This window comes from Kogia breviceps, chromosome 12 (genome assembly GCF_026419965.1).
Source record: "Kogia breviceps isolate mKogBre1 chromosome 12, mKogBre1 haplotype 1, whole genome shotgun sequence".
NCBI lineage: Eukaryota > Metazoa > Chordata > Mammalia > Artiodactyla > Physeteridae > Kogia > Kogia breviceps.
In genome coordinates this window covers 92,398,994-92,456,169 of record NC_081321.1, presented here as the reverse complement: position 1 = coordinate 92,456,169, position 57,176 = coordinate 92,398,994, and the positions used below count along the sequence as shown (strand labels likewise).

The following is a 57,176-nucleotide window of genomic DNA, read 5'->3' as shown; positions in this document are numbered from 1 at the left end:
ATGACTCCCTGAGCACAGCAGGGCTGGGGTTAAGGCCAAGTGAGTGGGGCATCCCCTTGGGTGCAAAATTTCAGGAGACACCCAAATAAATACTCAGTAATCAAGATAATACTTTAATACAATATTGTAAAAAAATGTTTTAAATCCATGACGAACAAAATATAAAATTTTAAATGAAGACAGGCTTGGTGACAGTTCACGCTGAGCCGTACTGGAATCTGGCAGGAGGAAGAAGCAGTATCTTTTCTCCTGAGCAGAGACAGAGTGACAAGAGAGAAGAGAAATGAAGGAAGAGGGTACAGGGCAGGGGGGGTGGACCAGGGCCGGGGAGTGGCCAGAACCTGTGGCCGCTGGATTCCTGGCCTGATTGTTCTTTGCTTTTCTTCTTCCAGGAAAGGCCTGGCCGGGAAGTGCCTGGAATGCCCCACGGGGCAGAGAAAGCGTGGGCTGTGCTCCTCCGTTGTGGTCTGGGGGGTGGGAACCCCACCCAGAAGGGGCCGTCCCAGGCCTGGTCACTAGTGAGAGGAGATAGGCCCTTGCAGAAATCAAGGTGGTGTGGGCTCACTGGACCGAGCTCTGTGACCTGGGGTCAACGCGCACTGGGCTCTCCAGGTCTCCAGAGAGCATGAGGGGCTCCATCTTGTCACCTCGGGGAGGGCCTAACACCTGCTCACCCTGTTTCCCCCACCTAGAGAGGGCAGCAGACCCACACTGCTGAGAAGTCTGGCTCCCAGTTAAGAAGCTGTGTGTGCTTTTCAGCCCTGACCACAGGCAAGCACCAAGCTTTCCCTGGCTGCCCTCCACCTCAGACTGGGCCGGCTCTGGGGGAGCTGAGGTCAAGGGCGCAGGTGCCCTGGCTGGTCATGATCCTTTGCATCTTTGCATTCCTAGACGTCTTAGGTGAAGCCTTGGGTGGAGGCCTCCTTATGGGGGGAGGGGAGGACACGTCCCCTCTCTGACTCAGAACCCTGTGCTTTTGCACTCCAAGCCCTAGCCCTGGTCCTCCCCCAAACCCAAGGTCCATAAAAGGGCTGGAGCCTTGTATTCTGGCTCCCTCAACAATGAGAGCATCCATCTGACCCCGTGGGGGAAGGCGAATCGGCTCTTTCTCCAGTTTTACAATCTTTTTTTTTTTTTTTGCGGTACATGGGCCTCTCACTGTTGTGGCCTCTCCCGTTGTGGAGCACAGGCTCCGGACGCGCAGGCTCAGCGGCCATGGCTCACGGGCCCAGCTGCTCCGCGGCACGTGGGATCTTCCCGGACCGGGGCACGAACCCGTGGCCCCTGCATCGGCAGGCGGACTCTCAACCACTGCGCCACCGGGGAAGCCCTACAATCTTGCTGATACCATCTTATAGCATCTTATATCATGGCAGTAAGTGATGAAGGTTAACTCTCTCAGTCGTCGGCTTGTTGTTGTAATCAGCTCTCCGATACCTGGCAGCCCAGTTCCCTCTCCCCGCTCAGCTGAGCTCCCGACAAAGGTCACACTCCTTCCTCAGTGGGCAAAGGTGCCCCCCAGCCTCGGGGTTCCCTGTGTGATGAGGACTCACTGATGCGAATGTGTGACCGGGACCCAGCGGGGAGGTGGCCCGAGCATGGAACTTCAGAGGTCAACGATGGTCCGCTTCTACAGATGAAGTTGCCAGTAATATAAAAGCCAACAAGCAACAACAACAAGAAGTTACGCAAAAATAAACCAAGAGAAGCTTAATTAGGTTGCTGAAGCGTGGCTATGATGTGAGTGTGAGCGCCCAGAGGGCAGGATGGGGTGTGTGGTTACTCAGCACTGCTCTGATGGGAGGGTGCAGGATGCCCGCATCCCACCCAGTTCAAGGCAGGCTGGCTCTTCTCAACTCTGTGATTCTTTTCTCACCTGCCATGAATGTCGTGGAGCCCAGCTCCTCTCTGGCTGGGACTTAAGAAGTTTTGCTTGTAGAATTAAAAAAAAAATTCTCTACTGTATTTGCATTTTTGTTTGCTTTCATCTTTTTTAAAATTATACTTATTTATTTATTTATGGCTGTGTTGGGTCTTTGTTGCTGAGCTGGGCTTTCTCTAGTTGCGGCGAGCGGGGGTTACTCTTTGTTGCGGTGCGTGGGCTTCTCGTTGCGGTGGCTTCTCTTGTTGTGGAGCACGGACTCTAGGTGCAACGGCTTCAGTAGTTGTGGCACGTGGACTCAGTGGTGGCTCACGGGCTCTAGAGCGCAGGCTCAGTAGTTGTGGTGCACGGGCTTAGTTGCTCCACGACATGTGGTATCTTCCCGGACCAGGGCTTGAACCCGTGTCCCCTGCGTTGGCAGGCGGATTCTTAACCACTGCGCCACCAGGGAAGTCCCTGAATTTAAAATATTTTTAAGTTCCATACTCTAAAATGCAGAAATCCTGAATGTAGGGATTATTAATAAATCTATACACTCTTATAACCATCTCTAGATCAAATACAGGACATTCCCAGACCCCAGAAGGCTCCTTTGTGCCTCCACCCCGTCACTCTCTCTCAAAGATAACCATTACTCTGATTTCTCTCACTGTAAATTAGTTGTTTTTTTTTTTTTCTTAATGGAGTGATATATACATAGCATAAGATTTGCCATTTTTACCACTTTGCACAGTTTAGTGGTATTAAGTGCGTTCAAATGGCTGGGCAACCATCACCGCCATCCATCTCCGGAACTTTCTCATCATCCCGAATTGAAAGTCAGTCCCCATAAATCAATAACTTCCCATTCCCACCTCCCCTAGTCCCTGGCAACCGTCATTCTACTTTCTGTCTCTATGAAATTGACCATTCTTGGTACCTCATATAAGTGGAATCATACAATATTTATCCCTTTGTGACTGGCTTATTTCACTTACCATAATGTTGTCATGGTTCATCCGTGTTGCAGCATGTGTCAGAATTCCTTTTTTTTGAAGGCTGAATAACATTCCATAGTATGGATAGACCATGTTTTGTTTATCCAATCATCTGTCGGTAGACATCTGGGTTGTTTCTGCCTTTCAGATTATTGTGGATAATGTGGCTATGAACACTGTTGCACCCATATCTGTTCAAGCCCCTGCTTTCACCTCTTTAGAGAATATTCCCGGAAGGGGAATTGATGAGCATATAGTACTTTTGTTTAAATGATTGAGGAGCTACCATTCTGAACTGTGCCTGTTTTGGAACTTCACTTGTATGGGATCACTTTATACTTAGTTGCATCTTACTTGCTTCAATTAAACAAAGTGATAGGCAAAAGCTTTCTGACTCCAGACTCGTCCACAGCCTGCTCTGTCCTGCTTATTCATTCTAACTCGCTCATGCCATGGGTAACCCCTGACTCTAAAATTCTGGTCTAAAGACGACCTGCAACTTCTGAGGTGCTGTGAAAAATGTAGATATCAGACCTCCAGATAAAATGAGAGAGAAGCAAAATTACAGATTATATCTCCCAGATACTAATCAAAATGAACATGAAAATCAGACAGAAAGGTACCAGTAGCAACCAATCGAGGATGTGGAAGTGACCTTCTGCTCTCGATTTTATGACACAGAAGCAAGGAAATCTCGAAGAGGCCAGCAACCCAGCACAGGAAGCTCCTCTGGCCCTTTAGTCAGAAGCAATACTGAGAAAGAGGGTGACTCAGCAAATCTGAACAGAAATGCCCTTCAGGGTGGAGAGGAGCTGGTCAAGGGGCAAAGTAAACACCCTGCAAAAACCTGGGGAACGGCCCCCAAGGCTCCTACATACCACCTGCACAGGATCAAAAAAAAAATCAGGCCAGCCTCTGCTGCTCTACTGTGACATTCCACAGTGAGTCAAGTAGCCAAAGACAGCACAAGATCTATGACTTCAGTTGGTGTGATGCTCTAGATACGACGAGGGTCTCTTTCACAGCGAAACCCCTAGATCCTCGGTCCACTTAGCCTTTAAGTGCACTGCTGGACTCCTGAGGGGAGAAGGAATTCTCTAAGGCACCCCTTCTTTTCAAACCAAAACCAAAACAACAACAAAAATCAACAAAAATAGTGAGCTGAAACCTGAGTATTAAGCAAACTGGAAATGTGTCAAACTTGCGATCCGTGCAAATGCTGATTAACTGCTCTGACCATTTGGAATGGATGCCTTGGGCTCCCAACAACAGGGGAGGCTGAAACTCAAGATTCTCACCTTGAACTCAGAGCCCTGGAGGAGACCACAATTGATTCTAGGGCAGGATAGCCTCTGCCTCCTGGCGGGAACAAATGCAGATCTCTCTGGAGGAAAGCATTCTCAGTTTCCCATCTATAAGCTCACAATCAACAATCACCAAACTCACCAAAAGAAGCTGCAGAAAGTAAGCAGAAACAACAACAATAGATATAGACCCCCTAAGAAACAGAGACCTTGGAATAATCAGATATTGGACATAAATTATATGTGTAAGAAAGACAGAGATAAAATCTGTAGTCACACACTCTCTCTCCTAACTTCCTTCCCTCTCTCTTTTCTTTCTTTTTTCATTATCCTTATTTGCTCACCAGGCCACGTGTAGCCCACCTCTGTGCCGGGCTGTTACCCTGCTCTGACATCCACTGTTACAGGGTAGAATTGGGCCCTTCAAAAAAGATATGTTGCTGTCTTAACCCCTCGTACTTCAGAATGTGACCTTCCTTGGAAATAGGGTCTTTACAGAAGTAATCAAGTGAAAACGAGGTCATTAGGGTGGACTCTCATCCAATATGACTGGCTGGCTTATAAAAGGGAAATGTGGACACAGAGATACGCACAGAGGGGAGATGTATAGACACACGGGGAACAGACGGCCGCGTGATGCATCTCCAAGCAAAGGGACATCAAGGATTGTCAGCCAACACTGGAAATTTGGACGAGGCAAGGAAGCATTCTCTCCTAGAGCTGTCTGAGTAAACTCTGCCCCACTGACACCTTGAATTTGGACTTCAAGTCTCCAGACCTGTGAGACAATAAATGTCTGTTGTTTTGAGCTACCCAGTTTTGGTACTCCGTTACTGCAGCCCTAAGAAAAGAATTCACCCTCCTTGCATGAGTCCTGGCTGCCTTCCCACCCACATCAGGCCACCTAGTAACTCTGACTGAAAAGGAAGGAAGGTTCCATATATATGTGTTAGCATACAGTATTTGTTTTTCTCCTTCTGACTTACTTCACTCTGTATGACAGACTCCAGGTCCATCCACCTCACTACAAATAACTCAGTTTCGTTTCTTTTTATGGCTGAGTAATATTCCACTGTATATATGTGCCACATCTTCTTTATCCATTCATCTGTCGATGGACACTTAGGTTGCTTCCATGTCCTGGCTATTGTAAATAGAGCTGCAATGAACACTGGGGTACATGAGTCTTTTTGAATTATGGTTTTCTCAGGGTATATGCCCAGTAGTGGGATTGCTGCTTCATATGATAGTTCTGTCATGAAGAGACTAGGGGTAGGATGGGAATAAAACACAGACCTACTAGAGCATGGACTTGAGGATATGGGGAGGGGGAAGGGTAAGCTGGGACGAAGTGAGAGAGTGGCATGGACATATACACACTACCAAACGTAAAATAGATAGCTAGTGGGAAGCAGCCACATAGCACAGGGAGATCAGCTTGGTGCTTTGTGACCACCTAGAGGGGTGGGATAGAGAGGGTGGGAGGGAGGGAGACGCAAGAGGGAAGAGATATGGGGACATATGTATATGTATAACTGATTCACTTTGTTGTAAAGCAGAAATGAACACACCATTGTAAAGCAATTATACTCCAATAAAGATGTTTAAAGAAAAAAAAAAAAAGGAAGGAAGGGAGGGAGGGAGTCTGGAATCAGAATTTGAATACAGGACCATCTGTCTCCAGAGGCCATGTTCTTAATTATTCCACTCTTTTTGTGCTCCAGTAGGAAAGCTAAGTAGTTGAAACAGAGACTGTGTGGCCTGCAAAGCCATATTTACTATCCGGTCCTCTATAAAAAACCTTTGCCAGCCCCTGTTCTATTGTAATAGTCAAAGAGCATCTGATGAGAGTATGAGGTATGCAGTGGTGACTACTGCCCAGCGAGGCAAGGGAGGGCTCCAGGGGCAGTGACAGCAGAGTGAAGGAGGATGTAACTTTTTGACATTCATTCACACATCCATCCATTCAGCTAGCGCTGAGCACCTGCCATGTACTAGGTATCGAAGATGAGTAGAAGCTGTTGCCCAGCCCCGTGGAGCTCATAATCCAGGGAGGGTCATGGGCAAACCGCTCCCTCCTATGCACTGTAAGGACCTCCCACTCACAGTGGAAGCGCGTGGAAACCGGAGATGCATCTCCTAAGAGATCAGAACAAGCTCCACAGGGGAGGTGCCCACAGAGCTAGATCTTGGAGTTTATGGAGGCTCTTGCCAGGCAGCCTTCTTGGAGGTGAAGGCTTTTACTGATCGTCTCTGGGGTCTACTCGTCGACCTGGCTCACTCAGGAGGGCACCAAGCCGTCAAAAGAGCTTCCCCATAGGACTGGGTCCGCACCCACACTTCCAGGCTCCCCGGCAATGAGTGGCACCCCAAGGTCAGAGCTAGTTAGAGGTGGAGTGGAGGCCAACACTACCTCTGATGACTTTGAGGAGAGTCAGGGATCCCAGGAGCAAATGTGAAATCCTGAACCTTCTATACCCTTTCCTCCCGCTGCACACTCCAGCTCCTGGGGCCTCGGGAAGAAAGAGGACCAAGGAAAACTCAACATCGCCCCATCTCTTCACGAGGAAACTCAGTGAGAGGAGGAACCATAATGGCCCTGACCTTCTCCTGCCTCTGCCCTCCCCAATCCCTGCAGAATTCTCATTTGCGCATTGTCCAAGGTCTACGGCGGTTGCATGCATTTCTGTCTTCTTTGGAAGCCTGACAGCTAATCAGGAGCAGGGACCATACCTTTTATTTCTTACCATTTATTTCTTATTCTGATGCCAAGGATTGGTAGATACCCAATTAACGTCTAGTGAATGGACTGGAATGTAGTTAAATCGAACAGAGGGGACAGGATGGGATTGAATCAAATAAGAATGGTAAAGGCACCAAAAGACGATCTCAGTAGGACATAGGTGGCCTCCCTACATCAATCTCAAAGGTCACAGGCTCTTCCAATCGTCCTTTTTTGGGTAAGTTCTAAATTCCCTTTGTGGGTTTTGTCTGGGAATTTATCTACCATCATACTTTTAACAAAACACTTTATGGTATCTAAGTGACTTCCTTCTTCTTTCTTGAGCAACTGCAACTACCAAAACCTCAGTTCATTATCTCCTCAGTCCAGCCAGCCCCTGTCCTGAAGGTCTCTCCATAAACAATTTACTTTCAGTACTTCTGACCCTCTTGCCTTCCCACCTGCTAGTAGGTCTGAATTTGTGTTGATCCTGCTCTGGCAAAAACTCAGCCTTCTGGAACTTTCTACCTGCCTCTCTGCCACACCCTAGTCAGGCCTTATTATGTCTCCAAGAGTTTGCCATCAGACAGTCCTGCCTTGCACCACTCTCAGTGCCAGCCCTTCCTCACAGGGCTGCCATGTTGTACAGCTCCAGAAGGCACCACTCACTTGTGCTGTATGGGATTTGGAATGGCAAGTCCTGAGACGTTGCAACACTGTGACCTCGAGTGATCTCCAGAGTGATCTGTCACCTCCTTGCTCAAAAAAAGCATCAACCCCGGGATTTCCATTACCCAGGGCATTAACTCTGAGTCCATCGGAGTAATTTAAAACACTCCATGGATCTACCCTTCCAGACTTACATGTCACCGCTTGCAACTTCCCCCCAACCAGACCTTCCTCTCTAAGTGCACTCTGAAAGCCATCATTTCGAAGACCTTGAGTCATTATTTTCCACTTCTCTCTTCTGTGTTTTCAAACATGTCCTCTAAGCCATAAACATAAACAGGCTGCTGCCAGCTTTAAAAACAACCCCCTCCTTTGCCCCAGCATTCCTCTCAATCACCCTCCTTCTCCTCTTCATTCATTTAACCAATATTTTTGAACACCTACTGGGAGCCAACCCTTTGTTCTAGGCGCTTAGGATATATCAGTGAACACGGCTGACAAGGGTCTCTGTCTTCAGGACCGTTTTGGTCTCACAAGGGAGAGACACACTCACCAAAGATCATAAGTTAGTGAAGGACAAAGGCACGTAATATTTTTGAAGGGGATAAATGCTACCATGGGAAAAATAGGTGGAGTAGGGTAAGGGGATCGGGTGGGTGAGGGAAGAGCAGTTTGCAGCATTAAATAGGACGGTCGGGTCCATCTCCTTGGGCAGAAGAGACACTTGCCACTTCTAAAAATCTTGTCTACAATCACCACCGTCACTTCTCACCTCCCACTTACTCCTCAGCCCAGGGAAATCTGCTCCATAAACACTGCTTCTGACAAGTCCAGCAAGGCCCTCCACAATGCCAAATCCATGGTCACCTCACTGTGAAAATAGAGCTTAGACACTGTTGAACAGTCAGTACCTGATGCATGTTTGTGCCTTGACCTTGGAACACTACGCTTTTCTATTTTCTACTATTTCTCCTTCATCATCTCTTCTTTCTCTGCTCACCCCTTAAGTGATAGTGTTTCCAAGGCCCATCCATGCCCTCGGCTCAGCTCAAGCTGCTTTCCCAAGAAAGTTTCATCCATATAACATGCTGAGAAACCCAAATCTGTTTTATCCCTGAACCCTGGAGAAATCTACAGGATCCTTTCTGTTTAGGAAAGGTGAAGCCCTTGCCCTCTTGCCAGAAACTAGCTCAGCATAACTAAGTTGAAGGAATCTGAAGCGCCCCTGGCAGAGAGGGAAGAAGGCAGTGGAGAATTTAGGTTAGAGCCCATGGTCTAGGGTAAGAGGAGGAATAGGAGAAGGATTGTGGTGGGCTGCAGAGACCCTGTAAATATGGACACAAGTGAAGCCCAAGTAGAGAGACCACCAGTGAGAGCTCCTTGGGGTCTGAATGGCCATTTTCGGTGGTGTGTTCCGTTCCAACCCTGGAGTCATGGTAAAGGCAGGTTGCCTCGATTGCTGTGAACCCCAGCACAGGGTGTTAGAAGAGAGAACATCCTTCTCTGTCTGCCCTGGGTTTTTGCTTTCTGTGGTTTCCCTCCAGGCAGCCATAATGAAAGAGGGAGCAGGTGTTCCCAACTTGACCAGGAGGAGCAAGGGGACAGCTGAACCCCAAATGCCTCAGGCACTAAGCTCTAGTTGACTGCTTGTAGAAGACACCATTTTTTTTTTTTTTTTGCCAAACCATGTTGACTTTCCACCTAGCCACATAAGCCTGTAATTAACAATCACCATATAGCACAGGGACATCAGCTCCGTGCTTTGTGACCACCTAGAGGGGTGGGATAGGGAGGGTGGGAGGGAGGGAGACGTAAGAGGGAAGAGATATTGGAACATATGTATATGTATAACTGATTCACTTTGTTGTAAAGCAGAAACTAACACACCACTGTAAAACAGTTATACTCCAAAAAAAACAAAACAAAAACCCCAACAATCACCGTATTCACAAGGAAATGAGCCAGAAACAACAAACAATAGATACTGACCCTCAATAACCAAAGATATTGGAATAATCAGATCTTGGATATGATATATTCTTATCCCCAGTCCCAAGTCCCAAGGAGGCAGAACTTGATTAGTCTGAGCTATGTATGGTAATTGTCCTCTTGCCAGAGATTGGCTTAAGGAAGAGGCATGTGCACTCAGTCTGGCCAAAGAGTCATGAAGGGTAACCTTGCCTTCCAAGAAAAGACATGGTTCCTACCTCCTGACGTTGTCCTGTGCCTGTGACGTCTGGAGCCACGCCAGCCATCATCACCCACATTCTGAGCTGTTAGAGCAGAAGTAGGGAAAGCACATGGGTTCCTGCCGAGGTCGAGACCCTGCACTGACTCACACGGTACTGTCCCCCCTCCAGGCACCATGTCTTACTGCTCAGCTACTTTCAGTGGTTTTTTGGTTGCTCGCAGCTGAGGGGGCCCTCTTTACTGCACCTTTTCATATACTATATATTCTTCCCCCACTCTTTGCTCCACAGACCCTCCCAGATCTTCCCCCAAAGTGATGCCAGCCAAGTCCTTGTCACTCAAAGTGTGGCCCCTCGATCACCAGCAGCAGCGACACCTGGCATCTTATGAGAAAAGCAGAATCTCAAGCCTCACTGCAGATCCAGTGAACCAGAATCCATATTTTAATGAGATTCTCCAGGTGATGTGTAAGCGCATCAAAGCTTGAGGAGTAAAGAATGACTCCAGGGGCTTCCCTGGTGGCGCAGTGGTTGAGAGTCTGCCTGCCGATGCAGGGGACACGGGTTCGTGCCCCGGTCCGGGAAGATCCCACATGCCGCAGAGCGGCTGGGCCCGTGAGCCATGGCCGCTGAGACTGCGCGTCCGGAGCCTGTGCTCCGCAACGGGAGAGGCCACAGCAGTGAGAGCCCCGCGTACCACAAAAAAAAAAAAAAAAAAAAAAAAAAGAATGACTCCAGAAGGTGCCTCACCTTGACTACTTGTCTCTTTCGTGTATATTTAACTTTTCTCATTGGAATCTTGTTACCAGTGGCAGGGCAGCCAGAGTGGAGCATCTGCAGGGTGGTCCTGAGTTCCTTGACTCTACCAGGCTAGGCTGGAGCTCTGCTCCAGGGCCCCTCACTCCTGAGGGTAGAAGAAGGTAAGCTGATCCTCAGTGATTGCTTGTTTTTTGGCCTCATTTGGTTTTTTTTCCCACACAAGATCTGACTGCATAGCAAAGGCGTGACTTAAACTCCTTAACTTAAACCTGCTTAACTTACACCACTGAGTTTACCTATCTCACTTCATGCTTTTCCTTGCTTTCTATCCTAGACAGCTCCATTTGATCGAGACCCCATGCATCCCCTTAACATTTTGGTATTTCGTGTCTGGTGCTCAGATGCAACCCCATCTGGGAGCCTCAGACCTCCAGCAACTCAGCCTCCCACACAGCCTTGTGCAAAGGTGCCGTGAGGCGTGACTACAGGCCAGGGTCTACCCAAGGGACACCGTTTTTACAAACTCCCTGGTTTTGAAAATGTTTCCCTGAAATTCTGTGTATTACTTTGATATTCCTGAAAAGAGATTCTGGTATCTGAAGTTTTTCATGCATTCAGCTCTTTTGCATGATGCCTGAGCTGATCAGTAATCAACATTGCCATGAAGTAGCAGCTATGACCATAATTTCCTCACAATCTGAAAACAACCGGAGGGACCTCCCAGGTGGTCCAGTGGTCAGGACTCCGTGCTTCCACTGCAGGGGGCATGGGTTCAGTTCCTTGTCGGGGAACTAAGATCCTGCATGCCTCAAGGTGCGGCCAGAAAATATAATAAACAAAATAAAATAAAATAACGGGAATTTTTGCTTCTGTTACAGGCAGCCAAGAAGTTATGAGGAAGTTACTGTGTGTCTGCAAGGAATTGGAGGTATCTTTTCCTTGATCATTTAGTATGTCCAGCCGAGAAACTTTGACAAGACTGCACAAGACAGGCAGCAGCATAAGCCTGCCATTCACTTTGATATGATCCCAGATGTCCACTTTTTTCCATGCTTCCTTCCCCTGAAGGACAAAGCACTGCGTTGCAAATCGGCTTTCCGAACCTTAGGACCCAGCATGGCCTCGTGACCGTGGTAGTGTCGTGTGGAGGCATGGACAGAGGTCCTGGGTTCCCACGTCTCCCCAGAAGAAACAAACTCTCTCTTCCCTCCAAGGAGAAATTGAACAGGGAGGTACACAGACAGGTAGAAAGGTATAAACTAGATGGCCTTTTCCAAATTTTTCTGTGGGGATATACTACTTTTATAATCATTTAAAAATTACAATAAAACTCAGTTTTTAAATAACACCTCGGGTGGGAAGGAGATTGCTATGAGATCAAGTGAGAACCTTCACTGAATGTAATTTTATAATTTTAATTTTTGATTGTATTACCTATTCAAAATATTTACAAATATATAAATTCTATTCATCCTTAAAGCCCATTTCAAACCCATTTCCAACTCATTCCATTTCTCCATGAAACTTTCCTTAATTCCCCACCCAGACAGCTTTCCCCATCTTTAACCCTCACAGAAACATGGATTCTTTGTTTGGTTTTTTTAATTGAAGTATAGTTGATTCACAATGTTGTGTTAATTTCTGCTGTACAGCAAAGTGATTCAGTTATACATACATATATATATATATATATATATATATATATATATACATTCTTTTAAAAATTATTTTCCATTATGGTGTATTATAGGATATTGAATATAGTTCCCTGTGCTATACAGTAGGACCTTGTTGTTTATCCATCCTATGTATAATGGTTTGCATCTGCTAACCCCAAAGTGCCAATCCATCCCTCCCTCTTGGCAATCTCAAGTCTGTTCCCTAAGGACGTGGATTCCTTGAATAAGATGTTGTCGGGCCCTTGACATCTGCTCTACATTGCGCTCTACCTCAGACGTCTCAGACTTTGCAAAGTTACACACCGGTAAAGTTTCCCAGCCCAGTTTTCCCCCAATTATTATAGTCACCACCGTTGGGTTGCCAGTATTTGGGTGGAAGGGTGGTGCTAGGTACGGACATTTTCAAAAGCAACCACGGGTCAGTCAGTTCCCTTTTTGTTCAGGGCTGCTCGTGTAGCTTGCCATCAATTCCTGATTCTTACTTTGGAGATGTTCGTCTGTTTTCTAGTTCCCTTCCTGGAATGGTAGGTAAATAAAAGGGACTATGGAATTCAAGAAGTCAAAACCAGTCACCACACCACGTACCACTGTTGATTTCACTAGAGAAAGAATGTTTTTTGTTTTTGTTTTTTTAAGGAAAGGATATAATCTCAGAATAAATAGTCATAAATTTTAAGTACGATTGTTTTAATTTTCCCCATTACACTTCAGACAGGTGAAAGCTTGATCTGGGCCACAAATTTGGGAGCAGTTTGTTTATTGCTCTTCCTGTGAGGGTGTCTCTGCAGATAAGTTTTGTTCTCTTCCTGGATTCTAAGTTTCTCCCAGCTGCCTCATCTGGTAGAAACAGAGCTTGGGAGAGGCCCACATTGCTTCTGCTTATTCCCACAGGTGGGGCTTTGTCTCACGGCCACAGTCAGCTGCAAGAGAAACTGGGAAACTCAGTCTTTATTCATGGCAACTATGTATGTTAGTTTCCTAGGGTTGTGGCTTAAAATAACAGAAATCCTCTCTCTTGCAATTTCAGAGGCCAAAAGTCCAAAATTGTCGAGTCATAGGGCTGTGCTCCACCTGGAGGCTCTAGGGAGGATCCACCCTTGTCTCTTCCATCTCCATGGCTTGTGGCTGCAAAACTGCAGTCTCTGCCTCTGTCTTCATCGGGTCTTCCCTTCTCTCTGTGTCTATCCTCTGCCTTCCTCTGATAAAGACACTTGTCATTGGATTTCTTTAGTGGTCACTTGGATACTCCTGGATGGTCTCATCTCAAGATCTTTAACTTAATTACATTTGCGAAGACTCCTTTTCCAAGTAAGGTCACATTCACGTGTTTTGGGGGTTGGGATGCAGACATCCCTTTTGGAGACGCCACTACACTCTGTATCCAGCACAAATTATTTTATTAGGAAAAGGGAAATACAGACACTGGGAAACAATGAGCTGTCTCTGCCCTCTGCAGGATGATGGACATCCTCGGGAACCCACAGAGCCATGCTTTGCAGAACTGGGACAGTAGATGGGGACTTGCACGTGGCTGAGGATTTGAGACAGCTCTGGGGACTGGTTACATTGTCAGCTGTTCAGCAGTAGCACCTGCCTCCACTGTGACCACTCTATTTCTACTTCCACTCTATTTCTGCCCCTTCCCTCCTGTCCCTGCCTGTTTGCACCCTCAGCCCAACTCCCTGTATTACTCGTGGCTCCCACGGGCTCTTCCATCGCAGGGTCCCTCTCACCTGCTTTGTCTCTCTATGTCCTAGGCTGGGCTCCCTGTTAGGCGGACTCTGAGATGGTGTTTAGGGTGTTGTGGGGTGTTTATTAAGATGTGTCCTTGGGATCAAAACCTGTCAGAGGGAAGGAGAGGAAACAGCACCAGCAGCAGAAGTTGAGCTCTGCTGCTGGCCCAACCACAGCCTACACATGAGTCTATATTTATTCTAACCCTGGGCCACTTCTCTTTCCATACTAAGTAAATAGCCAACTCCTCTGCTCAGAAATGCCCATTGGGAGGATTTTTCATTGGTGTTTCAAGACCACTTCTCAATGGGACTGGAGTGCAACTGCCATGCCCTTTCTGCTGGTACCCTCCTGCATCAGAGTGGGACTTTAGTCACTAGTGATGAACCTACACTGACACATCATTATCACCCAAAGTCCATGGTGTTGTACATTCTGGGTTTGGACAGATGTTTAAAGATGTGTTCCCATCATTACAGTGTCACACAGTATGTAGCCTTTTCAGATCGGCTTCTTTCATTTAGTAATATGCATTTAAGTTTCTTCCATGTGCTTTCGCATCTTGACAGCTCGTTTTTTCTTTTAGTACGGAATGATACTCCATTGTCTGGATGTATCCCAGTTTACTTATTCATTCACTTACTGAAGAGCATCTTGATTGCTTTCAAGTTTTGGCAGCTCTAAATGAAGCTGCTATAAACATCTATATGCAGGTTTCTGTGTAAACGTAAGGTTTCAACTCCTTTGGAAGAAACCGCCAAACTGTCTCCCTAAGTGGCTGTACCATTTTGCATTCCCATTAGCAATGAATAAACATTCTTACTGCTCCACATCTCCACCAGCATTGGGTGTTGTCAGTGTTCTGGATTTCGGCCATTCTAATAGGTGTGTAATAATGTCTCATTGTTTTTTTAATTTGCATTTCCTCCATGACGTACTATTTGATGTCCGTATGTCTTCTTTGATGAGGTGTCTGTTAAGGTCTTTGGCCCATTTTTTAATCAGGTTGTTCATTTTCTTATTGTTGAGTTTGAAGTGTTCTTTGCGTATTTTGTATAATAGTCCTTTATCAGGTGTGTCTTCTGCAAATATTTTCTCCCACTCTGTGGCCTGTCTTTTCATCCTCTTGACATTGTCTTTCCCAGAGCAGACTTTTTAAAATTTTCCAGCTTATCAATTTTTTCGTTTATGGATTGTGCCTTTGGTGACATCACCAAACCCAAGGTCATCTAGAATTTCTCCTGTGTTATCTTCCAGGAATTTTATAGTTTTGCCTTTTATATTTAGGTCTATGATCCACTTTGAGTCAATTTTTGTAAAGGATGTAAGGTCTGTGTCTAGATTCAATTTGTGCAGCACCATTTGTGGAAAGACTATCTTTGCTCCATTGTATTGCGTTTACTCCTTTGTCAGAGATCAATTTGACTATATTTCCATGGATCTATTACTACGCTCTCTATTCTGTTGCATTAATCTATTTGTCTGTTCTTTCAGCAATGCTGTGCTGTCTTGATTACTGTAGTTTTTACATTGAGTTGAAGTTGGGTAGTGTCGATCCTCCAATTTGTTCTTCTCCTTCAATATTGTGCTGACTATTCTGGGTCTTTTGCTTCTCCATATTGGCTTTAGAATCAGTTTGTTGATATCCGCAAAACAACTTCCTGGGATTTTGACTGGGGTTACATTGACTCTATAGATGAAGTTGGGAAGAATTGACATCTTGACAATATTGAGTCTTTCTATCCATGAACATCTCTCTGTTTACTTTGTTCTTTGATTTTATTAATCAGTTTTCCTCATATAGATCTTGTACACATTTTGTTAGATTTGTATCTAAGTATTTCATTTTGGGGGTGCTAATGTAAACGATATTGTGTTTTTAATTTCAAAGTCCACATTTTCATTGCTGATATACAGGAGAGTGATTAACTTTTGACTTTTGTATATTAACCTTGTATCTTGCAACCTTGTTGCAATTGCTCATTTTCAGGAGACTTTTTTGGTCAGTTCTTTTGATTTTCTACATAGACGATGATGTCATTTGCGAACAAAGACAGTTTTCTTTCTTCCTTCCCAAGCTGTATATCTTTTTATTTCCTTTTCTTGTCTGATTGCATAACCTAGAACTTCCAGTGCAATGTTGGAAAGAAGTAGTGAGAGGGTATATCCTTTCCTTGTACCTGATCTTAGCGGGAAAGCTTTGAGTTTGTCACCATTAGTGTGATATTAGTGATAGGCTTTTGGTAGATATTCTTTATCAAGTTGAGGATCATCTTGAGCTTTTTAGGTTAGAGAGGCTGCCATGGGGAGGAACGTAGGAATTCAGCTGTCAGGCATAAGTGAGCCCTGGCTTTCAGAAACAAGGCTGGACCCAGAGGTGAGAACAGAGCCTCAAGGAGGGTTGGGGAACAGCGGTGACCCTGTTCATTCCTCCTCTTGTGGGTTAGGAATGGTTCTAGGGCTGAGGATGGATCTGAGCCTCCAGCTGGGGAATGAGGAAGTTCAGCCTTGGGGAAAGGAGGAGCTGGAACTATCTCTGAGACCACTGACCTGTGAGGTTAAAGGCCATGCTCCAGTGAGAATGCAGGGACCCCTGGGAGGCATCTTGGGGAGAGGCCTAGACAAACTGATCCTGTGAGTGTGACACAAGGCATGAGGCTGCCTCTGATCAAGGGCATTCTGAAGGCAGAAGTCTGATGGAACAGTCAGGAGAGGTGGGTGTGGATGGCTGGTCTCAGAGATGGCAGCCTCGGCTGGGATCCTGCACAGCCTCGGGGAACATGGGGCACTGGTACTGGTTGAGGGAGCCAACAGAGAGATGGGAGGGAGTTCAAGGCTCACATAGCCTCCTTTTCCCATCCTGGGGACCGCCATCCAACCCCACCATTGGCAGGGACCTGCCCAAGACTCAGGGAGTGCTTAGACTCTGTTCCTAGATTCAGACACATCTTCCCCGGGGTCCTGCAAGAGATTCTGCTTCTCTCTAGACTGTGATTTTAGTCTTATCTCTAGACTGCTCTCTCTGTTGCATAATTTGATTCTGTTGAATTGATGGTTTCTTGGGTATGACAGAGGAAATGGTAAGTATGAGTTTTGGGGTGATTAGCGTGGGAATGGGGGAGCTGATGGGACACATGGGTTCTCTCACACCAGGTGGTCTCAGGCAAGGGGGGAGCTTTGGAGTTTGGTGGGAAGGCAGATGAGGAGAGCTGAGTAGATTCAGACTGCATAGGCTCATCAGCCTTGGGGTACAAGACCATCAGGGCCTCTCCCATCTGGGTGCTGCCCCAAGACCTGACCCCCAGCTCTGATCCTTCCTCCCAGCCTGGCCGATGGGGTGGCTTTCCATGCAATTGGTCCTCCTGTAGTCTTTAGAAATTCTCTGCATCACTGTCTCTCTTCAAGGGGCCACTCCCTGTGCAGCCTCCTTCTCCCTCAACACTCATTAAGGCAGGAGGCCTCAAAACTGCCATAAGGGCACTCCACATTCTTAGGATTTTGCTTCCATGCTGATTACAAGATAAAACTTGACAGGGGTAATAAATCTGGCTCATTGATAGAAGTCACAAAGGTTCTGGAACTTCCATGGACATTTCTCTGCACAGAATTGTCAGTGGCGCTCAGTGATGTTATCTCGACTTTGATGGCCTTGCTGGAACATCCCTTGCCCTTTTGTTTTTAGGAGGAGAAACCCCACCCAGCCTCAACGCTGCCTGAGAGAGGGCCCTGAGGAGGCCTTCATTCCCAAATTGGCCCTGAACTATCAAGAATGGAAGAGAGGTCAGCTGTCTGGTGGCCCCAGGCCAGCTGGAACTGGTTACCACTTCCCCAAGAGACCATCAGGGCCAGGGCCAGCACACTGACTTTCTGATTCACCCCAGCCACTGCCAGAATTCCAGGCTCCCAAGGCTTCCCCTGTGACCCAGAAATTCATTCCCAACTTCTCTGTATGCTTCCTAATTGGACCCCTTATCTGATCTCTCAGCATTTCCAAACCCTACCTTGAACTCCCGGGAACCCCTGGTCTAGCAACAGCTCAGGCTCTCTTCTCGGACTGTTCCCTTAATTCCTGTTAAGGGTTGAATTGCAACGCCCACCCCATCCCGCCTCATTCATATGCTGAAGTCCTAACCACCAGGACCTCAGAATGTGCCCTTATTTGGAGATAGAGTCTTTACAGAGGTAATCAAGTTAAAAATGAGGTCATTAGGGGTCAAATGAGGTCAAAATGGACCCCTAAGGCAATAGAACTGGTATCCTCATCAAAAGAGGAAATTTGGAAACAGGCATGCATACAGAAACAACACTCTGTGAATATAAACACTGCCATCTACAAGCCTAGGAGAGAGGCCAGGGACAGATCCTTCCTTCACAGTCCTTAGAAGGAAACAGCCCTGCCAATAACGTGACTTTAGGCTTCTGGTCTCCAGAGCTAAGACAGATTTTGTTGGTTGAGCCACTCAGTGGATGCTACTGTGTAAAGGTAGTCCTGGAAAACTATGATACTACACGTCTAGCTCTGACTCAAGCCTGCCCTCCCCTGAGGACATTTGCTTCCTCTACAGCTCTCTCCAGCAGAGGATTTTTTTCTCCCATTTCTGTCTTCTAAAAATCCCCAGCTCATTTGAAGTTCATGGCATCAGAATCTACCCAGCTTCCCTCCATGTTGCTGGCATCTGCTGATGCTACAGTCGACCCCTGTCAATCACTGATGGCTCGAGGACCTGGTCTGCTGTCTCCTTCCCTCCACTCCTTAGGGCATCATTTCCAAGATCCAATCCATCCAGTACCTCAGCCTCCTGGTGACTCATCACATGAATGGCAGAGCTGTGGTTCAGAGCCTGTTTCTTTCTACAATCCCACAGCCAACAGGTGAATCACCTGGATTCCGGAGTCCATCTACCTGGGATTGATTTCCGTCCCTGCCACCTAGAGCTGTGAGTCCTTGGGCACATCTTCTAACCTTTCTGTGTATCAATGTCTTTGTTTATAAAGTAAAGATAAGACTAGTGTCTCCTTTATGAAGCCATTTTGAGGACTAAATTAGAACATTCAACTGAGAAACTATGTGGCACATAAAAAACTCCTAATAAATGAGTAGTATTAGTATTAGTATTAATATAGCCTGGAAATAAGAGCAGTCTAGCAAGTAGAACTTTGTATCCCAAGAGGATGACAGCAGAGTGAGAGGACAAGCTGAGGAGTTGTTTACTTAAGTACTCTTATGCTATATACTTTATACACTAGCTACTTTATATGCTAATGGTAGAATCAGGTCTGGAATACAGACTTTCTAAGTCCCAGAAAATGACATGGAAATAAATAAAATTAATTTATATTTATTGTATAAGTCAAGGTCTGATCCAGAGACAGAAATTACATATTTAACTTTGCTGTGTAGCAGAAACGAACACAACATTATAAATCAACTATACGTCGATACAATAAACTTTATTTTTATTTATTTTTCTTACTTTTTAATTAATTTTTATTGGAGTATAGTTGCTTTACAATGTTTAAAATAAAGTTTTAAAAAAGCAATTGCTTGATTTATTTGACCAGAGAGAATCTGACCTAAATAATTGTTAAGTGTAAAGTTGTTAACTTGGTAACTAAAAGCTTAAAAAGAGAGAGCGAGAGCTTTAAGGTATCGTGGAGGTAGCAACTGCAGAATGTGGCTACCAGCCCAAGGGCTGGGGGAAAAAAAGGGAAGAGCTTGGAATTATAAAAACATAGAAATTGAGAGAAGGGACCCCATTCAGGTGAAGCTCAGACGTCTGAAGAAGGGGACATTGCTCAGCTGGTGCCAGTGTCTTGGGAGGTGGGGGGCAGAGTTGCCCAATGAAGCTGGAAAAACCACAAAATGGAGAGGAGAGAACTGCCACTGCTGGGGTGAGGTAGAGTTCCCAGAGTGAGGCTCGTTAGAACAGCTAGGACGCAGGAAGAGCAAGTCCTTTCTTCCTCCTCCAGCCTCAAAGCATCTCTCTTGGGTCCCCGTTAACAGACACTGAGAGGGTACCAGCTGAAAAAGCAGAAATGTGGTCGGGGAGTCCCAGGCTCAAAATGGCAACAAAGCAGAGAGCGGAAGGACCGATTTGGAGCCGAGAGACAGTAGCTTAATAACCAGCACAGGCAGGTTATTGATATGGGAGGAAAATAAGGAAATGCGTGTGGCAGGGTGGGTTGGGAAGGGGCTGGGTTGTCCACTCAAAAGATGAACTTCAGATTAATGTCAATAAATTGTGCACTTATAATGGCAAGTTATGTCCTATATATTTTATATGTTTAGTGTATATTTGAAGGAGATACAATTTTTAAAAATCTTCCCTACCTGCCCCCCACCCCCCACCAAAACAAAAAAACCAACACTGCATTCCTGTGGCTAAGTTGATCGGGGAATCCCTTGTTTTTTTATTTTATTTTATTGTTTTAAATTTTATTTATTTAAAAAATTTTTATTTTATGTTGGAGTAGAGTTGATTAACAATGTTGTGTTAGTTTCAGGTGTACAGCAAAGTGATTCAGTTATACCTATACATGTATCTGTTCTTTTTCAAATTCTTTTCCCATTTAGGTTATTACAGAGTATTGAGCAGAGTTCCCTGTGCTATATTGTAAGTCCTTGTTGGTTATCTATGCCCTTGTTTTTTTTCTCAGAGCCGCTGAGTGACATTCGTCCAGAATTTAAAAAGCAGATCACACCTCCCAGAGCTGAACTGTATAACTGCACAGTGATAAGATGTGGCCAGCCACCTTCCAAGACGGCAAGAAAGTGACAAACTGAGGGCAAAAGTTTGCAAAACATGCTAGACACAGAGCTGATCTCCATAGGAACAAAGATATTACAAATAGCTAAGAAAGATATGAGCATACCAATTAACAATAATTCATAAAGGAAGAAATGCAAATACCCCATAAATGTGAAAAAATGTTTAACCAAGAAGATGCAACTCCATATCATTTTCTCAATCAGAATGACAAAGATTGAATGGAATAGTAACATACAGTGTTTGCAAAAGTCTGTAAAACTTTCGCAAGAGGAACTCAACTTCTCACGCGCTATTGGTGAGAGTGTAAATTGTTTTAAACTTTCAATGGGGCTACTTGTTAATAAGTATCAATAGCTTTAAATCAAAATACTTATATCCCTCCACCCAGCTATTTCACTTCTGGGAATTTATTTGAAGGAGCTACTTAGAGAGAAGTGCATCGATCTGTACCAAGAAGTTCTTTGAAGTGCTTTTTAAAGCAAAAAAAGAAAAAAGAAAACACCTAAATATTAAATGAGAATATTAGGTCAATCAGTTATGGTGTATACTCATCCATAAAAATATGTTGTCAATGTACTGTTAAGTGAAAATGCTGGTTGAAAAATAATACTTTTTGTCCTCAAATTATAAATCATGTATTTTTGCAAATATAAAAGGAAATATAAATATAAAAATATAAAAGGAAAAGACTGGAAGGGCATACATCAAAAAATGTCAAAAGTTTTTTGCTCTGGCTAGGACTATGGGTGATTTTTGTCTACTTCTTTCGCTTAGCTGTAGTTTCTAATTTTTCAACATGTATTTGTTTTAGTTTTTTGTTTTTATTATTTATTTTTGGCTGCGTTGGGTCTTTGTTGCTGTGAGCGGGCTTTCTCTAGTTGTGGCGAGCGGGGGCTACCCTTCCTTGCAGTGCACGGGCCTCTCACTGCGGTGGCTTCTCTTGTTGTGGAGCACGGGCTCTAGGAGCGTGGGCTTCAGTAGTTGTGGTTCGCGGGGTCTAGAGCGCAGGCTCAGTAGTTGTGGTGCACGGGCTTAGTTGCTCCGCAGCATGTGGGATCTTCCCCGATCAGGACTCAAACCCGTGTCCCCTGCATTGGCAGGCGGATTCTTAACCACTGCGCCACCAGGGAAGCCCTCAACATGTATTCTTTATGAACAGGGCAGGAAAAGAGAAGCAAAAGCTTACTGGTCACCGAAACTGCTAATGTATCAAAAGACAGCTGGGCCCATCAGGAAGGAGGTGTAGAGCCCTTGGCAGGGCAGACAGACAAGGGCAGCCATTCAAGTCCTATTCAGAGGATGGGACCCTGGGGAAACTAAGGCACAGATCTCTCCTGTGAGATGAACACCATCGGCCATCACGCTAAACCATTAAACATGCTAATCACCCACTTACCTCCCCATTCCAGGCCTTGAGGATTAGAATTCATCTCCCCAGGATGGCTCCGAGACAATACCGGCCAGTGATTGCAAGTGTTTTGTGTCCCTGCAATTATATTTCTTGCTGTAAATTGATAAGCCGAGGTGACAAGGAGGGGGAAGGCAGCGTGGTCTGGCCTGGAGCTTCTGGCTCTCAGGGCCACTGCTCTCTGCCCTGACCCGTGAGGCCACCACTTGGGCTAGTTAATGGAAGACCTCGGGTCCCTAGGAAGCAGCAAGTTCCAGCCACTGCCTGGAGCTGTCACCAAAGACAAGTTTACTCCCCAAGGTAATGTAACCTCATCCTCTGAGCAAAAGAACAAATTCTCAGAACTCTAGGACAGAAAGAAACACTGGATCACAAAGGAGAAAAGTTTTTCCCCTGGAGCCATTTGTCCCCCAGCTTGAGACTGGGGGCAAAACTCCTAACAGCCCCCTATATCTCCAATTCGTGAACTTCATGGGGTGTCACAGAGAGGGAAGGTGCTGATGGATGGTAAGCGCTTAGATCAGTGTCAGGCACACAGTAAAAGTTCAATAAATGCTCATTATTTCTCCAGTTTCTTTCTGTTCCTACAACAGACCCATGTGCCACAAGAAGGGCCACCTGGCTTCTGGATGCCTGCATGCAGAGATCAGGAAAAGTTTTTGGAGATAAGTCTATTCTCTGACACTCTACTGAAAGCCCAAGGGTCGAGATATTCTTTAAATGTCATGATCTTCAAATGCAACATCTCCAAGGAACAGTGAGTTGGAGGAAGCCCTTTTGCGGTGTCATTCTCCACGAGAGCACATCTGGTGTGGATTTGAAGCCAGTCGCCTCATCTGCCTAACCAAGGAGATCCTGACACTAGACCAGAGGTAAAAATAAAGTCTCGAACTTGTTCCAAACATGGCAAACATCCACAACTCAACGTTAGAGGGATTACAGTGGACCTCTCTCTAACCCCATCGCAATGTCAAGAAACCCAGGAATGGTGCAGTCCTTGAGTTTGACAGGAGAAAATATGATGTTTCAAAAATTAAGGGGAAATATTGGAAGGAACTGAAGCGTTCCAAGAATTGGATTCCAAAAATAAAGGCAGATGCTCTCGTGGTATGATCAGGAGTGTTTAAAAGAATGAGACAGACTGCCTGGGTCCAAATCCTACGGTCAGCGGGACTTCAGACAAGTTACTCAGTCTCTCCATACCTCTGTTTCCTCATTTCCAAACTGGGGATGCTATTTTCCTTTTTACACAGGACCACTTTGAAAGTTCAGCGGGACGATCCGTGGGATGTGCTTAGAGCTGGTCCTGGCCGGAAGTACGTGCTCAATATATGGTCCTGGATGCTTTTGTTTTTGTTTTATTTTATTTTTTGTTTCCCTGTCTTTTTTCTTCCTTCCTTTTCTGTAGGTCACATTCTAGAATTTTTCTCTAATTTAATTTTGATTTGTCTATACTGTTTTTGAGTGTATATCTTAGTACAGCCTTTTTAAAATTGAAGTAGAGTTGATTTACAATGTTGTTTTGGTTTCTGGTGTACAGCAAGGTGATTCAGTTACATATATATATATACACACACACATATATATTCTTTTTCATATTCTTTTCCATTGTGGTTTATTATAGGATATTGAATATAGTTCCCTGTGCTATACAGTAGGACCTTGTTATTTATCTATTTTATATACAGAGTTTGTAGCTGCTAGTCCGAAACTCCTAATTTATCTCTCCCCTGCTCCCTTTCCCCTTTGGTAACCGTAAATTTGTTTTCTATGTCTGTGAGTCTGTTTCTGTTTTGTAAATAAGTTCATTTGTATCATATTTTAGATTGCACATATAAGTGATATCAAATGGTATTTGTCTTTTTCTGTCTGACTTACTTTACTTAGTGCGATCATCTCTACATCCATATCCTGGATGTTTTTGACTGGGAGTAATTTTACCCTTCCATACGGTCAGATTAATTAAGTCAAGCAAATCATTTGCTATTCCTCAAGTATATTTTAATCTTTGAACCATTCACCTGATCGAAGTGGATGCTTTCAGTGCATAGAAAAAAATATTTTACTTATTTTTATTTCCTTATTACCAAAAAAAATTATATTTTTCCAAAAGAACTTTACTTTTCCGCTTTGGCAAGAGATCTTAACACTTTCCAGCTGTTGATATTTTCTGATTTGCAGACGTTCATTGACTTCCTTTACATCTTTCCTTAACTCTGCAGGACAGGTGCCAACAGCCTTGACGAGTTATTCAGAGGAAAGTCTGGTTTCGTCTGGCTTCATCCTCTGGCCACCCATTCACAGAAGGCTGGCGGCAGTGGCTCCTACCAGATGACCTCTGCTTTCCCTGGGACAAGGGGGCAGGTAGCACCACTGATGGGCCATCACCAGGTACCTTTTGGCTTCAGGTTGCAGAAATGTTTCATCCTTTTCGTACGACTTTGATCTCATCCATCCCACGTTGGTTTGTTGTTTGGGAAGCCTCTGCCCCACCCGCCTCTTCCAAACACCACCCTGATCTTCAGAGGTTCTGTGACTCAGTCATGGGGATTCCAGCATTCCAATCGCCCAGGTTTCTGACGTTATAAGACTTCAGCATCCACAAGAGCTAATGTTCCTTCTCAAAGGCCCCAATTTCCAAACCGGAAGAACATAAGCCCCGGACCGAAGTCACCAAACATCCCAACGGGTGTTATTTGGGTCCTAGTGTACACTGTTTAATGTCACATGGGTGAAAAAAGTCAAACCAGCCTTACCGGAAACCTCCTGATGTATTCTGGACAGGCACGAGAGGAAAAGGGCGTGGCTCACAAAAGTCCACTTAACAGTCATAACCACGTCTCCAGCACAGTGCTTGGATAGTTTCGTGCTTATAAGGGCATCTTTCTTCCTTGAGGGAATTGGCGTAGGACGAGGTGGGTGGAGTGGGGTGGGAAAATATGATCAAAGTGTTTGCATTCCCTCCAGACTCCAGCCAGCCTGCACTGTACCCCAGTTCCCCTCTGGACCATGGGTCCCAGCTCAGATGCTCAGAGTTTGTGTTAAAGCTTAGTGACTTCTTTTTAGGTGGTCTTCTTTTGATTAAGTCTGCATTTTTCTGGGTGGGTGCTGTATGCCAGGGAATGTACAAGATATATTTCCTTATTTTCACAAACCCTATGACAAAGGGAGGTACTATTATCATGAGCCCATTTTATACAGGAGGAAACTGAGTCTCTCACCCAAGTTACCCAGCTAGGAAGTGATGGAGACAGGACCCATGTTTTCACTCACTGAGCCAGGCGCCTCCCCTGCTTTCACTCTCTTCACAACCTCCCCCCAGCTGGCAGCTGCTTCACTTTCCTCCCCCTCCCCCTCTGCCCTTCCCAGTTGGTCCCCCTTCCTTCCTTTTGTGCATTCCTTGTTGCTCCTAAAGACATACCTCCAAACCAAGGCTATTGTGAGGGTTTACTGCACCAGCTTCCGGGGAAATGGAACATTAGCTAGAATTTCAAAGGAGGAAAGTCCCAAAGTTTACAGGCTGGGATGAGGGTTCCAAGTCTCTGGCTACAACAATGCTTACTTGGATTCCTGCCTTGGTATTTCTTCTCCAAGAGGCCAGGCTCACCAATCCACAACCTCATCCCGGAAAACCCCATTTCTACCGTCCGTCAGCCAGAAGAGTCGAGAAAACACATTAAGGTCATATTCACAGACTGCAGCCTTGCGCACTGCAAACAATAGAAGTCACTCCCTCCTAGGAAATCAGCATCCTCCAATTATTATAGAGACAGGAAATGTCAGCCCTCAGTGCTGCCATGCCCGCCCATTCTGGAGCCGGGAGAGAAAGAATTGATCAGTGTCACTTCATGTCCAAAAATGTACAAAATGACCCAAGGGAGGGAGCCAATGCTCTCTTAGCATAATAGATCAAATAATTAACACAAAATGAACCCAAAGTTCTGAAGGCTGGAGAATATGAATCTCCCATGGAAACTGACTTTTAAACTTCTTTTAAATTGAAGTATAGTTGATTTACAATGTTGTGTGAGTTTCAGGTGTACAGCAAAGTTTCAGGTGAATATATATATTCTTTTCCAGATTTGTTTCCCTTAGAGGTTATTACCGAATATTGAGTATTGTTCCCTGTGCTATACAGTAGGTCCTTGTTGGTTCCCTATTTTATATATAGTAGTGTGTATATGTTAATCCCAGACTCCTAATTTATCCCTCCCCCTCTTAAATTTTTAACCTCTAGGATATCCTTAGTGTCTTAGTGATACATAGAAGAGAACATGTGTGACATGTATGTAAGCTACAAAGTACAACAAACAGCTGTGAACCTACCACTCACACCCTGAGTACTACAGCACGTTACCCACCATCTGTATCCAACTGTCTTCCTCCCCTATGTATTCCCTGCCTCCCTCCCAGAAGCAACTGCTATCCTGAATTTTGTGTTTGCTATTTTTTTCTTCATAGTTTTTGAGCTTTATAAGAATAGAATCCTATCTTCTGAGACTTGATGTTTTTCATTCAGTTATGTTTCTAAAAATCATTCGTGTTGTTGTGTGTTTCACGGTTGTGCTCTAATCGACGAATGAATCTACTGTTCTCTGGACGAGAGTTTGAATGGATAGCCTTTGTTGGGGGTTATTGCCAAGAGAGCTCCGTCTCCTGGTCCCATGCAAGAGTTCCTTCTTGGGTCATAACATACACAAATGTTCAACTCTCCAAAAGAATGGAAAATGGTTTTCCAAAGAAACTGAATTAATTTACATTTCTCTTATTATTACTGAGCATCTTTTCATATATTCATTCGCCCTTTATTTTCTCCTCCCTGGTGGAATACATATTCATGTTTGTTGCTCATTTTAAATATTATAGAATTGTTTGTATTTTTCTTTTCTAGATGTGGGAATTCTTTAATATTTTAGATACTAATCTTTTGTCATTTATATATCTTGCAAATATCTTTTAGTTTTGGGCTTATCTTTTCCCATGCATCTTTTGATGAACAGAACTTTGTATGTTTAACGTAGTCAAACGTATTAATATTTATTTTTGTCTTATTTAAGAATTTCTTCCCTACTCCAGGATTAGGTAGGTAGTATTCTATATATCTTCTCAAAGCATTGCTTTTCTTTCCTACAACCTAATATATCTAAAACTGCCTTTGGGAATTGTTTGACTTAGGGATTCAGTCTCATTTGTTTGGGGTTCCATACAGTTGAGCAATTTGCCCAAGTACCATTCTTTGATTTTCTTCCTCCTTTCCCCTACAGGTCTGCAAAGCTACTTCTATCATATATCAAATACCATGTATGCATGGTATTCCTGGGCAGGTCTGCTTTGCTCCATTGCTAGATTGTCAATCCCGGTCCTAATATCACACCATTTTCTTTTCCATTGCTTTACAGTAAGTCTTGCTCTCCAGAGGGCATGCCTCGTCACTTTATTTTCTTCAGGAGTACATTGACTATTCCAAGTCCTTTACTCTTCTCATATCAATTCTAGAATAAGTTTACGAAACTCTAAACAAAAAAAACAAAACCAAAAAAATTATTGGAGTGTATTTTCTCATTGGATTAAACTCACGGATCTCTGTGGGTGAGTGGGGAGAACTGACATCACTGCAGACGAGCCTGCTTCAGCATTTGTGAATGTTGATTTACCAGCAACATTCTAAACCTTGGCAATTACGTAAATGATTCTTAAGACTGAACACTTTCCAGAGTGAAGGAGTCTTAGGCTCTGTGATTGTAGCAAACACAGAGTTGGAAAAAAAATATGTTTAACCTTGCTAAAAAATTCTTTGTACCGGGGTGGGGTGGGGGGGCTGTAATACACAAATCCCACTAGAGAGAAATAAAAACTGAAACACTGCTTTTCATTAGAAGGTCAGGAAGGGGGTGTGCATAACATTTTTCCAGGAAGGATGATAACATCTCACCAGTGTTTTTGTTTGTTTGTCCCGTCCCCCCCCCCCCCCCCCCACCGCTGCTGCTTCACATTTGCTTTCTAAAAGTCTCTTGCAAAATGTCTCTTCTGGCCCATGCTAACCTGGATCCATGCAGGGAAGGACATTCTTGGAAATATAGTTCCAGCTTAGCTAAGTCAACACAAGTCCAAAAATTAGGTTCACCTTTTTGTTTATCATTTGTTCTTGCATCTCAGACTATCCATCTAGGGCCATTTTCCTTCTTAATGAAGTATGTACTTTAAAGATACTTTTAGTTCAGGTACCTCTTCTTTTTTTTTTATTGAAGTATAGTTGATTTACAATGTTGTGTTAACTTCTGATGTACAGCATAGTTCAGGTATCTCGATGGCAGATTCTCTGTTTGTCTCCATACTTGACTTCATTTCATCTTCATTACTGAAAGAGAGTTTTACTGAGCATAGAATTCTAGTTTGAAAGTTATTTTGTCTCAAAAATCTGAAGGTACAATTATATTGGTTTTGGCTTCCACTGATGCTGTTGAAAAGTCCGCTTCTCATTCTAATTGTTGTTATTTTGTAGTGATCGCCGCTTTCTCTGACTGCTTTTAAGATCTTCCCGTGCACTTCCATGTGCTGTAGCTTTGAAATATAGTAGCCAGTTGTGACCACTTTTAATTTATCCTTCTAATCCAGACATGCTTCTTGTATCCATAGGTTTAAGTTTTTCATCAGTTTTGAAATACTGCATCTGCCATCTATTTAAATGTTGCCTCTTTGCCATTCTCTGTATTTTCTCTTTCTGAGATTCTGATTTTTAAAAAACTCTCATTCTTTTGTTCCTATCTCTTAACTCCATTTTCATACTCTCCAACTACTTGTCTCTCTGTGTTATATTCTGGGTAATTTCTGATTTTATCTTTCAATTCACTAATTTTCTCATCACCTCTGTGTAATATATAATACTATCCAACTCATCCACTGGGTTTTCTGTTTCAACAGATGTACACACACACATACTCCTATACATAGGTATATGTACAAGTTCAATATATATGCCATCTTCCTTTTGCAAATCTGCCTGGTCATTCACTTTAGCTCATTCATTTTTATGATTTAATCCTTCATTTCTTTAAACATTTTTGTCATGCAGTTCAATAATCTGTAGACCCTGGGGGCCTAAAGCTATTATTTATTGTCACTGCCTATTGTCTCTCACAGAGATTCAGTGATCTTTGACTAGGAGCTTTTTGCTTCATCTTTTTTTAAAAAAAATAAATTTATTTATTTATTTTTGGGGGGCTGTGTTGGGCCTTCGTTGCTGCACACGGGCTTTCTCTAGTTGCAGCAAGCAGGGGCTACTCTTCGTTGCAATGCGTGGGCTTCTCATTGCGGTGGCTTCTCTTGTTGCGGAGCGCAGGCTCTAGGCACTCAGGCTTCAGTAGTTGTGGCACATGGACTCAGTAGTTGTGGCTCGTAGGGTCTAGAGCACAGGCTCAGTAGTTGTGGCGCACAGGCTTAGTTGCTCCGCGGCATGTGGGATCTTCCCCGACCAGAGCTTGAACCCATGTCCCCTGCATTGGCAGGAGGATTCTTAACCACTGCGCGACCAGGGAAGTCCCCATCTTTTTAAAAAAATTATTATTTACTTATATATTTATTTGTTTTGTCTGTGCCAGGTCTTAATTGCAGCATAGAGGATCTTTAGTCGTGGTGCGCGGGATCCTCTGTAGTCGTGGTGCGGGGAATTCTTAGTTGCCGTATGCAGACTCTTAGTTGCGGCATGCGTGCAGGATCTAGTTCCCTGACCAGGGATCGAACCCAGGCCCCCTGCATTGGGAGTGTGGAGTCTTACCCACTGGACCACCAGGGAAGTCCCCTTTTCGCTTCACGTTAATCTGAGTGGCTCTTGTTAGCCTCAAGTGTGGGGACACTTTACTCCAGAGGGGACTTTCTTCTGCTTCTGCTTGGAGATGGGGACACCACTCTCACAAGGTCACTTCAGCCCTTATCTTAAACCTTGATCTAGCACAAGAGCCCCTGGTCCAGGCTCCCCATGTCACAGCCTCCCCTGGGGCTCAGCATTCTAACAGCAGCACTGCCTTTGCATTCCAGAACAACCTCCCAGATGCTGTGGGTTCCGGCCCCAGCTCTCATCATGGGATTTTTTTTTCAGTGGGGGTGGGTGGTGGGCTGGGAGGGTCATTGGAGAACCCTGCTACTTCTTATCGGGCTCATGATTCTTTGAAGAGTGTGTGCTATCTAGGGTCTCGATGCTTTGCAGCAGCAGGGCCCCTCAGCGAGTCTGGTCAGGCAACATGTTAGAAGTCAAACAATTGAATTTGCCAGTACGTACTTCGCATGGTCTGTTTAAAGATTCTTAAACAGATGTTTTCTAGTGCATTCTTACTGTTGAATTGTACTCCCCCAAAAGATATGAACCCCCAGTGACTCAGAATGTGACCTTACATGGAGATAGGGTCCGGACAGAGGTTATTAAGTCAAAATAAAATGATCAGGGTAGGCTGTAATCCAATATGACTGGTGTCCTTATAAAAAGGGGAAATTTGGACACAAAGACAGACACTCCCAGAGGGAAGAAAAATGCGAAGACACACATGAAGATGGAGGGTTAGAGTGAGGTGTCCACACGCTAAGGGATGGCAAAGAATGCCAGAAAAGTACCAGCAGCTAAGAAGAGGCAAAGAAGGATTTCCCAACAGCCTTCATTGGAAGCATGGCCCTGCAGACACCTTGATTTCAGTCTTCTAGACTCTAGAACTGTGAGACAATAAATTTCTGTTGTGAGAGCCATCAGTTGGTGGTTATTTATTTATTTATTTATTTAATTTTTGGCCTCGCTGGGCGGCATGTGGGATCTTAGTTCCCCGACCAGGAATCGAACCTGTGACCCCTGCAGTGGAAGCACGGAGCCCTAACCATTGGACCGTCAGGGAGGTCCCTGTGGTACTTTGTTATGACGGCCCCAGCACACAGATGTAGGGGGCCGTGACGGCCTGGCATCGCGCTTCCACGACACGGGGCTGTGGGAATGAGGGGCACTGGCAGCCTGCCCTGTCTGGGGCTGAAATGGCAAAAGACGGGGAGCTGAGGGGAGAGGGGTCCCGCATCTTCTCGGCTGCCTCCACTCAGAATAGCGCGTCTGGGGCACGGTTTCCGTCACACGGAGCAGGGGATGGGGAAGGGAGGGGAGCCCATGGAGGCTCCAATGCCACAGCCTCATTGTTCTTACTGAGATTTAGTAGGCTTTTCTAGAATAAGTGCTTCTCCACTTCCTGTATGCCCTCAGAACAACTTCCAGAAACTTTCAATGGTTGGCTTTTAGTATTTTTCATCAGTTAAGTGGTTGTTTCACTGGCGGGGGGCGGGGTCCGCCAAGCTCCTCCTGCAGCCATTCTGGAGGTGATCGCTATTGCCGTTTTAGCTGCTTAGGAGAGAAAAAGCTTCAGCTCACAGAGGAGGCTCCCGTCATTGTTTCCTCTTCCTCTCCAGTGGGGCCAGAGCCTCCCCTCCGCTGCCCCCCTACTTACAATGGAGACCACCAACACCACGACCCAGGTTTCTGCCCCCTCTGCAGAAAAGCAGGAATAAGAGGGCAGAGGAAGCCCTCAACCCTGGTCATGCAGAGGGCTTGGTGTCGGCCTGACCCCCGAGGGCTCCCGGGGCGGTATGACTTCCGTGAGGCTGGCGGCCACTCCCGGCAAAGGGCGTAAAAGGGAGCGACCAGAGGGACATGAGTGTTGCTGGGTTTCTCCACACATGGGGACGGGGCGAGGGAAAGGGGCAGCTGCCCAAAGCCAGGGCCCCCTTCCGTATATAAATGACCCCTCAGTGGTGCTCATTAATGGGTATTTTCCTCCCTCTCCTCTCTCTCCTCAAAAGACACTATCTTCCTCAGTCTGGCACTTTGAGATGAAATGGTTTATTTAATTCAGAGACCAAATAGAGATGGTACAAGCCAAGGCCAGTAGGTCCATCTGATTCAGAAGCAGGAAGTCTGTCCCGTGCTCTCAGCCTTTCTTGGTCCTCATCCTCTCCGAGGGCTCTCTGCTAGGTGTCCCCTCACTGCCCGAGGGATGCCGCTGGCTCAGGGGGCCGTGTTGTAGACCTTGTAGTTGTCCTGCTGGGTGATATGCAGCTTCCAGGGGAAGAGGTGCTTCTGGGAGGGGAGACCTTGGGTCCACTTCACCATGAGCCTCACATCCTCGTCTGATAGCAGCCGAACCAGATCCCCCTCGGCGTCCTGATAATTGAGGGCGATGTCCTCCCTCTGGAACTCCCGCCTGGGTGGGAGAGATCAGGGTTCAGGAAAGGTCCAGTGGCCTTAGGCCTAAGCGTGGGGGCAGGGAGAGGGGACAGAGGGAGTTTTAGGGCCGGGATCTAAAAATCAGAAGAGGTCAGAGCTGGACACCAGCCCTGTCATCCGAGTGGTCCAACCTCCTACTCTACAGATGGGGAAACAGAGACCTCCAGGGGACAACGGGACTTTCACAACAAAATTAGTGGCGCTGCTTGAAGTGTCCTGTGCATAAACGTGCTGAAGACTTAAGAACTGTCATAGGGAAGAGGAGTGCGTTTTGCCGGGCGCAGAGTAGAGCAGAAAAAAGCCCCTGCGACAGCCCTTGTGTGTGGCTACGGAAAAGAAGCTTTTAAGCATTGGAACCATCTGACCTGGGGTGCAGGTAGATGGGTGAGAAACCATCCAATTTTCCATAGGTAATCTGACAAAATGGGTCAGAAGCGCTATCAGACTTGCAAACACCTTGATCCCCGCATCTCACTTGTAGAAAATCATCCTAAGGAAATAATCAGGCAAGTCACCAAATATGTGAATCCTAGCACCGTTCACAGTAGTAAAAAAGTGGAAGATAACTTAAATGGCCGACAAAAGCGGGTGCGGCTACATTAGTTACGGTGCATCCACAGAATGAGGCTGTGTAGCCAATTAAATAATATTTAAGGGGGGCTGGGGTGCAGGTGGGGTGTACGCTGAAGAAATCCGAATGCATAGCAGATAATGAGAGGAGTAACATATGAGGGGATTTCACCTCTTTATGTTTTCTGTGATTTCTGACATTCTTTTAAAGAGCAGAATGAATAGATATTGCTTTTACAGTCAGGAATATAACAATGCTATTTCCAGTCTGTACAATAACTGTTCATAACTCATCTGGATCTCGGGAGGTGGTGGTTCCCTGAGGGTGGAGGGTCCAAGTCCAAGGTTCTGAACCTAGAGAGACTTTAGCAAATCCTGGCCCACAAACTGTAAACCCCTTTGCCTCTCTGCAGCCCCCCATTCATCTCTAATGTGGAGAGGCGATACCCACCCCTCCGGGCTGGGCTGTGGATAAAACAAGAAGGTGAAATAGATGCAAAACGCCCAGGCCCTGAATGCACTGTTTCCTCTTGTTCTCTCCTCCAGGGTGTCTGGCGCCCCCAGCGCCTCCCACCCCAGCCCCTCACCTCATGAGCTCCAGCAAGTCCTTGAAGAGTGGGGTGCTCTTGAGGTCTTCCTCCACTGCAATGTCCCTAAGGGGACAAGGGGCAGGGGTGAGGAGGCAGCAGGCTGGAAGGGGGAGAGGGGGATGAGGCTGGCCAGGTCCTGCTGGACCTTGACATCCTGTGACAGCCTTTTGGCTTCTCTGGAGGGCGCTGGGAGCCCCCGCAGGCTTTTAAGTGTGTGTGTTTGCTGGGGGGACATGCGATCTGGTTTGGGTCTTAGAGCCCAGAGTGTGATATGGAGGTGGGGGAGGGGGGGGGAGGGGCAGGGAGGCTCGACAGGCCCCTCCCTCCCAGCAGGCCACACTAACTTGATGGTGCTGATGGTGTCCTCATAGAAGTAGCAGCGTAGCCAGTTTGTGGGGTCATCCTCCTCCGGGAAGTCCTTGAGGATCTTCACAAAGGACACCGGGAAGATGCCTGTGGTTCCCCGGACAGTGCCCTGTGGGGGGGGGGGGCGGGGGAGGAGAAGGCGCTGCCCTCCCGGTACCAGCAGAGGCACTGGGGCCATGCCCCAGGGACCCGCCGCTTTATAATGACAGGACAGGCGGGTGAGCTCTGGGTCCCCTTAGACAGAGGGAGGAGAAAAAGTGGGCAAGGTCACCAAGTTGTTCACCCCAAGGCGTCCATTTTAGAACAAGTTAAGACCTGAATTCATCTGGAAAGCTGCTTTCACCTCATTCATTTATTCACTCAGTCATTCATTCAAAGGCGTGCCAGGTACGGAGCAGGCTCTGGGCACTCAGAAGAGATGAAAATCCCTGCCCTCCCTCCTGGAGCTTCCACTGTGATGGAGGGCGACAGACAATGCACAGGTAAACAGGTGAACCTCACAGGGACTCAGGTGGTGGTAGGCGTTCAGGAAGAAAATTGGGGGTGGGGGGGGAGGAGGGAGGGGTGGGGCCCATTCACTCATTTGTCCACAGATTCCACCTGCTCTAGACCAGGCAGCCAGAAATCTCCAGCCAGGCCTCTCTCTCCTAAACTCCAACCAAGACCCAGCCACTGCCTGTGCTTTGTCACCTGTCCTCTTAATCTTCGCAACACTATGGAAGACATATTGTTTCTGTCCCCTTTTACAGGCGTATAAACTGAGGCTGAAGTACTACCCGCGCTCCTCCCCTAACCCTCCCTTCCATCTGAGGCCAGAAGTCGGCCAGTATACCGACTCATCGAACTTTCTAGAAAACAAGAAGTCAACAAACATTTCCTGTTTCTGGAGAATGACCCAGCAATACCCCTCAGCTGTAACAGCTTGTAGACTGCCTGAGACAGAGCTCTGGGACTGGCGTAAAATCAAAACCGCCAAGTTGCGAGACCAACGGTTGGTCCACACTCCTCTCCAGCCCCTGGATGCCAGGGACCCTCCCCTTCCCTCAATGGCTCCAGGACCCCCAGGGGCTGGCCCTGCCTCCTGTGCCATGACCTCCTTCACACCCCACCCCCCAGGATCCCTGAGAAGAGAGAGTCTTTCATAACTATAGGACTTAATCCAAAAGGCTGGCACCAGGCCAGGGCCTCCCACCCGGTGACCCCCACCCCCCATCTCCAGTCGTGCTATGAACCCTTGTATGGATCACGCTTGCCGCGTGCAGGGACAAAGCATGGCCAAGATGCCACGCACCCAGGCTCCCTATGGGCCGAGCCCTGAACAGCTGTGCCTCCTTCAACCCTTCCCGGAAGCCTGTGAAGAAACGGCCACTGTTAGTTATCTCCATTTATGGGAAAGGAAACCACGGGGTTGAGTAAGTTTCCCAAAGTTGCAAAGCTAGTTAAAAACAGAGCTAGGATGTCACGCCAGACTCTGGAGCTCAAGTCTCCCTCATCACCTTCGCTCACTCCCTGCGTGGTAACATTACCCTAGATTACGGACAGTGCGTCTCAACCGGGTGTGATTCTGCCCCCCGGGGCCAGAGGCCTGGGGACACATTTGATTGTTGCAGCTGGAGGGGTGCTACTGGCATCTAGTGGACGGAGGCCAAGGACGCCGCTAAACACCCCACAGTGCACAGGTCAGCCCCCCAACAGAGAACTGCCTGGCCCCAAATGCCAATAGTGAACAGGCTGAGATACCCTGCTATAGACCAAGGAATTCAACTCAGAAGGTTAACTGACTTGCCTAAAGTGACCGTTGGTTGGGGTCGGTACCAAAGGCAAGTGTAGGTTCAGAATCTGCTGCTCCAGCCACACACAACTGTATTTCCTCGGGCTTCCCCGATCGACCTGCCCAGATCTGCAGGACTATCTTTGGACAGCATCTCTTCCCTGGGGCCTTCTCAGATACCTCCGTGTTCTCCGATCCCCTCACAGACTTGAAGTGACCTCACCTTCAACTTAACTTCCACCTCACCTCCAGCCTCACCTCCAGCCTCACTTCCAACCTTACCTCCAGCCAGTCTTTATTGATCCGACTGAGAAGGAAGATCACATCTCCAACTTTGAAATTCAGCTCCAGTTTGCTGTTCCCAGTGAAGTCAAACAGGGCCTGGGGAGAAGGTGGAGTAAGGAGGGAGGGAAGAAACATTCACTGAGTTCCTACGAAAGTGCTTTACATACTTCAGTGTCCCATTTAACAGATGAGGAAACTGAGGCTCAGGGAGGAGAAGTGACTTGTCTGAGGCCACTCTGTTTGTTAGCGGAGGAGCCGGGTTTAGAACCCATGTCTCCCTGACTCCAGAACGGTGCTCCTTCCAGGCCTGCCAGGATAAGCATGAGAGGGAAGGGGCCAAACTCCGCGGACTGGGCAACTCCCCATCCCCCAGGCCTCACTGGGGACTCCAATGCCCCCATAACCCCCAGGGCATTGACCACACTGGTTTTGAAATGCCCATTTCTAGGGGTGCATCCCCGGGGAGCTGTGAGCCCCTTGAGGACAGGGCCTGGTCTGAGTCACCTCTGAAGCTTCAGTCCCCGAGGCAGGGCTGCCCCAGAAGAGCTTGCTGAATGAATGATGCATGGATGGATTCCCCTTTGCCTCTGTGTGCTCCTCACATGCCCTCTCCTCAGCTGGCTGGGAGTCCTCAGGTGTCCAAGGCCGCGGTTGTGGGTCCTTCCACCCCCCCCCCAATACTCAGCCCCATCCTGGGCACACAGCGGGCACCAGCAGGACGGGCTCAGTGGCTGAAGGGTGGAGCCAGGCTGCTGCCCAGTGGTGAGGTACCTCTGCTCGTGGAGCTGCCATGCGGTCAAAGCTGGCGCCTTGTGGGGACGTGCTCTTTCTGTGGAGAGAGAAGAGGGGCTTGCCGCCTCTCCTGCTTCTGTGCCCGGAGGAGACCCTCAGCAGAGGCAGGAAAGGCAGGGGAGGGAGAGGGTGTTAAAGATGCAACTACAATTGCTCCTCTGGACCAGCACACTCCCCACAGCTCTCACCGCCCTGGAGGAGGGATGGCATCCCCTTCTGTGGACCAGAAGGCATAGGCTCGGGTATACATTCGCTTAGTGCCATAGCTTGCCAACCCTTTCACGTTACTCCCACACTCAACCCCTAATTTTTCAGCTGAGGAAATGGGCTTCAAGAAGTGCTGAGCTCCATCCAGGACACAGGGCTGCTGTGGGGCACAGCTGGAATTCAGAGCACACCTGCCTGGTGCACAGGGGAGATGGCCAGGTACCACACAGAGAGCACACTCAGAGATACAGGCCAGAGGGAGGAGGGAGGAGTTGTGTGGGAGGGCGGGGCTCAGGAGCCCTGTCCTGGAATTCTTAGCAGCAGCAGCCTCTTGTTTGGAAGCCCAGCTCTGTTTCGGTGGCTTGGATTTTTGAAGACTTTTTCCAGCTTAGGAGGGGCTGGAGGGAGCTGCGGGCCCTTTGGAATAAGGGAGTGAGCAGCAGCGCCCCCTTGAGGACCAGTGTGATACACCAGGAGCCACAGCCGGCCCCAGGGAACTAAAACTAACCAGGGACAAGGCATCCCAGGAGATGCTGGGAGGAGTGTTTGCAGACAGAACGATTCCTCCTCCCTTCCCTACTCCCTACTCCCCCCAGGCACCCAAAGCCCTCGGACCATCCCCAGTGGTTGCTGAGGCACCAAGCTCTCCCCCATCAACGGCCCCAGCCCCTGTCCTCCAGCCCTTACTGTCAAACACACTTTCTGTCCTCTGGGACCTACGCTTGATTTTCTAAGCTCACCTAACAAGCCAGACCACCCTGGAGTGCTTACGTATAGACCTGGTCTCTACTCCTTGCTTCTTTCAGGGAACATAAGTGCCTTTGCAGCAGAGGCCTCTGGGACAGAGCGCCTGATCCGGAGCAAGTGGCCCAGGGCTCTAGCCAATGGGGGCGCAGGGACCGGTCACTTACACTTTCCGGGTGCGTGGGCGGAGCCGGCGGAGCGCCTGGGGCACCTGCTCCGCGTCATAGGACGACTGGTAGAAGAAGATCCGGACGTCCTCGTCCATCAGCACCCAGATGGGCAGGCTGAGGAGGTGCTGCGTTTGGGGAGGGTGCAGGACAGGTGGGGAGATCAGCAGAAAGCTCTCGACATCCCAGCCCAGCTGCTCCATCCCCGTCCCCCATGCTGGGCCCGCCGCTCTCCACTAATGCAGTTCTCTGCCTGATAACAAGTAAGACATATTTTTAAATCTCAATAGGCTGAGGGTAACACATCACAAGATTTGCCCGTGGGTTCAAGCTGGGTGGGGGCGGGCAACTTGCTTGAGAACAAGTTCATTTGGAAAAGACCCAAAGGCCTTCAGACACGACGATAATGGTGACGACAGGTAACGTGATGTGGTGGTGACTGTCCAGGCACTGCACTGAGTGCCCCACGGTGTGACCTCGCTCCATCTAACAATAATCTGGGAGTGCGGGTCAGAAAGGTGAAGGGACCCGCCCAGGGCCACACAGCCTAGCGAGTGACACCCAGAGCCACCTGCCACCAAGGCTCATCCCTTAGATCAAAACGAGACAATGGTGGGGGAAGTAGTCCCCAAATAACCCAAATTAACATCACTTAGTGGAATTACAGCCTAGAAAAATGCTTCCTGATACTTTATCTCATATCACAGTTGGGGAAACGGAGGCTCAGAGCGAGAAAGTGCCCGGGCCGGTGGGCACAGCTAGGAAGTGGTGGGGTTGGGCCTCCCAGTCGGATGCTGGTTACACCCACCACAATGCAACGACCCTCAGCGCCCAGGACCTGCCAGGGTCACCCCCCCAGGCTGCCACTGCACGTGTCCCCAAGGGCACTGTGATTGGCTTTGAGTGCTACAGCTCCAGAGGCACCCAGACCCCCTCAGAGAATTCCCTGGGGGCAGCAGGATGGGGAGGGCCCGGGAACTCCACTCCAGAGGAACTGGGAACGCAGAGCCTGGAAAAGACACGACTGTCCTATAGGGAGGAGGGCAGGGGGCCAGCCCAGAGATGGGTTCAAGGGCACAAAGAGAGCCGGGCGATGCCCGGGATAGAATCCCAGCTTAGCCGCTCATCTGGGTGACCTGGAGCAAGGGTGCGTCTGTATGTTCATTAATACAATGGAGGTGATATTATTTCCCCCGTGGAATTGTGTAAAGATTAAATAAGTGAATATGTGCAGAACACTTAGAACAGCATCGGGCACCTAGCAAGGGCCCTATCCAAGTTGGATATTATCATTGTTGCTGTTACGTTTGTTACAATACAGCACAGTGGGTAAGAGCACAACCCTGGAGTCCCAGAGATGTGGGTTCGAATCCCATCCTGCCTACCTAACTGCTCTGTGACACTGAGTGAGTGACTCTACCTCTCTGTGCCTCCGTTTCCTCACTTTAAAATAGGGATAAGAGCATTGAACGCACAGGTTATTGAGGGAATTAAATAAGCCTATTTATTTATCCAATAAATGTATATCAAGAGCCTCCTTGGCACCACATAGTTCTAGGCAATTGGCATTAGCACGTGAGCCCTATTCTTCATGAGGACACAGGTGAGACTGGTGGGTAGAAGTCACAGGGAGTCGGGCTTTTCTTTTCTTTTTTTTTTCTTTTAATAAATTATTGCTAACATTCTGGGTTTTTTTAATTTTTATTTATTCATTTATGTATGGCTGTGTTGGGTCGTCGTTTCTGTGCGAGGGCTTTCTCTAGTTGTGGCAACCGGGGGCCACTCTTCATCGCGGTGCGTGGGCCTCTCACTATCGCGGCCTCTCTTGTTGCGGAGCACAGGCTCCAGACGTGCAGGCTCAGTAGTTGTGGCCCACGGGCCCAGTTGCTCCGCGGCATGTGGGATCTTCCCAGACCAGGGCTCGAACCCGTGTCCCCTGCACTGGCAGGCGGATTCTCAACCACTGCGCCACCAGGGAAGCCCCGGGCTTTTCTAATAGCTGTCCAACAATGGACGAGCAGCCTGGGTCAGGGGAGAGTGGTAGTGAGCTCCCCGTCTCTGAATGTTTCAAGCCCAGGGTGAGGTTACCATAGTACTGATTGACCTCTGAGCTTCGAGGAACCCACTCAGACACAGACAGGCAGAGATGAGATCCTTCAGGCTGCTGGTTGCCAAGACCAGGCATGGATGGAAGAGCTCCAGCTCCACAGCCCCTCCTCCCTCCTTCCAGCCCCGAGGGAGGAGAGTGGAGCCCCCAGCTGCCCAGAAGGAGCAGCTGTCACCGCACCCCCTGGAGGGGAGATGCCTCCAGTACTGGAGCCCACGGGCTTTTCCACCCTACCTCTCCTCTGCCCAGAGCCCAGGATTCCTGCAGCCACTGGGGAGGGCAGGCGGCCACCTCCTCCCTCCCCCACCCCCTTTATACTCCTGGGGCCCCCTCATTCCACGAGGAGGAGTCATGCTCTCTCACATTCTGCAAGCAGGTTCACAGTTTACAAAGCACCTTCCTGTCCTTTTCTCAATAGATCCCAACATCACTCCCCTCCTGTGAGACAGGAGAGCTGCGGGCATGGCTCCATTTCATAGGTGAGAAAACCAAGCCCCAGACAGAATGAGCAAATAGCCCTAAATCACCCACTCAGTGTCAGAGCACTTAGCTCGGTGCTCTTTTCCCGTAAGAGTAGAACGGGGACGCCTCACTGTCTGCGAGGATGCCTCTGGGCTATGAAGACGGCTTCTCTGCCCAGTTTCCTAAGGTTGTCATCAAGCCAAAGTTTGCATGCCTCTAGTGACAGGGTGCTCACTACCTCATGAGGAAAACTATCCCTCTCTTGCCCAGCTCTAATTGGTGGAAGGTCTTTCCTGACCAGCCTGGCTCTCTGCCTTTAAGATGTTCCTTCCTCTGTGTTCCCATCTTCTGAGGAGGTAGACAGTTTACAGGTTGGGGAATACACAAGGGCATCCATCCAAGGCCTATGGATGCAACTAAAATCCAGCCTGTGGCCTGTTCATACAAAGGTGCTATGTGAGCAAGCCGGGGCCTTGGTCCGCTGTGCCCTTGTTATACAGACCGTATCCCTTTATGGTTTCATGAGCCACCTGTCTGTATTCCCCCTGGACAGCGGCGACCTTGGGGCAGGCACTGGATCCTATTCTCCATCTAATGGCACAGGCATTAGATTTGTCAGTTCAAAGTGTGGCTCTCTGAATGTTCACCAATTGCTCCTGTCCCGTCCCCCGGAACCCTGAGAACACATCCTCTTTCTCTCCCTAGGCTTGGCCTTTAAGGATTGAAGATGGGGACCATCAGAGCAGAAGAGCCAGCCCTAGTTCCCAAAGCCATGCCCAGGGATGGTACTTGGGCCCCACCCAGTCCTCAGCATCCTGGGCCCTCCCAGGGGCCACCTGGTCTGGCCCCTCTGTTACCTTCATATAGGCGTTGAGGGCGGGTATCCGCATCTCGGCGATCTCCTGTTTCACACCCACGTAGACTTTGGCTGAGGAAACACAAAGAGCTGTCCTGGGAATCTGACCCAAGAGTGTGGCCTCTGGGCCCGGAGCTGCCCACCCGGGCCAGGAACTCTCCACACTGACTCAACGCGTTTCCCCCCTCCTCTTCCCACAGCGCTGCGGTGGCCACCATCCAACGTGCATTCTCTGAGCTGTACTATCACCAGCTGATATTTTTCTTGTTTTAATTGTTTATGTATTGCCTGTCCCTACACACACACACACACACACACACGCACGCACACGCACACACAATTCTTCGCTCTGAGAGAACAGGATCTTTGCAATGCTCACAGCTGTGTTCTCATCACCCTGGCTGCATATTCGTGTCACCCGAGAAGCATTTTAAATGTCATGGCATAGGACTCACCCCAGAACAATTAAATCAGAATCTCTGGGAGTGGGACTCGGGCGTCAGGATTCTTTAAATCTCAAGGTACTTCCAATATGTCACCAAGGTTAAGAACCATGGTGTAGAATAATGCCCAAATCAATAAATATTTGTGCGGTGGATGCAAGGCAGAGTGTTTGTGGGGAAAGGGAAAGCGGTGACGGCTGACCAAAGACAAAAGTCCTCTCCAGGAGCCTCAGATGGCGGTCCCGAGAGAACTGCCCATCCAGAGAGGCCCCAGAAAGCAAATGTGAGAGGGGTCTGCTTCCTGCTGCCCGCTGCCTGGGAGACACACTGGCTGGTGTCTGGCGGTGTAAGGAGGGTAGCATCTGAGGTCTGGGGTGGAGAGAGACATTGGGGAAATAGTAGCAAGAAAAGGGCGGTTAAAATCACAGGCACGGGTCAGATTGCCTACGGGGGAGTGAGAAGACGAAACTGAGGATGACGGTACAGAGGATGCCCGCCTTCCAAGGAGCACCAGAGGAAGCAGAGATCTTTGAGGGCCCTCGGGGCTCAAGGAGGCTTGTGGCTAGAATGCCCACTTAGGGCACATGCTTGTTTAAAGATGGAAGAGAACCGAGCCCTCCCGTGGTGAAGCGTGGCAGAGACTCAGAAGATAAAGGAGAAGGTGAGTCTACAGGGAACGCGTGGGACAAGCTGTCAGTGAGGAGAGGTCAGCTGAGAGCAAGAGGGACCCCTCCTCCCTGCTGCTCAGAGATGGGGAGGGGGCGGGGCGGGGCCAGGGAATGGGCGAACCCCTGGGAGACAGTTTCCTCCCTGGGGCTGGATGCCGGACACTGGATGCAGGGAACCTCGGGCACTGGGCTGAGGCAGGGAGGAAAGCCAGCTGGAGGCAGGGTTTGGAGCTTGAGGAAGGGAAGGTCAGGAAGTATCTTTGCTGTTTAGGGGGACGGTGCTTGCGTGCAGCCTGCAGGCTGTGCAGGGCACAGCCAAGACCACTCCGTGTACCCGAAATCCCACTCTGGTGGAGTTTTCTCCTGCTGGGCTCATGCAGGCTGGCCCTGAGAAGCCAGAGGTTTGGGCCTGTCAAAGGTGAGGACTGAGCAGGGGAGGAAGGTCAGGAGACAAGGGGTGAGGGGACTGTCCAAAATCAGAGGTGCACACCCACAGCGTCCCCGCGGAGCAGGGAAGGAGGGGGAGCCACGGGGAACTGGGGAGCTAGAGGGCAGTTCCCCCGCAGGGGACAGAGGCAGGGTTGGAAGATGAGTCTGCGTTTGACGTGGGAGACACGGGGATTCCTCTCCCGAAGAGGAGAGGCCCGGGCTGATACGCTCCGAAGCTGGTGGTGGACAGCTGAAGCAGGGCGGCCGTAACTGTCGTCGGAGAGCAGGAGGTCAAGGGCTATAAGTCCGGAGAGCTAGAGCTGGCAGCCTGTGGCTGCCAGGAGGGGGGCCGTGGACTAAATGAACGGTTTTCACTAAAATAGAATGCTTTGTGCTAAGATAGAAGCACCGAACAGCGCCCACAGAGCTGGGAGGAGAGGCTGGTGGGCGCCGCGCCATCCCGGGGCAGCCCGTTGGTGGCCTACCTGGGAGCGTGGGAAGGGTGCAGGTGTAGGGGCTGGCCTTGCTCTCCGGCCCGAAGCGCTCCTCCAGCTTGCTCTGCAAGGCGTAGAACTGGCGGTAGCGGCGGTAGATGAGGTACTTAGACTTCCCTTTCGTCTTCACCTCGATGACAAAAACCTAAGGAGGACAGAGGCCAGAGAGTGGGGCCTCGCAAGCCAGGGGGTGGGGCCTCGTAGGTCAGGGGGTGGGCCTTTGCAGACCAGGGGGTGGGGCTTCGAAGACCAGGGGGTGGGGCATCGCAGGCCAGGGCCAGAGCAGGGGAGAGGTCCACAGGTCCTAGGGTTAGAGCAGAATTTCTCGACCTTGGTATCACATGTGAGGCCAGGTAATTCTTTGTCGTGGGGACTGTCCGGTGCACAGCACTGCGTGAAGCAGCATCCCCGGACTCCAGGCAGTCGACGCTCTGCCCCAAGCTGTGATAGTCAAACCTGTCTCAAGATATTTACTGCCAAGCGCCCCTTGGAGGGCAGAATCGCCCTGTTGCGAACCCCTGGGATAGAAGTGAAGAGAGGAGAGGGCTGGAGGCTCAGAGGTCAGAGGGTAAAGGTCCAGGGGTCTCTCTTACGAAGTGGCTGGTGAAGCCTTTCTTCTCCTCGATGTCGGCGATGTTGGCTGAGGTGGCAATGTCATCAGGAAGCTGGTCAAAGTCGCTGAGGGAGGCGGGAGGAGAAGAAATCCTGGTTATCACCCTGCTGTGTTGGGTGGCCCCTGGGTGTGAGGCCCTGTGCGCAAAGTGAACCCGTGTACCTGCATTCCCCCGTTCCACACCCCTCTTGTGCCAGGCAGACACACAGACCAGACCTTGACAGTGAAGGCATTTGGAATCGGAGCCATATATCAACAGCCATAGCAGAGTCTAGCAAATCGCTTTGGGCCTGCGTTATTCATCCGGGAACAGGGAATCAAGCACCCCTGCTTATCAGACCCTGTTCTAGGCCCTGGATCACAGGGGTAAACAAAGTCAACACACACCTCCCAGAGAGAATGGCTCATTATACCCAAGTTGGGAAAATCCTCACAGAGGAGGTGACATTGGAGCCAGGTCTAGAAGGCTGAATAAGAGTCCACCAGGTAGGACCGGGGAGGGGGAAGGGCCTTCCGGGTAGAAGGAACAGCACGTGCTAAGGGTCTGAGGCCCGAGGAGTGGTTCCAGGTCTAGTGTGGCCGGAGGCTGGTGTGATCAGAGACTGAATAGGCGGATGAGGCCAGGTTGAGGAGGGTCTCCAGGGCTGAGCTAAGGAGTTTCATAGGCAACAGGGAGCCATGTAAAGCTTCAGAAGAGAGTGAAAACACAATAGGACCCCGGCTTTAGGAGGCCAACTGGGGTAGCTGCATGGAGAGGAAAAGGAGGACAGAGACTGAAGGGACAGAGCACCACTGGGATGCCCTGAAGTGGTCTAGCTGAGAGATGATGTGGCCCTGAGCCAGACAGTGGGGACAGGAGGAGAGGACAGACACAAGGGACGCCACCCTTGGCAGACACTGTTCCATTTTTGTGTCCCCTGATTCTTCCTGCTAATCAAGCTCCAATTTTTTTCAGGGTGGCAATGCCTAGCCCCCAGGTGATAGATCACTATTGGTCTGAGCCAAACATACTAATCCCATTGCTGTTTCCCAGACCCCCATGCAGCTAAGAGCAGCCATATGAGCAGTTCTGGCCAATGAAACCTAAGAGGAAACCTAGAGGCTGTAGGAGCCTCTAGGAGAGTGTTCGCTTCAAAATCCAGAGGATTGGACAAGGCTAGCATGGTCTCCTCCCCTCTCCCCTTCTGCCTGCCTGGAAAGCAGGTGAGACGTCTGGACCTGCAGCAGCCACATTGCATCCATGAGGCAAAACCATGAGACTGATCACAGGAATCTCTGGAACGCTGGTCCTGAAGTCACTGAGCTGCAGAACCAGCTGTGGCCTACGTCTGGACTTCTCATTATGTGAAAACATAAACGCCTGCTTGTATCAGCCACTATCAGTTCCTCTGTTCTCTGCAAACTTATGCTTATGGGACAGACACACTACTACTTTGTGAGTCATTCCAGAGTTACAACCAGCAGGGTTTGGAGACTGTTTGGACGTGGAGGTGAAAGAAAGGGCAGTGTCAGGAGTGACACCCACATGTCACCCATATTCTGACCAGGATGGGAGGTGGGGGGACCCTGGTTGATGGGTTCAGTTTGGGGTATGCTAATCTGAGAGGTCCCTTGGGCACACAGGTCAAGGTCTGGCAAAAGGTGGTGTGTGGCTCTGGGGTTCAGCGGGGTTGGGGCTGGGGGCTTCTCCACTGGAGTGGGAGTGGTAAAAACCATCTGCCCTGTGACTGGTGGTTAAGACCCCCAGGGAAGAGCAATCACTGAGCAGAGGAGGGGGCTGAGAGGGACAGATGGAGAAAGAGGAAAGGGATCGCCAAGGAGGTGGAGAAGGAACAGCTAGGGGTCACGGAGTCCAGCCGCTTGTGGACAGATGACGAAATGAGAAGCAATCAGCAATCCTGTTATTGTTGCAGCGATTGGGAAACAGAGTGGGGGGAGGGCAGGGCTGCCCTGTCTGAGCCTCAAAGCTGGCTGGGACCTCAGTCGATACTGGTTTCAAAGTCTACACACCCTAGGTCCATCCCCCTCACTGGACCTAGAGTCTGTCATACAGAGTGAGGTAAGTCAGAAAGAGAAAGACAAATACCGTATGCTAACACGTATATATGGAATCTAAGAAAAAAAAATGTCATGAAGAACCTAGGGGTAAGACGGGAATAAAGATACAGACCTACTAGAGGATGGACTTGAGGATATGGGGAGGGGGAAGGGTAAACTGGGACAAAGTGAGAGAGTGGCATGGACAGATATACACTACCAAACGTAAAATAGATGGCTAGTGGGAAGCAGCCGCATAGCACAGGGAGATCAGCTCCGTGCTTTGTGACCACCTAGAGGGGTGGGATAGGGAGGGTGGGAGGGAGGGAGACGCAAGAGGGAAGAGATATGGGAACATATGTATATGTATAACTGACTCACTTTGTTCTAAAGCAGAAACTAACACACCATGGTAAAGCAATTATACTCCAATAAAGAAGTAAAAAAAAAAACCAAAAACAAAACTCTACACACCCAGTCCCAGCCCTTGCTGGCCCCACGTGACCGGGGCTGCTTGGGATCTCAGGCTACCTCAGGACTCTGGAGGCTGGCGGGGAGGTGACTCAGGGTGCCAGAGGGCAGGAAGAGGAAATCCCCAGCACTCCCAGAGCAATTTGGTGGCGGCTGGCAACCTCCCCACTCGCTTCCCACACATGGTCCTGTGGTAACACCCATGGGAGAAGCTTCCTCCTCCACTTTCTCCCCTGAGACTGTGCATTTCCTGGGTATTTCACCTGCAGTAGGATGGGGGTGGGGCAGGGAGAAACCCCGAGAGGTAGAAATGGCCCTTTGCATGGAATCAGGAGGGTTGGGTAATAGTAACTACAGCTAACGATTTCCTGGGTACACGGAGCACCAGGTGCCCTTCTAAGACAGCGTCACCATCACCTTTGTCCAGACAAGGAAACTGGGGCACAGAGAGGTTAACGAACTTGCCCAAGTAAGTGAAGCAGCTGGGATTTGGCTCCAGAATTTTGTTCCCAAACACTGCTGCACTGGTCCTGCTCTGTAAGCTCCCAGCAGCTTGCTGTGTGAACTCAGATAAATCCCAGGCCCTCACAGCCTCAGTCACCCCATCCAAACTAATAATAATAACATTGTTAGCACCTACTGTAGCTCAGACCCTGTTCTAAGAACATTAGGACATGGCCTCTGCCTTCCTGGGTCTCATAGTTGAGTGGAGGAGTTGGACAAATAATTACATAATTTCAGTGGTCCTAGAAGCTGTGAAGGAACAACCCATAATGTTTCGAGCTGCGGCAGGGGCCTGGCCATTATGATATTCCCTCAATGAACTGGTAGTAGTGGGCCAAAAAGCTTGGCAAACAGACAATTCTAAGATGAGGGTGACGTTTATCAGAGAGAGAGAAGCAGGGGTCCTGTGTATGTAGGAGGGCCAGGTGCTCTCAGATCGAGGATGGTCAGGGAGGGCTTCCCAGAAGAAGTGGCACCAGGTCAGGGGGGCAGGTAAAGAGGACCTGGCCCCAGGATGACAGGCAAGGGAAAGAGCGAGTGCAAAGACCCCAGCCACGCAAGAGGAGGCAAGTTATGAGGGACGAAGCCAGCGAGACGGGCAGGGCCTGCTCACGAAGGGCCCTTGAGCCTCACCCTTTGGTGGTGGGGTGAGGAAGGGGTTACGTCGGGAAACCTGTGTGTCATGGGGCGGGAGAGCACAGGTGAAAGATGAAGTCCTGAATTCCCGCTCTGCTGTCACCAAGGGCTTGGGGAGACTCCCCTCTGCACTCTGGCCTCTCCCCAACTCCAAAATGGGGACCATGGAAGTATTCACATCCCTGGGGGGTTCAGAGGACACATCTGTAACAAGCACAGCTGGAGAATCCCCACGAGAGCAGGGACCCTGCCCGCTGCTGCATCCCCAGGGCCCAGAACAGCCCCGGCACATAGTAGGTGCTCAGGGAGACGCAAGGCCACTCCCTGTGTCTGTCTTTCAGCAAGTCCGCTTTGGGCCACATGGAAATAGCCTGGCTGCCAGGGGGTTGGGTGCGGGGAGCTGAGCCTGGAAGTTGCTGCATCAGGGTTACGCCAGGGGTGTAAGAAACCCAGCTGCAAGTCCCACTAGAATAGCTGCCCCCTAGACACCTCAGCCGGGACCCCTCTGAGCTGATGTCAACTCAGGGCCCATAGATTCATATCGTTCATGACAATTCCATTCTGGGGGCCTGCACAGGAAGGGCTGAGTAAGGGGTGGAAAGATCCTGAGGCGGCAGCAAGTTCAGGTTTTTGTGCTGCCTGCACAAAGTAGGTGCTCAAAACATGTCTGTGGGAAGCAAACTCCCTCCCCCCATGGCAGTCGTTTCCATCTTTAGATGTCTTGGGTCTTAGAAAGTCCTACTGCCAGAAGTCTACTGCCCTCCCATCACACCCTCCGCTTCGGCCTCAAGCATCGGGGGCTCACTTTCAAACAGGCATCCAGGTTCAGGGAGGCTGAGAGACCCCAGGGCCTGGCTCTACATCCCCATGAAGGAGGGGAGCAGGGCGCCTTTCCTCCGTGGAGGGCCAAGGACATCTGCAAAGGGACGGGGAGTGGGAGGGAGGGGACACACTGTCCGGCTGGCCAGCTCTGGGCATCCTCTCTCTGACCCACGTGTTCTGAGAAACAGGAAGCGCCACTGGCCTCAAAGAGCAGCTGTTTTCTGAAGGTTTGGGTTTGCGTGCCAGGCCCAGTCTCCAGTGAGGACTCGTGGGCTGGAGGGGCTGGGATCTGGTGGGAGAACCTCACCCCAGCCCCGAGCACCACCCTCTGTGGCTCTCAAAGGCCATTCCTTTTTTTTTTTTTTTTTTTGCAGTTCGCTGGCCTCTCACTGTTGTGGCCTCTCCCGTTGTGGAGCACAGGCTCCGCACGCGCAGGCTCAGCGGCCATGGCTCACGGGCCCAGCCGCTCCGCAGCATGTGGGATCTTCCCGGACCGGGGCACGAACCCGTGTCCCCTGCATCGGCAGGTGGACTCTCAACCGCTGCGCCACCAGGGAAGCCCTCAAAGGCCATTCCTGAGCTACCCTCCGAGCGTTTGCTTCTGCCGCCCCTCCCCCCATACACACAAGCCTTCCTTCTGACGTTCTCGACCTTCGGGAAATCCATCCCGGGTTCCACTTCTAGCCACAGACTCCACCACAGGCCCTCTGCTGCCCATTTCGGCCCAGACCAGCCTGACCCATCTCCAGTGGCCCTCGGCGCCACCTTCACACTGTTACCACACTCTTTTTCTGATGTCACCTGCAGTTCCAATCCAGGAGGGCAGGAGCCAAGCCCTGTGTCCTCAGGTCCCCCCAGAGCTCGGAGCACAGGCCTGGCTACTGAGGAAACATTCAGAAAGTGCCTCCTGAGAAACGAGGCGAGGCCCTGACAAGGCTGTGCTCTGAGCTCCAGCCTTGCCATTCATTCCATGGGACCCTGAGTAAGTACTTTATTCTCCTTGGGGCTCAGTTTTCTCACCCATACAGTGACAGGATTGGACCAGAAGGACCTAAGAACATTTTCCAGCTCAGTGGTCCATTCATTCCTTTATTCCTTCATTCATTCACTCACCAGCATTTACTGAGCACTTAGTCTGTACTGGCATTGTTCAAATCCTGGGGATATAGCAGTGATCAAAAGAGATAAATACCCTATGGAACTTGCTTCTAATTAGGGAGCCAGTGGTAAAGAAAACCAACGAGCGAGTATAGACTATTACGCCTGTAATGTAAGGACTACACAGGAAAAGGAAACAGGGCCAGTGTTCAGAGGGGGCTATCAAGGAAAGCTTCCCGGAGGAGGTGATATTTGAGATAAGCCCTGGAAAAGAGCCAGATTCTATGCCTCTGTCTGAACAGAAAATTAAAAGCCATTACTGAACAGTGGGGAGCAGCAAGGCCCAGCCTGGGCCCCAGGACACCTGAGTTCCCGTCCAGACTCTACCACCCACTCCTGTGTCACCCTGGGAAAGTCACTCCCCCTCTCTGAGCCTCAGTGTCTTCATCCGTGCCTGAGGGAGGTCAGCCATGACTTGGAGTTTCCTTAAAACAGTTCTCAGAGGCTGCATTTCTGAGTATTTGGGTTCTGACTCAACTCCAGCCTCTCAACTTTCGACGTTGATAAGGGGCTGCAGGAGGGCAGGCCTCCATCCTCCAAGGCCTGCCAGGAAGAGTGAGGAGGCCCCGGGAGGGCAGCGCCCCTGCACTCACCTCTCAGCCCGCAGCTGCTGGGCCACGGCCATGGCTGTCAGTCGTCCAGGGGAGGGGGTGGCGGAGGTTCTCGCCCAGCCAGGCCCAGGCTGAGCTTGCCCCTCACTTCCCTCCAGCCACCCTGCGTCTCGGCTGTGGTCCCAGGAGTCCTCAGGAGCCGCCTTTAGGGAGGCCCCAGCCTGGCTTCTCTCAACTCTAGAAGAAGCTCCTCCCCCAGGCCCTCTGGGGTTGGCCTGTGGCCCACACTTCCTCTTCCTCACCTCCCAGCTGTACTACAAGTGGAGAAGTGCGCACCCGCTGACGCTGGGTGTGCAGGAGTGCACTGATGTGGGGGGTGTCGGGGACTTCCTCGATGTCAGTTCTTGGGGCCAGGCCTCGGTTGGGCATCAGAGACCCCCTCTCCATCAGAGATAGGGTCCCAGTGCTGGCTCAGCCACCATGGGGACTTATAACCTTGGGGAGTCACTTCACATCCACTGACTCATCAAATCCAACCTGCACCCCTTCACTGTTGAGACTTACCCAGCCTATTCCCTAGGTCTGGAGTGCTGGCCTCCACCTTGCCTGCCTTCCCAAAGGCCCAGCTCAGAAGCCACCTCCTCCAGGAAGTCTCCCTGGTTCCCCCAACGAAGTTAGTGCTCACAGGTGCTTGAGTCATATTAGAGTGTGAAGTTTATGCTTCCGTCTTCCTCTTTTCCTGGAGCTCTGGGCTGTACTTTCCTCATCCCTAGATCCCCAGGCCTACACCGGCCTGCCATAGCCAATCCTCCCTACAGGGCTGTCTACCAGAGTGAGCGTCACATCACAAACCTGATCACACCATTCCCTGCTTAAACTTTAACTGCTTCACCCTGCACTTAGGAGAAAGTCCAAACTTCTAGTCCTGTCTGCCTCCAAAGTTCTGAACACCCTACTGGCTTCCCCAGGCCCCTCTCCCGGGCTGTTTCCTTCCCACACTGGCCTCTAGTCCATTTCTAGAATGTTCCAAGATGTCTTCTCCTCCGGGACTTTGTGCATGCTGTTCCCCTGCTGGAATGCTCTTCCCTGTCTCCTTTAGGGCTCGACTTGGAAGTCACCTCCTTAGGGAGACGTTCCCTGAACCCTCACCCTAAATATGTCACACTCTCTCTGATATTGTCTCCCAGATGCCCATACTTTTGCTTTAGAGCATTCGGAGCTATTGTAACTTCATATTTGTTTGTGTATTTATACGTTTGACCGCTGTCTTCCCAGCTAGCGCAGTGCCTAGCACATTGCAAGTGCTTACCCAATATTCAGGAAATGAACACAATGCTTCTAGTCGGTGATTCTGTGGCCCCTCTAACATGTCTGGCTATTGGATTCTGAGGGAGCTCACCCTAGAAGTTCGCAGCCACACCCAGGAACCCCCAACTGGTCACACACACACACACACACACACACACACACTCATATTCACATTCATATAAACTCATGCATCACAGATGCAAAGTAGAAAGGCAGCAGGAAGAGGATAGAGATGATGGGGAAACCGTGCCTTGTGCCATCACAGAACGGGCCCTTCTGACTCCCTTTGCCCCAAACCCATGCTGAATTAAGACTCCCCAGGACTGGGACAGGGTTCTGTGGGGACAAAGCTGGCTGGGTGGTGCCTGGAACCAGGATTTCCCGCTGCAGTTCCTTTGTTATTTCCCAGACATAGGTACTGGGAATACAAGCTATTCTCAGGATCCCAAGGGCTGTCTGTCTGGCTCCAAGAATGAAGGGCAGCTGGGAACCTCAGGCCCTTCCTCTGAACCTCGTCCCGCCCTAGCCAGCCACCCCAAGGACCTTCTGCCCCCAATAGAGTTCAGGGTGGAGGCAGAGTCCCCAGGAGGAAATATGCTCTGGGCCCGGTACTACAGTCCTGACCCAGTGAGGATCTCAATCCCCCTCTCTTCAGGGCCAGAGCCTCTTCTGAAACCAAGATCCTTTATGGACTCCTTGGGAGGCGGGGACTGCTTTGGAGAAGGACAGAAGAGAAGAAAAGAAAGGAGAAAAATGGAGAGAGATACCCCATCAACAGCTGTTTACCAAGCAAGGCATTTAGAATATAGATAGAAACTAACATGGCAGGGTAAACACAAGTTGAAATTTCCCATCCTACTCTAGGCATATAAAAACTGCTAGATAATATATTTTAAAGTATTTTAAACATAGAGAGTCCAGCTCAAAAGCAAGAAAGTGTAATTTTCAGATTTTTTTTTTTTTTTTGTGGTACGCAGTCCTCTCACTGTTGTGGCCTCTCCCGTTGCGGAGCACAGGCTCCAGACACACAGGCTCAGCGGCCATGGATCACGGGCCCAGCCGCTCCGCGGCATGTGGGATCTTCCCAGATCGGGACACGAACCCATGTCCCCTGCATCGGCAGGCGGACTCTCAACCACTGCGCCACCAGGGAAGCCCCTAACTTTCAGATTTTAAGAGAGGGGAAATCTATACCAGTGAGAGGCACGCCACACCCAGTGGGAAAACCAAGGGTGGAAATGGGTTCATAGGGCTGAGATTTTAATGCCTAATCTGGGACTAGGTCCAGGCTATAGGTCCTACTCTGTTGGCAGGAAGTCAAATCTGTGCTCCCAGTGTGAAACGGAGTGTCAGAACCGATTAAAGGAACAGAACGTCTCAGCTATCAGCCTGGGGTCACTGCAGGAATTGAGATACTCTCCCAGGCCATGGGTGGAATGAGAGAGACATACACCAGGTCAGAGCCTCAAGCATGAAACGTGCACTGATCTAAGATCTAAGCTGCCCACACGGTATAGAATTCCCAAGCTGAAGCATTACATCAAAATACTTTGGACCAGGACTTCCCTGGTGGCGCAGCGGTTGGGAGTCCGCCTGCCGATGCGGGGGGCGCGGGTTCGTGCCCCGGTCTGGGAGGATCCCGCGTGCCGCGGGGCGGCTGGGCCCGTGGGCCGTGGCCGCTGGGCCTGTGCGTCCGGAGCCTGTGCTCCGCAGCGGGAGAGGCCACAACGGTGAGAGGCCCGCGTACCGCAAAAAAAAAAAAAAAAAAAAAAATACTTTGGAGTCCATGAGCCTGCAGGGCAATAACAAAACTGCCCTGTGGGCTCACAGACCAAAATTGCAAATTGTGGAAAGAACCTCTCCACTAGGAAAGATAACTTATAGACCGAACGTACAGAAGCATTCACACCCAAAGAGCCAGAAGTAATACAAACAATGACTCCGACCCAGTCACTGGTGTCGCAGGGCTCTGCGTATCTGGAGGATGAAACAGCTAAACGAGCACTAACGGGACAGGGTTACTTGTGGCAGACGTGGCCATTGTCTGTGAGTTCCAAGAGGTGTAGGTGCTGCGCCGTGGCTGGGGTCCAGGAGGGCATTGGCCCAGAGTTGGTCAGGAAAGACAGGAAGTGACAACAATTTTAGCCAGAAAGTATGATCCAGCACTGGCACGTGACTGTGTGTATTGTCATATGTGTATGGTTAAAAGCACGTATTGTATAGAAACATGTTCATAAACACATACGAGTCTGTGTAGACAAGTGTGAGTGTGTTTATGCTGTGTCTATCCAAGCATGCGATGTGTAGAGTAGTGACGTTGTGAGTCTGAGAGGGTATATTTATTTACTTATTTAAAAAATTTTTATTGCGGTTGATTTACAATGTTGTGTTAGTTTCTGCTATACAGCAAAGTGATTCCATTTTATATATATACATATATATTCTTTTTCAGGTTCTTTTCCATTATAGGCTATTACAAGGTATTGAATACAGTTCCCTGTGCTATACAGTAGGGCCTTGTTGTTTATCTATTTTATATATAGTAGTGCATATATGTTAATCCCAAGCTCCTAATTTTCCCTCCCCTTCCTCTTTGGTAACCATAAGTTTGTTTTCTGTGTCTGTGAGTCTATTTCTGTTTTGGAGATAAGCTCATTTACACCAATTTTTTAGATTCCACACATAAGCGATATCATATGATATTTGTCTTTCTTTGTCTGACTTACTTCGCTTAGTAGGATAATCTCTAGGTCCATCCATATTGCTGCAAATGGCATTATTTCATGCTTTTTCTGGCTGAGTAATATTCCATTGTGTATATATCCCACATCTTCATTATCCGTTCATCTGTCGATGGACATCTAGGTTGCTGCCGTGTCTTGGCTGTTGTAAATAGTGCTGCTATGAACACTGGGGTGCGTGTATCTTTTCAAGTTAGAGTTTCCATCTTTTCCGGATATATGCCCAGGAGTGGGATCGCTGGATCACATGGTAACTCTATTTTCAGTCATTTAGGGAACCTCCATACTGTCCTCCATAGTGGCTGCAGAGAGGATATATTTAAATGCTGGAATCTAAGTGGCACAAAATGACCATAAACATGAATACATTTACAGCATGTGGACCTGGGTGAGCTAATATGCACTTTCTCATCCTTTCTTTACTCATCTGTAAAATAGGCTTACAGAATGGGGTTGTAGTAAGAATTAACAAGCAAAAAATGCCTGTGTGAAAAGTGCCTAGGTGTGGGAATTTCTAAATCTTATTCAAAGTTTTCAACGTGTACGTGTGTGTGTGTGTGTGTGTGTGTGTGTGTGCGCGCGCGCGCGTAGGGTAGAACAAGCCCTCAAATTCACCTTCCCAGGTTTCTCAAGGTCTTGCCTCCCCATCCCCGGCCCCGTCTACCCCCAGAAACCTCCCGTGGCCTTGACTCAGCCACTGGGCAGCTGCCTCTGTCTCGGCGGTAGGGGGGCGGGGACAAGGATGTCCAGGGACGGGCCAGGGGCCTGCGGTGGGCCAGCTCTTTCCCTCCCCAACTCCTTCTCTCCCTTTCTTCTGTCCCGGCCCGTGGATCTGCTGAATATGGGTATTTTCCCTGGCTCCTCATGCACAGAACGCTGCTGCTAATTTTATGCCCGAGCTCTGATACTGTGTAACTTGAGGCCAGACACGGTCAGCAGCGGGCTCCGGCCCTCTGCTGCCACGGTTCCTCGTGCCCCTCCGCACCCACCACTGGTCTTCTGCTGCTGCTACTGCTGTAGGAGGAGAACGAGTCAGAGGAACAGCCAGGAAGGGGAGCCAAAGCCTTCACTCATTCCAGCAAGCACTACTGGATCCAGCCCTTCTGGGTGGATACAAAGAAATGCCTCAAGTGACCTCCTGCATCTCGAGAACTGACCTGTGATAACCTCCCCCCTCTTCCTCCCCCCGCCACAGCCTGTGAGTAAAACACACACACAAGTCATCCAGCTCTCTGTCCAAATTGGTAGCTCCCGGTCCAGGCAGTAAAGCTCACATATTTTATTCACAGAAGCACGCACGCCGGCCCTCCCTTCCCGCCAGGTTACTTTGAAGGTACACCCAAACCTAACAGCTCAGAGGTTTGAAGCAGAGAATCAGGAGGAAGAAAACTGCTAGGGGCAGTCAGGAGCAAATGACAGTAAAGTGACATTTTGACAGTGGCAAAGAGGATGGAATATGAAAAATAAATAGGCTGGGCTTCCCTGGTGGCGCAGTGGTTGGGAGTCCGCCTGCCGATGCAGGGGACGCGGGTTCGTGCCCCGGTCCGGGAAGATCCCACGTGCCACGGAGCAGCTGGGCCCGTGAGCCATGGCCGCTGAGCCTGCGCGTCTGGAGCCTGTGCTCCGCAACGGGAGAGGCCACAGCAGTGAGAGGCCCGCGTACCGCAAAAAAAAAAAAAAAAAAAAAAGGCTCAAGGACCAAATGCCAGGGGCCACCCAGAGAAGGGGCATCGCTGCATTATGAAGGTTTCCTAATGTCCATTCATAACCACGTCTCCAAGGAAAGTTTCAATACACTCAAAACATACCTGAGGGATTGCCAGAGCCGGAATGAGGACTGGATCTAAATGTCACAAAATGCATAGCCTTTTTCAAACCTTACTCATTCGGGTGCTGTGGGTATGCAAGATAAAATGAGGAATCCCACCTCTGAGTAGCCATTTGTCAGGGCTAAGAGCTCCAGCTGCAGGAAAGGGAGCACGGTGATGGTCAGGGGCTGGGGAGGAGGTGAGCGGCTTCTGCAGGACCAGGAGATGCTCCCAGAAGCTCATCATGGGAACTCAGTAAATGCCTGCTGGCTGAATCAGTGACTCTGTTAGGGAAGAGAAGGAAAATCTCAGATTAGACTGAACAAGATTCCTGGGGATCCCCATGGCCTGAATTCCCCAACCCTGACCCACACGTGTCTCTTTATAGTTTATGAGGGGAGCTTCACTGGACCTCCTCCCTGAGCCATAAAGAGCCACCCTGGCAGGCCCTCAAGAGCAGTATTTGAAGACAGAGAGAGTGTGGGTGAGGCCAATTTAACAGCAAGCTCCCTGAAGGCAGAGTGCCCTGCCCTCCTCTGTGACGCGCCAGCAGCAGAGCTGGGTCTAGAACTCAGGTGCCCTGGCTCCGGCACACACGAGCTCTGTGACCTCTCTGACCATCAGTTTCCTTGTTCATTTTTCTAAATAGAGATAATATTTGCTTCCTAGGATTATTGCCTTATTCATTTGTTCAAAATGTAGTGAGCGCCTCCTACATCCCAGACACCCACTGTGTGCTAAGTTCCAGATGAAAGTCATTGTTCTTGTGATACAGACCTTCTGGAAGTATGTTAAATAAGGTGGTGAACGCCAAGTACTCAGTACAATGCCTGGCCCATGGAAGGTGGGCAGTAAATCATTGATGTTAATGTTATTATTGATGATCATTTCCTTAGTATATCTTGGTCCCTTCTTGGTCTATCTCTCCCTGCACACGTTACTCCCCTCTGACTTAAAACTTATCACATCAAATTCTATTTTTTTCCCCCATATATGTCATCCACTATCACTGCGCTTGAGTTGTGGAAACGGCTCTGCACTTAATCAAAATATTTACGGAAATAGACCACCAGGGGGCGCTGCGACCCAGAAGCCCAGTTCCCACTCTGCCTCGCTATCTAGAGGAAGAAAGTCGTAAAACGGCAAGAGAAGGACCGGTCCGACCAGAGGGTCAAATTGTGTGAGATGGCCTGGCAGAGCGCTGCCTGCTGGATCTCACAGCCCTCTCCAGACGGCC

At 49.0% G+C, this 57,176-nt stretch overlaps 1 protein-coding gene and 1 long non-coding RNA gene across 2 annotated transcripts; one reads left to right on the top strand and one right to left on the bottom strand.

The window, feature by feature from the left end:
• The first annotated feature begins 18,257 nt into the window (after window positions 1-18,257).
• On the top strand, window positions 18,258-27,853 carry LOC136792225 (uncharacterized). Its single transcript, XR_010835693.1, has 4 exons — window positions 18,258-18,852; window positions 20,573-20,980; window positions 22,687-22,965; window positions 24,316-27,853. It is a non-coding gene; the product is annotated as an uncharacterized lncRNA (long non-coding RNA).
• Window positions 27,854-31,939: 4,086 nt separating this feature from the next.
• On the bottom strand, window positions 31,940-50,337 carry NCF4 (neutrophil cytosolic factor 4). The gene is made up of 10 exons (XM_059080405.2): window positions 50,125-50,337; window positions 43,884-43,968; window positions 43,282-43,435; window positions 41,258-41,328; window positions 37,832-37,959; window positions 36,693-36,750; window positions 35,919-36,017; window positions 33,844-33,974; window positions 33,497-33,562; window positions 31,940-32,316 (listed from the first exon to the last, which is right to left on the bottom strand). The coding sequence occupies exons 1-10, from the start codon at window positions 50,154-50,156 to the stop codon at window positions 32,121-32,123; spliced, it is 1,020 nt and encodes a 339-aa protein (XP_058936388.1). The 5' UTR covers window positions 50,157-50,337; the 3' UTR covers window positions 31,940-32,120.
• Window positions 50,338-57,176: the final 6,839 nt, after the last annotated feature.

Coding starts and splice junctions, on each gene's coding strand:
- NCF4 (XM_059080405.2), bottom strand. CDS start 50,156: ATGGCCGTGGCCCAGCAGCTGCGGGCTGAGAG. Junction 36,751..37,831: donor CGCCCACGCACCCGGAAAGT/GTAAGTGACCGG, acceptor CTCTCTCCACAG/AAAGAGCACGTCCCCACAAG. Junction 33,563..33,843: donor GACACCATCAGCACCATCAA/GTTAGTGTGGCC, acceptor TTGTCCCCTTAG/GGACATTGCAGTGGAGGAAG.